At 40.0% G+C, this 72,089-nt stretch overlaps 1 protein-coding gene across 1 annotated transcript; it reads left to right on the forward strand.

Moving 5' to 3' along the window:
* Positions 1-16,929: 16,929 nt before the first annotated feature.
* On the forward strand, positions 16,930-37,812 carry TXNRD3 (thioredoxin reductase 3). The gene is made up of 16 exons (XM_029995983.2): positions 16,930-17,159; positions 23,982-24,042; positions 25,642-25,751; positions 25,951-26,064; positions 27,939-28,011; positions 28,886-29,005; positions 29,426-29,568; positions 31,001-31,116; positions 31,225-31,450; positions 31,679-31,771; positions 32,229-32,305; positions 33,202-33,358; positions 33,559-33,666; positions 34,581-34,676; positions 36,189-36,323; positions 36,619-37,812. Exons 1-16 carry the CDS (start codon positions 17,034-17,036, stop codon positions 36,679-36,681), a joined length of 1,818 nt encoding a protein of 605 aa, XP_029851843.1. The 5' UTR covers positions 16,930-17,033; the 3' UTR covers positions 36,682-37,812.
* The last annotated feature ends 34,277 nt before the right edge of the window (positions 37,813-72,089 follow it).

Consider the following 72,089-nt stretch of genomic DNA (forward strand, 5'->3'; position numbering starts at 1 on the left):
ACAGATAGGCCTAACCAAACAGTATTTGCAGAGAAGTCACAAGAGAGAAGGAAGAGGAACAGAATAACAGGCAAGAAGAAAGCCCAGTTCACAAATAGCCCTTTCCCAACATACCCCCCTGAAGAGCCAGCTAGGCTTGCTCCTCCTGTAATTGCATCACACAGAAGTTTATCGAGCTATATGGGTGTTTTAGGATAGCGTATTGCACTGCAGGTTGAAGTAGAAGATGTCTTCACATCTATAGCTGGGAATCCAGATGCTCTCCCCATCAGCCACTGCTTTTAGCTGCTTCCCCACGACTTCCACTCCTCGAGAGGAGCAGCATATAGGATCCCATGACAATGCTTATCAGAAATCCCAGAAGTTTATTAAAAGCTGTGTTTTTCCTCATTCCTTGGCTCACAACTTCTGTTCTCTGTCTGCAAGCTACAGGATCACATGAAGATTCCCCAGGCTTTTCACAACACAATTTTATATTCTGTATTTCCTTGACTGTACAATATAGTTGATTTTAGCAGAAATTGCCCCAAAATGTTGCAGACCATGAAATGCGATTTCTCCCTGTGAAGTGACTTTCTATTCAATCTCCTCACTTCTGACCAGATATCAAGGCAATATTTTTATCCTTCTTGTTTTGTGCCCCTCAAGTGCTCTCCAGATGCAGCTGATCTTTTGTCCTAGGCTTCAGTCCACCAGACAAATATCTAAATATATTTACACACATCCATACATGTATATACAGCTGTAAGAATTAGCAAATAACTAAATAAACAAACAGAAAAACCTGTTACACGCTACAACTGCTTCATGAATTTATAACATATGGTGGCAAAGCACTATAAAAACTGTAAACTATAAAGAGGGTTACACAGTCCCATTCATTTATCATGTTACAATGAGTAATTTGTGCACTAGGCAGGAAAGAGAAAACCCACACAGTTGGAGAGTGCATATGTATTTCTGAGGCTCACACTAGAGAGCCTTTTATAAAACATACACATGATTTGAATTCCAAAGCGAAAGCACTGAGAGGCAATGCACAGGCTAATATTGTTATAATGGTGTATGCAGAGCTTAGGAAGAAAGGGCACTAGCTGACGTCCTTTAATGATAAGAGGACTTTCAAACAGTCTGGGTTTCTCTATAGTTCAGTCCCTGTCCATTTACAAGTTCATATCCAGTCTACAGCTGTAAAATTTCTCCTTAGTGCTGTTACAGAAATGGCAAGATGGTGCCTAAAGAAGAAACCAGTACTGGGTGCTCCTTCTGATGATTTTGATCAGTTTTCACTCTTTTTTGCCTCCCTTCATGTGTCTGGTGGCCTTTATGTTGAACCACACTCACAGGTGGGTCCATGTACTCATGGTCCAAGCTGTGTTTTACACTCAAATCCACATATTACATAGAGACAAAACAAGAACAATGAATTTAAGCATTATATTTCTGTAGAAGGTCTCTGACCAGTGTAGTGTCTCACAAAGCATATTATTAAATCACCCAGATTCTCGAGATAGCACAGAGCCCTATAATTCACATCTACCTGTTCCTGATTTGACATTTTTTTTTTTTTCTAGTTGGCAAAAAGCTTTTATGAAACATATAACACATACCACATGCTCTGTCCTGGAAATGGATTAGTTTTCCCAGTGGGGAAAGTGAATGATGTAGGCTGCGTCCCTGTTGTCATGTCCCAGTGCAAATGGTTAAGATCTTCTTTTTGTCTCAGCAAATGCCCCGTGGAAGCTTGAGCTGGGTTTAGGCCCTAGGGTCATTACTAAGCAGTTTCTCTTTCATCCTTTTTAGCACCAGCAGACGCAGCTTGAAACATGTATACAAGATGCCGCTTTACAGCATCCCTTATTCACTGATACCTTGGAGACTCCAGTTCATTGAAAGTAATAAAACCAGATCATCAAAAAGAATTCTTTTGAACAGGCTTTGGGCTCTGCTGTGCTACTTGGTTACGGATATTCATCTTCCTGGAAACTGTGCTGTTTGATACAGCATACCGGCATGAAAGCATCAGCTGCCTCCCTGGTGCATTAACCCCTCGAGTGTTGAAATCACGATCCTTGAATAGCAAAATAGCGATCGCTTATAATTGCTTGAGGGGAGAAGCAGATTTTATTCTCCCAGATGCAGGAAGGCTGCACGCTGGGGTCAGAGGGTTTCCCTATCCTCATCCTACTCCAGTGATGCAATGGGCTGCGTACAAAAGGGAAGAGGGAGCAAAGAGATGCAGCCTCTGTTGGTTACAGCTACAGGCGGGCTGTAAGGTGAGTCCTGTTATCAAAGGGTGCCATAGCACTTAATCCAAACTGAAAACACAGATGTGCTGAAAACACAGGCATTCTGATCTTGGGGCTTTAACCTTCTGTTATCCTTACATATCTCGTGATCCTATGTATCTCATAGAGCCCTGATGTCAAGGCTTTGACCCAAACCCCTTTAATTTGGCAGGGGGAGAGTTGTCACTGTTGTCAGAGTTGCCAGAGTTCTGGTGCTTTTTCATTGCATCCAAACCTTCCTCTCTTTCCTCTGCCTCAGCTAGAAAGAAGAGAGGGTCAACACTGGCACCACGAGCATAGGTCTACAGTCCCTGAGTTTCGTTTCTCTAAATGGGGAAAGAGCAAGGATGGTGCAGCTGGGCTAATGTCTCCTGAGCTTCCTGTTTAAGAGATTGACGTACTTTATTGTGTACTATTTGCATCTGTGTTTGCAGCACAAGGAGGATCATAGTCTGAACTCCTGCTCTGGCCTCCATGGGGCTGCTGTGTGCCTCTGCCCCGAGATCCCTTTGTTTTGTTCTAGCTTCACCCCGGGGCAGTAAACCCAGCTTGTTTGCAAAATTCCTCCATTAATGCATATGCTAGCTCCAAGATTGTCCCTTGAACTGCAGCTTGTCAGCTGCTGCTGAGAAGCAGCAGAAGAGGGCCACTCTATCCATCTGACCTCTTCCTTATTCTCTCTTTCCAGACCCCCCCCATTACTGGCCAATACCAGAGACCCAGTTTAGATGGTTATTTGATATGACCTCGTACAGCCACCCTTGTGCTCTTTCTCTCATGTTGCAGTGGTGAAATTCCTGTGTTTACTGAGCATGGGTGAAGAGAGCTTTACCTTCCTAACTCACCCCTTATTTCATACCACTTCCCTTGTGAGCTCTGACGGCAGGAAAACATATAGTGCCTTTTTACTCACGGCTTGCAAATAGATGCAAAAAAGAGAACGTTTAAGTGTCCCTTTTGAGTCTCCCTCTCTGCTCCCTGCCTGAACCTGAGCCGTGTCTGCCCTGCTGCACCCCTGTCACCAGAGGGGCTGTCTCAGGCTTCAGATCCAGATCACACACCAGCAGTTGCCTTCACAGCATCCTTCTCTTTCCAGAATAGGCTCTACCAGGGACAATGCGAGAAGGAAAATGGCTGAAGTTTCATATCAGCTGAGAATAAATCAATGCAGGATCCCCAGGAGGTCGTTTTTACAGAATCGCTCTGCACTAGAACAGCAAGCGGAGGAGCAGGAGAGTAGTAGCTGGCATTGATCACACCTGATTACTTATTAAAGTTTATAAGGAAAGATGTTGGAGGAGAAAAACAGCAGGAGCGCCTTTTATGACTAGACTAGAAGGGTTTGGGGGAAAAGGGAGAGGAAAATAGCTTAAAATGGACTCCTACAATGTTCTCTTACGTTATGGCCCCACAGTTCTTCCTAGATTTCATCTCTAGTTCACGTATTCTGAGGCTAAGGTGAAACTGTCACTTGTGAGGGGTCTGAGTAGAGTCAGGATGCAGGCAATCATACATGCATAACCATTACACGAACAAATATTATAAAAAGATGCCTCTTATTTGAAGTGCATTTATGACTGTTTCTGCACATCTCTGTATGGACACATGCTTCTGTGTATGTGTCGGAGGACAGGCAGTTCTCTCTCTGCATGTATAAGCATGTATTTGCGCATATACATAAATCTGACATTAGAAGATATAGATCTTTCTTAATGTGGCAGTTTCAGTATAGTAACTGCATATATGTGCAGGGGTGCATTTACACCCATAGGCCAGCATGTCTCCACCCATGTGCATGTCTGAACACAGCCCCCCCAAAAGTACTGCTTGTATGCAGAGAGCCTAAAGCAAATGGGTCCTCTGCAGAACAGCTCATAAGCTACTGCGGTGTTAGTTAAGAAAGCAACATCTCTTCATAAAACCTAAAATAAGCCCTACATCAAAACCAGTACAAAACAACTCTAAACCCCCAGGCTACTGCAGGATTATACAGTTGTGAAATACATTATCCAGCCTTTAAAGTCATCTTTGACTATCTGCCTGGGGTCATTCAGACAGCCCAGACTCTCAGCTACATAATACAAAAAAAGTTGAGCTTGCATATGTTCCCAGGAAGGCAGTCCATCGAGGTCCAAGTTCTTCCTGCAGAGAGAGGCCGATGGGATTATATTTGAATTCCTTGTTTGCCATAATAACAGCTCAGCAGAGAATTAGCTCCAACACAAACTGCTGTTAGAGGGAGATCTACTGTGTTTGGTGGCAGGAAGAGAAAAAAAGAAGAGTTACTGGACTCCTGTGACTGAGTCATCACGTCAGAGGCCTAGAAGCAGACAGGCTATTCCTTAGCAATAAAGAAGCAAGACACAGTCATTTCCAAAAGCAGTCTTTAGATGGATTTGCAGGAAGCGTTTTCTATTTTATCCACAGCAGGCACACCAACTTCAGCCTCCAGTTGCCATTTCTGGTTAGCCAGTCAAGCTTCTAATTGGATCTCCTGTTGGACATTATCTCTGAGATGCACCAGGGATGAGAGGAGGGGGCCAGGCTGCTACCTTGCCAATACAGCCAAGCCATCAGGCATCATCCTGCAGTGAGATGAGAGAGGGGGCTATGTGCAAAATCTCATCCAAAGCACCATGTAGTCATCAATCCACAGTGAGCTGCTCAGGCCTCCATCCCAGGGCAGAAGCAGACCCAGCCAGTCCTACATGACACTCCCATATTGGCCTGTCCATTTTGTTCTTACACATGGGTAGTCTTGGCTGTCCATCCCCAGCCTGATCTCTTTTATTCTTCCCAACAAGCCCAGGAAAGCACTGGAATCTCCAGGGAAAATGAAGTGGTGTGAATTAGCTTATCAGCAGCTTAACCAAAGGACCAGCCAAACCAACACTGCCAGCACAGCTAATTCCATCTTTACTTCAGCTGGATACTTCAAGTGCAAGAAAAGAAAAGTTTCCTGGGAAGCTCTGCAACAGGTCTTTGGCTGACATTAGAAATGCTTAGACCAGGAGGACCATGTGTTGTTGGGAAAGGAGGCTTGGCGTGATACCATCCAGTGGGTACATTTTATGAGAAATCTCAAATTCAGAGAATGAAGGTGTTGAGCTCTCCCCAGCATCCAGCCAGGATCCTCCAGGCAGCAAGAGGAAGTATGAGACAAAGAAAGGCTGTTTTTCTGTGGACAGTAATGATAAGTCCAGAAGATTTTTTTGCACACTCCAATGACTTAGATGGCCTTTTTCTTCTGTTGGTTGCAGACATTTGCCCACTCCTTTGGTTGCTTACCAGCTGCTGCAACGGTGCATGTTGTAATTCTTACTGCGGCAAATTGGCATGACTATTATCTGTGTTCTACATAAGAGCAACAAACACTGAAAGGAGCTCAAAATCAAATTTCCATGAAAGCAAAGACCAACTCAGGGTCAGACAGGTGGCTCTACTCCTGTACAACAGGCCAGTGCCAGAATGCCTCATCCAGTCAGTCCTGACAAGAGTTTCCCTGCAATCTCTCCTTAGCCTTGCATCACTACTAACCTGAAGACCAATTTCCTTAGTGTGGGAACTACGGAGAGCAAATACTGCTTCGTAAGAAGTGATGAAGTCCCTGGCCTTGTACAACATGTCTGCTGGTGCTTATATGTCACTGTTGTTCCTTATGGGGTACAGCTGTGAAGTGCTTGCAGTCAATTTATTCTTCTGTTGCTGGAGATTTACAGGGAAAAAAAGCACAGTCTGTGCTTACCCAGGAGCAGTGGGGATTGTCTTGTGAGCTGTGTGTTTCCAGAGCTGGAGAGAGTTCCCATGACTATGTCTGCACGTGTGTGCAGCTGTCCGCTACAGCATCCCTGTTCTTGTGACCTTGGGTTCAGTCTAACCAATGAGCCAGCTAATAAGTTTGTGTTAACATAAGCAGAGGCAGTGGCAGTGGTAGTCAGAAGAAAAGACATCAGAAATCAAACCTGAGAAAAGGAATTAGGGGAAGAGAATTCATTAATTTCCTCTTTGCAATGACACATGCTTTCCACTCACTTTTTTTAAATGACATTTTACCTGCTATTAGTTTACTGTGAGCATCTCTAGCACTGCCTTCCCTCCCCACAGCCAGTTCCCTCAAGAACAAAATTAAATTTAAGCTACTAAAGTTGGACCTTTCCAAAGTAAAAAGAATCTTTAAAAATGGATTTTTTTAAAGGTCATTTTGAACTTTATCTGAGCACACATGGAGACGCAGGCCATTCAGCTAAATAATGCCATCTGACCACCTCCTGTCACCATTACTAGGATAAGAACATCATTTATGTGAGGGAGAGAGGGGAAGGCTTTCCACTCGTTCCTTTTATTCCTCTTCTAATTTTTGGAAATTTTAATGCTATTAATTTTTATAAGTGCTACTTCACTTCCCATTTCCCTTAATAACCCATAGGAAAGGTCATGAACTTACATTGAAATGGGACATCCTGATTTTGACCTAAAACAGGACAGACTGAACTCTTTGCTCCCATGAGATCAAGCTGCATTCTCCAGAACTCTACCTGCTCCTCACCCTTAGCATGTCCTGCCATGTTGGCAGTCCCTTGACAAGACGGTGTCAGAGCAGTCCATCCTCCTCCTTGGATCTCTTTCCCTCTTTCAGTAATCCAGCTTTAGGAAACAAATAAAATATAACCTATTATCATGTATCTAAGCACATGCTTAACTTCAAGCACAAGAACAATCCAGTCGACCTCATGAGCCTCTTTTGTGGGTTTATGCTTCACTGTGCATGTGTATAATCTGTGAGACCAAAACCCTGCTCCAGAGGAAGCTCAGGGAAGTACAGTATTTATCCCAGCAGAGTCCGAATCCACCAGAGAAACCTTCAGCCCTGACCTGAAGCATCTAGAATTAATTAACTTAACATTATCTTCAACATTGTCTTAACAGCAAAGGCTGGCATGAGGAGATGGCTTTGCACTGCCAGGCTGCAGTCTGAACAAAGAGGGCCTCTTAAAACCATGGACTCCGTTTCCAGCTGCATCAGATCACCTTCCTGCCGTCAGCCGAAGGCAAAGGGGGCTGCGCACAGCTTGCTGTGCGATGAGCCGTGCGGCAGAGCTCAGTGCTGGGAAAACACTGCATGTTATTTACTGTATCCCGTTCTCTCCAATCATGCCTTAAACAAGGACATATTTATTGAAGAGGCACTTTAAAACGTCCCATGACATGCTTTGTGTGAATGGGGACTTTCCTCAAATGAAATTTCAGCACTCCACCTCTTCCTGCAATGGCATCCACATCCCACTTCACAGCTGCCCGGTCTCCTTCAACAAGCTTCCCTTTAACAACGTTCAAATATTTAATTTGCCAAGTGCTGTGGGAATCCCAAAGGTTTGGAAGAACTATCTATTATAAATGACAAAACATGACATTATTATAGGTAGCCTGCCTACTCGATGTCATCTGTGTTCTACACTGCTCCTTTAATGAGGCTGTCTTTCAGATCCTGTACATAATAGAAAAAGATCCTGATGCTAGCACTTCCTAGGTACTCTGAAAATTAAAACAGCTAAGTCCTTACAGCATAAAAAAGACTGCTTTCTAAACCCTAAAACCCTCATGTTCAGAGGAAGTGCTTTTAATATTCTGTTATTTAGTTGTACAGGTGTTCAGAAGGAGGCTACTCCCAGCCACCCAGTGCAATTCAGTAAATGTTCCCCTGAAACCTAACAACACAGTGCCCTCTGCTGCATTTTTCTCTGACATATTAAAAGGAGGAAAAAAACCCAACCCTGCCGTGCTTTGCAGCCTATCCTCTGGCTCAAATTGAGATAAGCAGATGGTTTGTTAGTACTTATCAATGACTCAGTAACATCCAAGGTACTACATAAAACACTTCAGCCAGAGAGAAGTCAAAATAACAAAATGGATTCCATACGAGGGAGAGCAAAAGCAATTGAAAAATCAAGTAGGGAGCGCAGAAGTGCTAGCAGTTCCACGCCTTAGCCTGGCTGTCCCTCCTCTCCAAGCACAGCTTCAAACCTAATTATTTAAGTTAAATAACTAGTTGCTATAGTCTCCTTGCTTTGCCCCTCCCACCACCCTCAGCCCCATCCACCACATCCTCCTGTGACAAAGCGCTTACAAGAAACACATGAACAAACCAAGGACATACAAGAATGGCAAGACCAAAGACCACGCTATCTGCACAGTCCTGATGCTGGGTAATCTCCATCAAATGGAACTGGCTGCAAGCAGCACCACCTCAGGAGAGAAGGATGGGCTGGGAAGAAGTCATTTCTGTTATCCTACTCTTGACTTTGATGGCAGTGCTAGCTGTTGACATTCCAGGGGACAAGGATCTTTGTGGATTACTGCAGAAAAGAAGGACAAACACAAGGCAGTCTTGGGAAACTTCAAGGCCAACGACAGCACTTCGGCAATTCTTACTTTGAGCTACTATCACTTTGGGCTCGGTTAATTAAAATCAATAAATGCATTTGCTTTGATTTGGATTTTAGGCCTTCGCTGAACAGTGCTAAGGCTTTCTTTCACAGATTCAGCAATGATAAAGTCAATAATTTAAAATTAGCTAGACATACTGTGAATATTGTCTTCGCAATGTACCTCTGAACACTGGGACTCCAGGGAGTGCACAGGAATTAGAATTTTAAAGCAGCACCCTGCTGGTGCTGTGGCTGAAGAACAAAAACATTTCAGATACTCCAAAAGACTACATTCAGACCCAATCAAACACCAATGTTTGGGAATGTTTCATTTTGGTTTCTGGGTTAATCTGCTAGAAAAGTAGGGACCACCTGGAAACTGAATCAAGAGTCAATCACATGATGATCTCTAAAGAGCAGACTGTTGAGTCTTGCCACCAAAGCACACAAAAATCAGTTGGATCTAAAATTGTGCCATTAAGAAATGTTTAGTTCTTTGCACAGTTGGCCTGATATTTGAGATTGTCAGACCCATGTTTCCAAGCCATTGTCTGCAAAAGAAGCTTAAAAAGAAGGTAGAGTTTCTCTCCCCATCGCTGTTTTAAGCAAAACATAAAAACTGAGAGACTTGTCTTAAAATGCTGTATTTGACAACAGGCTGGGTTTGTGTCTGGGTTATGCTGTTATCTAGCAAGGCCATGAAATCTATACCAGCACAAATATGGGATTATTTGATCCTTCCCTGAAATTTGAGCTTCATCCATCTCTAAACCTTTAGAAAACACAGGTCTGTTACGTCTTCTCCTTTCCACAAGACCTTCTCTTGTGCTTCCTGCATCTTCCTGGGTCCCAGCCAGGCCTGGAAGCACCAAATAACCACAAGAAAGATTGCTCCTTGAGATCACCACCCAGGAGCAGGAAATATTATAAGCCTCTTGGGCGGGCCTGTTTTTACTGAAGGAACCACCCTGCTCAGCAGATGCGAAACCTTGAATGGATCCAGAAATTCAGCCAAAGGCTTATCCTTGTCAGCATCAGCCACTATTAAGAATCAACTCATTCCAGTGAAGCAGTAAAAGTCCTAAAAGGATGGCTTCTTTTGACATATGCAGTTAGCAACACTATTCTGATCAGCAGTGAGCACAGTATATGTGAACCAAAAGGTACAGAGAGCAGCGTTCTCAGCTCCAAGGGTTCAAAGATGTCCAGCCTGCTTGTCCCCAGAATAGAAGAAAAAACTGAGAGGGCGACTACAAACTGGGTAGGAATCTGGATGCACAGAAAGATCTCCCTCTGATGCAGCTACCCCGAGGGTGAAAAACTGGGAGAATCCCTGCTCTGTTCAGCACAGTATTTAATTACCTAAAGGAAAAACCATGTAAATAGACTTTAAGAGACACACTTGATAATAAATCTATGACAAAAGGCAATGTAGAAATCTGTGCTTTTGAATTTATTATCTGACCTCCCTGCTGAGCATTCCTATGCAGCTGCAGGATAAAATAAATTGGTCTAGCTAAAGAAACTGTAGGAAACATTTGAATATTCCCTGTTCTGAAATATTAACCTGTGATACTTCTGACCGTCTCTCTTGCAAGTGGAGAATGGCAGAGTCACAGTGGACAGATCAAGACACTAGGAATTTCACTGGAAGTGAGGAATGCAAAGGGCAGTATACACCAGGCCAAGACCCCTGCATTGCAAGTGCAAAAAAGTCGTCTTGCTAAAGCTGACTAGACTTAAAAAAAAACCCTTCATTAAAATACTCTCCTGGGAAATGTGCAGCATATGACTACTTAAAGGAACTGGTTTTGCTTAGAAATACAGCCAAGTTCCCATATTTCTGAAAGATTAAAGACTTTTTTATCCTTTATTTCTACATTTCTTTTCTTTTCCTTTTTCTTTTAAAAAGCCTTCGTAAGAAACTTAGCATGGAAAGGTGACTTCGGTGCACAGGAGACAGACACCATGCCGTTCGTTAAAGCAGACAAATAAAGGGCTCATCCTGTAAAGCAGCTGAGTACCAACACTTTCTGTCAGCTCTAGGAAAGCTTCTGGCTTGCAGCGCTTAATACAATTGAACTGTGGAGGCCATTATTCTGCAAGTTTAGATCCAGCCTGAGTCTCTCTGACTTCATTAAAGCTTCATCTGGGCAAAGGGAGACCCTAGTCTGCACAAATCCTTGGAGCATGACAGCCTCATTGCTTTCCCTCTCACTGCAGCCACCTGAAGAAGGAGACCTGGCACTCTCTATTTACTAGTGTTTATTGTAAAACACATATAACATCATCAACAAACCTTGTGCCCTACACCTATGGGAGGAGACATTCCCTGAGCCAAAGTGCTGGCAATCTAATTATGATGCGTTTAGAAAACCTCACGCTCACGTTAGCACTATAAAATAATGATATTAATCAAAATTAAACACCGTTCAAGGGACACTAACCACAGATTTTAGACTGAAGGTGTTACGAGTAAGATTAGATGAGACACATTCAGCAGACTCCCGGGGCCACATTTTGAAACAGAGGACCACCAACATCATGTCTGCAGAAAAGCAGATATACAGCCATCTCTCATTTGCAGGCACAAACTAGCAGATGGTTTCCAAAACCAGGAAAGCGAACTTAAAGCACCCACTCTGTCTTTTACAACTTCACAAGCATGAGTTTTGCATGGAAAAAAATGCATGTGTACATCATTAACAGATGCAGGTCCTAACTGTTCCACTTTGATTATTTCTTTTTAACTGCCTTGTTTCTGATGTCTTTTAAAAAGGCGCACAACGGCTTCTCACTATTTATTCAAGATCTTGAAGAAAAATTATTCCTGGTGGGTCTTGAGCTCCCCCCATTGACTTCTCTATAGCAGCTAACATCCAGGCCTCATTTCAATGCTCCGCCACTGTCCAGACAAGCTTTTCTGGGTGTGATGTTGAATCTTTACAACAATGAAGATGTGATTGCCCTCTGCTGTGTGTATGCTCACTGTATTTTAGCACTACCACTGCTAACAGAAGTTATTGCTATGCCCAGCCCTTCCTGCAGAGTGCTGCTGCTCAGCTGAAGAGCTTATTTTCCTCTTTCTTCAGTGAAGGAAGAATAATCATTTCTCCCTAAGCTCTTCCCCTTCCCTCCCTAGCCAAAGTCTCTTATGATCTGAAAGACCCTCCCAGTCTCAGATTGGAGCACAGGGTTATTACACACTCTGTATTATGTGCACCATCAGCACTCCAACGAGCTGATGGTAATATACTTAATGGTGCCAAAATCTGTGAATGTGCCAGAAGGCTTTTGACATCATTTGCCACAAACACTAATCCATAAACTCCGAGCTGCAGGCCATCTGCATGTCACCCAAATGACTATCAAATCAGGTTTTCAACAGCCTCCAGCATGGCTCATTCTCCATTAACTCTCCATTGTTAGTGTTGACAAAGGGTGTAACCATGCTCATGGCTAAGGACTTCGGATGTCTCCTGGCTTATGACCAATTTCTATGGTAATTCAAGGACTGGCAGTTGTCATTTTTTCTGAAGAAATAACCAGCCTCTCTTTCTTCCTTCTACCCATGAAATACGTGTGGCTTTGGGGAGATCTGGAGCTCCTTCTCCAAAACAGGAAATGCAGTTCTAAAATGCAGCACCTTTATTCTTCCCCTGGTGCAGAGTGGGTAAGTTCCCAGAAGGTCAGGGAAGGCACTGGAATAACGTGAGAAAGATTAAGGCCACAGTTTAGGGCTTTTGTCACCTTACCTTTAAGACACATTCTCTACTCTTTCTAAACTGTGTTACAGCATTCTGGATATATAAAAGAGGCAGCAACCTTAGGGAATACCACTTCATAGACAGATCCGCAATAGAATATAAAGCTGGAGATAGGTCATGCTCTTTCCTTTCCTGTGCTGTGACATGAGGACTGAACCAGGGAACAAAGGGATATGTCTGGGAGGGAGCTCTCTGGCTATTCTTCACTGTTAAATCGACTCCCTTCAGCAGCATCAAGGCTCACAGCTATTTGAATGTACCTGAGGAACAGGAGCAAGCCCAGGTGACACATGAATTTGATTTTAGACAAAAGGATAGCTAAAGACTTTCACATTGTTATGCTTAAAACAGTTCCCTAGTTCTTTTCTGCCAGTCATTTGCTCCTTCCTCCAAATAACTTCTTGCAAACAACTTAATTTAGAAATGCTTCCAACAGCCGCTGTCTGCGTCAATTTGTCTTTTGAAGCCTTTTTTATGGCAGAGACTGTCTTACTCCATGTTTTTCAGAATGGCGTGTAGCTTTACACTTTTAAAGATGGGATCAGACCTTTATGATGCTAAGAGCCCTCTAGTCCTCTGCAAGAGCTGCAGAAATGATGCATCTTCTATCCTATCCTATCCTATCCTATTCTATTCATAAACCTCCCCTACCAGTTTCTACCTCAATGCCTTCCCATGCCACATTATGCTACATCATTAAGAACTATTTTATGTGGTTTGGTTTTTACTAATCCTTAGAGTAAGTTGAGTAATGCATAGGAGAGGACTGTCCTAATGAGACCAGTTGCTTTTATTCTATCTGTTTATATTAGAGAAAGCAGACCAAGGCCTTTCATGTGGAAGGTGGGGAAGCTTACTATCATCTTATAAGCTCTTTGTACAGCTGCTGACTGGCCTGCAGGGAGCCACAGTTCAATCATGCTTAAACCTTTATTAAACAAGTCTTTCACACTCCTATGTTTAGAACAGTTTCCTGGTTCTTTCCACAAGCCACTTGCCCCTTCCTCAAAACCTCCTCTTGAAAACCACTTCATTCAGAAATGTTTACAACACTTCTGCTGTTTCAAATATTTCAATGTAGTCTCCTAGTGAGTGGAATTTTTGCCCAAAGAGCTCTAGTCAACCCCTTAGATCTATCCCCAGCATACCTGAAGAGTAAGATTTTGAGGGCTGAATATGATCTGGTATTCTCAGGGAGAAAAAAAAACACAGAAGACAGATTCAGGGCCTATACTGATAACAATAATCAGAGCTACTATAAGCTATTGAGGTGCATGGGCACATGTCCTAGTTTCAGCTGGGATAGAGTTAACTGTCTTCCTAGTAGCTGGTACGGTGCTATGTTTTGAGTTCAGTATGTGAAGAATGTTGATAACACTGATGTTTTCAGTTGTTGCTAGTAGTGTTTAGACTAATGTCAAGGATTTTTCAGCTTCTCATGCCCAGCCAGCAAGAAAGCTGGAGGGGCACAAGAAGTTGGCACAGGACACAGCCAGGGCACCTGACCCAAACTGGTCAACAGGGTATTCCATACCATGGGATGTCCCATCTAGTATAGGAACTGGGAAGGGGGGGCGGGGAATCGCCGCTCGGGGACTAGCTGGGTGCCGGTCGGCGGGTGGTGAGCAATTGCACTGCGCATCATTTGTACATTCCAATCCTTTCATTATTGCTGTTGTCATTTTATTAGTGTTATCATTATCATTATTCGTTTCTTCTGTTCTATTAAACTGTTCTTATCTCAACCCGTGGGTTTTGCTTCTTTTTCCCGATTTTCTCCCCCATCCCACTGGGTGGGGGAGGAGTGAGTGAGCAGCTGCGTGGTGCTTAGTTGCTGGCTGGGGTTAAACCACGACAGCACAATACTAATGTGGTGGTCCCTTCCTCTCTAGAACTGAGCAGTTGTCTTCCCTCTTCTTTCTCCAGAGTTCAATCCTTTCCTTTTCTCTCAACCACCAACAGCAACTGCCAACACAGCAAGACCTTACCTCCCTGCTCTCTCCTCCACTCCAGCTTTGAGGAAAGCAAAGCTAAGCAAGATACTGCCATCATAGTGCTTCCAGATCACCCATTTGTGTTCTGAGTTGACATTGTCCCCTTCATCCATTCTTCACAGAATCATAGAATCACAGACTAGTTTGGGTTGGAAGGGACCTTTAAAGGTCATCTAGTCCAACATCCCTGCAATGAGCACGGACATCTTCAACCAGATCACGTTGCTCAGATCCCAGTCCTAACCTGAATGTTACCTTGAATGTTTCCAGGGATGGGGCATCTACCACCTCTCTGGGCAACCTGTTCCAGTGTTTCACCATCCTCATCATGAAATATGTCTTCCTTATATCTAGTCTGAATCTACCTTCCTGTAGTTTAAAACCATTACCCCCTTCTTGTTCTAGCTACGGTAACAGTGATAATAATAACCAATAGCAGAGAGAGCACAGAAGGGAAAAAAACCCTCAAGTGACATAATTTGCCTCAGACATTTATTCCTCATGGGACTTGGCACACTGCCATCAGTGTTGAGCGTTTCAAAAGAAAAAGATATTTTGAGTATTTATTACATTTTCTGACCTTTCTGGAGCTGATGGATGACAAGTTCAGTATGAAAACCCACCAACCTTCAGACAGTAACACAAACCCTTGAGCTTGTGATATTAATTCCTGCAAGAATACTAAGGATAACGACATTTCTCATCAGGTAGAAGGAGTCCGAGAAGGAGGGAGAACAATTAAGCTAAAGCTAGGAAATAAACAAGCAGTTCTGGCTGGACTATGAGCAAAGTACTGTGGATAGTTCTGGCCCCTGCATGTTATGTCAAACCTTGGTAGCTGCAGGTACCATATCTGCTTTCCTACACGCTGATACTGAAATAAGAGGCTGCAAAACTTAGATTTGCTTTTCTCTGTGGGGAGCGTAGTTAGCCTAGAACTCTTTCATTGCCAACATTAAAATAAATGTAATATATATTTTTTCAAGCTCACTGGGCAGTGAACACCACAGATACACGTGATCAAAAGGGAATTAAGCAAGTTAATTCAGTTGTCTCCCACCAGGCCCATTTTCATCAGCGGTGGCATTACAGCTTTTATATGTGATTATTTTTAGCATTAATAAGTAGAAGTAGGGCTGGTCTGTGGCAGGCGTGGGAGAGAGCACTGGACTTTATTACCTGCTTTGTTACACACTTCCTATTGAACCTTACTAAATTGCTCTGTCTCTGTGCTTACCTCACCTACGGAATATAATTCGTGTCACTCAGAAGCTTGCAGGGTTTGATTCAGCAACATTAGTGAAGTTCTTAGATGTTAAACCAGGGCAACCCCTTATGATTGTTTACAGAAAGCTTTTGCGGCAATTGGTAAACACTGGCTTGCTGTGCAGAGAGATGACCAGGTTCCTGGGACCTCAGCACACAGCCTGCCATTCTCCAGCTAAAAACCCACCAAAGCAGGGGAATAACCAGACAGGATTCCTGCTGCTCTATGCCCTGATACAGGCTCATTCCACTATTAAGGCCACAACAACATCCCCTTCCACCTCTCAGTCCTGATAATTACAATGATTCTTGGGAAAAGTATAATAAATCTAATCAGAGATGTGTGTCATGATAAGCAGTACCAGATGCTCCAGCATCCCCTTCCTTTAACCTTGTAATGTGTAATAAAAAGGAGCTTCTTTCTGCTATCTTGGCTAACGTTTTCTCAAGCCATAATCCATTTTATTACAGGAGAAGCTCCACCTTTACCCCTTTTCTCCTCCTCGTGCGTGAGACCCAAACAGCAGGTGAAGGCAGATGGGGGAAGCTGCTGTCTCCCAGCTGAAGGCAGCTTTCCCCCCGCCACTTTGCCCTAATTTACAGGGCACCGAGGAGGGACAAAACCTGCGCCCCCAACCCCCGCTGCGGGTGTTTGTTCCACGCCGGGACACGGGGCGATGGCCGCCACCTCGGGACCGGACGGTCCGTGAGGTGAGAACGGGAAAGGCCAACGAGCCAGCCCCCAGCTCCCCTCTTTCCCTTCCAGTCGCTCCCGGCTGGAACTATTTGTCCTCCTCAGCCTGTGGAGGCGCCGCGGGACGAGCTCCCCACGCAAGGGACTGCCCCTGCACCCACCGGCACCAGCGCTGCCCTCCCGCCGCCTCGGCATGGCCCCTGCGCATGCGCTCTCTCGTCTCCCTCCTCTTGGGTTATTCCACACTGCCCCTCAGAGGGGAGGGGTGCCTTAAAAAAATGCAAGTTTATCCTCCTCTATATCACCTTTAGGTAAATAGTAACGCTTCTGTCTCTGGTATAAAGCAGCTCTTTCGTTATTTTACAATGAGCCATAGTGCGTGTGGCTGACAGGCAGGGCGGGAATCTCTCCTTGGCATTTTGCCTCCCCCCCCCTCCCTCCCTGTGGATAGGTCGGTCCGGCTCGTCACCTTCCCCGCTCCGGAAGGGGCGGGGTGAGGCTGAGGGTCAGTGCGGGCGTTGGGTGCGCGCCGCGGGCTTTGGGCGAGCGGGGCGCGCGCTGGGCGGTTGTAGCTCGTCGCCTCAGCCGCCGGCCCCGCCATGCCGCCGCCGCCGGGCCAGACCCAGCTCCCGGACTGGGACGGCCTGAAGCTCCGAGTGCGGACCCTCATCGCCTCCCACCGCGTCATGATCTTCAGCAAGAGCTATTGCCCCTACTGCAATAAGGTGAGGGGGCGGCGGGAGTCACCTCGGCGCGCTCTCCTCCGCGGGCCTTCTGCTCGGGCCGGCAGCCGCCGGAACGGGGGTCGAGGGCGGGGGGGGGCTGTCGGAGCCGCTTCCCCTCGTCTCGCCGCGAGGAGGAGGCAGGCCTGGCAAGGCGAGAGACATCTGCCCTGAGGGCGTCCCGTCGCACGCCTGGCGGCCCGCCCCGGGCCGGGGGAAGTGCGCAAGGGGAAGAGGGCTGGAAAGCAGGCGTTGCGGGGATGCTGCTTCTTGCGACGGCACCCTTGGGGTTTAGAGCGTACAGGAGTAGTCCCGTATCCACCCCACTGAAGTTAAGCGCTGTGTGCCACCCCTTGGAAACTCCCGTATCGGGCTTGAAGTGAGGCAAAGATCCTAACTGGCGTCCTTGGTAGTTCTTTCCCTTTGCCACGCGAGCAGAGGAGTAGATGAATGTGTGGGAAGTTGCGCGCAGTGCGCTTGTTCCTCGGCTAAACAGCTTTTGTATCTGTTACTTGAAGATCAGGGTGCTGGATGTGTTGCTTTCTTAGTGAAAGTTTGAGCACCACGTTGGTGTTCAACTTTGTCCAGGTTACATCCCTGGGGAGGGATAAGTTGAGTTTTCCCCTCTTTTTAAATTTGAGGGAGAAGATTGACTCTATAGCAAGAGTGTAAGTTCTAAATGCTGGCCATAATGCGTATTTTAAAAAAAAAAACCCAAACACTATTGATTAATGGTGATGTTTAGAGAAAAATATTTTTCTAGCCCTGGTTATGCACCAATATCACAGGGTAGCTGTAGCTAGTGAGCCAGAGTCATTAAAGAAAAACAGGATCTTCATTAGAATTTTATGATACCATCCCATTATAGTCATAGCCCATACAGAATCTGGGTGTTTGTAGGCATTGTGATTCTTGCATGTTTACAAAGAGCATGTTATGAAATGCTAGGTAAACCTTATAGTACCATATTCGATGTAGCCATGGTGGAAAAACATAATTAGAACTGTGGGATCGAGTCCTAGTGTTCCTCAGTGGAACTGACAACCAGGAAGACACTCAGAAGCTGCGCTCCCACGTGTAGGTTAGGTTTAGTTCCTGTAGCTCTTGTGAGGGAGGAGATACTATGACCCTGTTGTAGAAAACGTAAATGAATATATCCTATCTCACTGGCAACTTAACTGAGGTTTTGGGAAAGGAGGCTTCTATGTATAAGAGAATAGGCAAAACCAATGCCTCTTCTCCAAGAATGTTTTGGCAGAAAGATAGTATAGCATAGTAGGCAGCTCAAATCCTTCTAAAATTTGCTTACTTACCAACTTACTCAGTGGAAGTTTTGGCTAATGAAGGGTTGGAGTCTTGCTCAAGTCTAATCCACTTGTCAAAAATGTTACCTTCTGTTGAAGAGAAATCCTTTTGTTGAGGACTTAAGTGCTGTCCATTGAGAAATGCTTAGTCGTGCCCATCTGTATTGCTGTGTGTGCTTTTAGTGATCATGATTGCTCAAGTGTTGATATGTGTGGCACTCAGTCCAGTGTTTTTGAGATCATACAATAGCATAGTAACTCTTTAAACCTTGCAACCTTTTCCTTCATCTATTTCTGGTATTGCAGTGGGGCTAGACTAACACAAGGAGCTTAAGGGAAAAATAGACTTGATTGTAGTCCAGTAATTAAATTCCAGATTAATGTTCTTTCCTGCATCTGTTCAGATCTTCTCTATTAGGCAGGATTACTTGCTTCAGGGAAACAATCAGCTATGAGGAATATTATCTTTATTGTCTTGGAAGGGGGAAGAATGAATATCGTGAGTAGGAGGGCCCTCTCTCATGGCCCTTTCTAGGAGGGAGAGTTGAAAGACCTGATATGAATCTTTGTGAAGGAACAAGTGATAAACTTGGCGGGAGTGGGGAGGAAGAGCTGATTGCTCTAGTAGGCAGATTTCCTTGGCTTACTTTCCCATTTGGAACAGAAGAGAAAGGGAATATAATGAAGAAAACATGTTGAAGAGGTATTTATTGCGGAGAGAGAATTAGAAGAAAGCTTATGACAGAAGGAAGCCACATGTGAGACATCAAGTGATGAAACAGAGAAAGACCTGCAACAGTATGAGTATGAACAACCCCTCCCACCAAAGACTTAGAAAATAGTGAAAGGAATGGGAGAACAATGGGTAATGCAGCATTCTTGCTAGCTGATCTAGTCTGTAGAATTAATGAAGTGGATATAATTTGACAACGTAGTTACAACTTGGGTACTTAGCCTGTAATCACATAGGTTTTTGAGTTCTTACAGACAGATATGAATAGTGTGCACTGTGTCTGTCTTTTACTGTGGATGGTTGTTAGTAATGTGCTTTTGGTAGGATTAATGGAAAAATGGATGAAGTTTAGCGCTAGTGCAGAGAATACTCATGCTCTAGAAGGACCTAATTTGGAGGGTGGGAAGAATTCTTTATTTCAAATGCAGGTAGCCATGGTGGAAGAAAATGAAGATTGTGCTTTCCTTCAGAAAAGCACTGCAAATAAATTCTCTAAATGAATTAAGTAGTTGATTCTGTTCAGTTTAGCTAGTAGTGTGACTAGGCAATTGTGCAGTTCTTTTTCTGCAAATGCAATTTATTGTTCAATTGCTTTAGCAAGGCAGTAGTGGAGAGGGGGTGGTGTTAGAATGACTTCCTTGTCATAACTTAACTTGACTGTTCTTTAGTTCCTTACCACCCTGAAAAGATTTAATATTAAGTAAGATAGAAATGCATAAAGAAAACATAGGGTTTTAGCATGAAAAATTGCCAATTCTGAACACTGTGATATGTTGAAATTATTTTAAGAGCAACAACTGTGGTTTCCTAGAAGTTGCTGGTTATTCTAGTTATATGTTACGCTATTACCGATTACATTCTGTATCCACAGGGGTTTCTGGTCAATTCAGCTCTAGCTATTATAGAATGTTAGCTGATATGTGCAACAGCAGACCTAGGACGTACCATTATTACTTAACTTTACTGTATGAAGCTTATTTCCAACCTGCTTAGCTACCCTATGACAGAAAGTATCTCCAGGAAGAGTTTTGTAAAGTGTTAGATAATTTCTCTGAAACTGAGAAATTGGTCTACTGTTTAATAATATCTGGAAATATTTCTAGTCTCTCTTTTTATGAAAACTGGAAGGATTTAGTAGGTAAATAAGGCCATTGCACTGGTCAGAAGGGAAGTAAATGGTTGTATCAGTGACCATATAACCTAGTATCCCATCCCAGACACTTGTTGGAGAAATTACATTTCTAGGATTGGGGTATAAGGAAGGAAATTTCCTAGTATGTCACTGAAGTTTCCAGCACTGTGTGGCTCAAGAATTTCTTGACCTGAGTTTGTATTAGTTTTGTTGAGTTAAAAGTTTTCAATGGATCTTTCTTTCATTAGTTGGTCTAATAGCTGTTGATCTCCTTTTAATTTTGGCTTTTAAAATGTCAGGTGGCAGTAAGTTCTCTGGTTTGTTTATTGCATGGAAAGTTTACTTCCTTTTAATTTCAAAATTGTTTTCTGGTAGATGCAGTTGTTGCTGTTTGCTCCAGTGAGTATTTCTCAGAAATCATTTCCTGTTCACCTTATCTAGATATTACTCATGATTAGTGTGTGTTATCTTTCTACTCCTCCTAATAATTTTCTTTTCCAAACTGAAATAATCTATTATCTCTTGCCTGTATTGAAGATTTCGTAACTGATCATATACTTGTTACTTTTCTTTCTTTCTGTTTCATTAGCACAACACAAGTATGATCTATTCATAAGTATAAAGTGCCATAGCTATTTCTAATTAGGATGCTGACACTTGTCTGATTTTTTTTTTTTGTCTACTCCATATCTTCAGTAGAGAATAAAGGTTGCCTAAATTCATTGTCTTAAATCTGTCCTTTCTTGAGTGTAATCCTTTCTTGTTCTACTAATGTTCTCTCTACTGTCCTCACCTCTGCCAGCTGCTGTTACAATATTTTAGCAGTTTTTTAAAAAAACAAAACACGGATGGAAACTTGTCTGTTACCCTGCTGCTTTGCTGCAAACTAAACCAGCAGCCAAATAGCTAATTTTGTGACTTCCCTCCACATTCTTAGCTTATGCTTCATAGTAGCAATCCCTTTAAGCTTAGCTTTTTAGATCTTTCATGGCATTCAGCTTGGGCTTTGTAACAGCAGTTGCAGAGCAGGAGGTCTGGAACAGTTCCACTGCTGTTTGACCTTGATTCAGTCCATAGCCATAGTCATTCCAGTAAGCAAGCCAGAAGGGAATGGTGAGTTTAGGACAAAAGTTTTTAGGGCCACCTAGATGGTTAGAGGACTGGAGCACAGGATGTGTGAAGAAGGAGCTCAGTTTGTTCAATCTTGAGAAGGCTAAGGAGGGATTTTAGTTGCTGTCTTCAGCTACCAAGTGGGAAGACAACCAGAGTTGCAGAGTGAAAAGACAAGGGCCAATAAATACAAGTTGCAACAAGAGATACTCCAGTGAGATAAAATGGAAATTCTTTACTGTGAGGATTGTCAAACATTGGAACAGCCCAGAGAGGTTATGGTACCTCTGTCCTAGTAGATATACAGAACTGGAGTGGGCAGTGCTTGTGCGACTTGATCAACGTTCACATTTGGCCCTGCCTTGAGCAGGGAGTTGGATCAGATGACCTCCAAAGGTCCCTTAGAACTTAAATTATTCTATAATTGTAGAACTAATGTAATCAGTTATACAAGCAGAGCTTATTTTTGTATATTATGGTTGATATATGATGTGGTAAGAAACTTACCGTGTAGGTGGTACAGAATACAAAAGCTTTATGTTTGTCTGCATAAAGCTGAAACTCAGTAGAAAGCACTGGAATACTCAGCCTTTGGCATAGTAACAGCATTGATCACAGCAACATTAAAAACATTTTATTCATCGTGTGTTTGACATCTTTAAGCTTATTAGATGTGACTCAACTTACTCTTAGTGAAGTGCTGTCAATAAATTTGAGGTTCATCAGAAAGCTGGTTGTAAAAGATTTCTTCTGAATTGGCAGCAAGTTAGCGTGCTTCGCTGTTCAGGCTCCATGCTGGCAAGTGGATCCATCACACAGACATTTAGTGCTTCTTGCTAGAGCTGTTTTCACATCCAGATAGTTATGATTAAAGCAGATTTTTTTTTTATGCATTGCCTTACAATGTCTATTAGCACGGGTAAGCCTGCAAATTATATTTCAAGGAGTAAATATTGCCATATGTAATACTGCATCCTGTGTCATGAGGTATGGTGTTGTCCATATGGAAGGACAGTTCACAGTTTCAATACTGCCAGTTTAACAAATGATGTTACTGTAAAAATCTCAGTTCTAAAAGGCTACCTGATTTGAGTCTGATAATGGTACACTCTATCCATCCAGAACTGATGTTAGAAAAACACCCAGAACTCTGTCGGGGGGAAGGGGGCATGGTGGGCAGTAAATCTCAAACAAGTTGTCATTTAGGATGTTTGTTGTTTTTTTTCTTTTTAAGACTAGGCTTGTTTATAGAGTTCTTTTATTTATTGCTGACTTCTGTATGCATGAAATGTGTTTCTAGGACATGTTCTAGTGATACTGTACCTGAGTTTGTTCATGGCAATGCAGGAGAAAAGCAGCCTTTTAATGACCAACCATCTTCAGAATGCTTCTTCCGCTTAACAGAGAAGAATAGCAATTTAAAAGGTTAAAAAATGTAACTGTTACATTCTGATATTAACTCCCTCAGTATTTCACAAGCAAGATGAGACTGATTTAGTAAAACAATGGCAAACAAGTTAGAACCACTCCTGCCTGATCCTGAAGGCTGAGGCAGATGTTGTTAAAAAGCAAACCAAGAATCGGAGCTGGAAAAAAGTTCAAGAGATCATCTAGTCTTGTCCCGTGCCTCAGGGTAGCAGAAGCTGTAGTTCAAACACTTTTGACATGTACTTTGAAGCCACTCACTGATGAAGATTGTCATCTACCTAGGCAATACATTCCAGTGTCTTGCTGTTAGGAAAAACTTTTCCTAAAGTCTAATCTCAATCTCTTGATGCAGTTCAAGACCATTAGTTCTTATTCCATCCACCACTGCTTCTTTTCTTCCTTGAGGTAGTCAATTATTTATTTAAACACAGCTATTTCTTTCCTCATCTTTTTTATGTTAAACCCAACTCATTAACTCCTTACAGTAACTGTTCCATGCTTGTTCTAAAACTTTTCTGAAGTACAGCAACCAGAAGTGAATTCAGGGCTGGTAGGCATGAGCTGTCCTAGTGCTGAGTACACTTGGGGAGTATTACCTTTTCTGGAGCTTTTTATAATGCACTCTTTTTTTCTTCTTTTTTTTTTAATTTACTTGACAGTGTTTTGTTTTTCATGTTATCCTCTACTCCTGTTTTTTTTTCTTTCTTTCCTTAGTACTATCAGGGAATCTGGCTGCTACTTTATTTCTCTTCTTGATGTTTTTCCATATGGCAGTTATTCTCATGGCTTGTGGTCTCTGTCAGAGATGGAGAAGTCTGCAGCTAAGCAAATTCTATATAGAAACTTTTCTTAAGGTAATGAAACTTATTGGAAGGTTGCTGTGATGTGGGATGCTTAATCTGAGTGCCGTTAAATAGCCTGGGTTTAAGTGAGGAACATACAAAACGTAGAAGTAGTGCCAAACTTTACCAAAACCATGTAGAGCTAGGCCCTTGAAGCATAATAACTGAGGCTTAAAAGTTACCTTTGTATGTCCAACAATCAAGTGTTGACACCCTGAGCTGTGTGTCAGATCTTGTGAAACCTTTGCATTGGCATTGTGTCTGTTTCTGTTGTAGGTGAAAGAACTTTTCCGTTCTATGCATGTGGAGTACTATGCTTTGGAACTTGATGTAACTGGTAAGTAGAAGAAAGAAAATCTATCACATGCTGCTTAATGTAACTAAAAATGGGTGACTGCATGACTCCTTAAGCTGTCTTGAACTAACTGGAGGATAAATAAAACAATTCAAATCAGTTTTAATATATGCAGAGATAAAAGCAATTATGCTTCAATGTGGATTTTAATACAGGATGTGTTTTTAATACAGCTGAAGGCTTTGACTCTTTCTGTACAAATCATCAACTGATAGAGGGTGTGAGATTTGATTTTTCTCTGAGGAGCTCTGTCTTTTGGGGGAAGAGCCTGTGGAATTTTTCTCCTACCTCAGGTTCTTATGTGGCCTTAGATGAATTGTTAATGTTTGACTTGATATATGGGTGACCTTTATAGGGAAAGTTGCTGAGTCATTGGAACGAAGGGTAAATTCCAGTACCTTGGCTGTTACTAGTTTGACGTTGTTGGTTTTTTTAAAGCCCAAGCTGCTTTAGTTTTAGTACACGTGTAGTGCTTTATGCATACATGTATGTAATGCATGTAGCTTTTAATGTAGTTTTAAGAAGAAGTAGTTTCTAACATAATTCTTAGTAAATTCTTAATTGCACTGTTGGTAAGCTGTTGAATATGTATTATCAATTTTCTTCTGTACAAAGCTTAGTTTCCAATGCTTTTTTAAAGTGCTAATGCTTTTTTGAAGTGTTTGTGCCTAAACAGTGTTTGGGAAAAATGTACTTATTTATTGATCAATAGCATCTCTTCTTACTTATTTTTAATTTTTATTAAAGTTGTGATATTGTGAACTAATTATACCCCAAGATATGTAAAGTACAATGCACAGTCATTTTTTTTCTGTAATACTCCTAATTGATAATGTATTTCCCTCGCATTTGTTCTGATTACTGATACTAAGTAGATACGATCTTGGAGTAAAAAGATTTTAGTCAAAGTGATTACTAAATTTTCCTTCCCACTTTTACTGCTGGACAACTGTTGAGAGATCCAAACTGAGCCTGTGTGTAGGTGCTGATGATTCAGGTGACAGGTCAGGTCGGGCAATGCTAATCTTAAGCCTGGAAGGTTTAAGACAGTGTGATGGGTAGAAAAGGTCTGAAGGTAGCCTTAGGGTAAGTAGAAGAGCATGTTCATTCTTCCCATCCCCATATTTTCATAATACAAAGCCACTGGGCAAAACTACGTGCGCTTACACAGAACATACTCCAAAACCAGGCAGTTCTCATGAAAGAAAAGCTGACTGTATGATCTTTTGTGATATCTGGAAAATTATTTTTGTGTAGTACCAAGTGTGACACTGTCAGGAAGAGACTGATAAGAGTCCAGGATATACAGGGACTAAACTCTATTGCTACAACTTTACTCCATTCTGTAGAATTATGGCTTGAAGCACCAATTTATTCTTGGTATTTAAGCATGCTCTTCTGAGAAGTGGTTTCTGAAGACTTGCTTATGTTCAGGAAGTCTACAAATGTGATGCTTATAATAGAATTGTTTTCTTGGCAGGCCTACACTATATTGCAGTCCAAACCTTTAATGCTTCAGTTGTCTTAAACACTCCCTTCTTGAAAATTGTTCTATCATGTACCTCTTTCTTTTATTCTTAGCTGATGGACCCAGTATTCAGCAAGTGTTAGCAGAGCTAACTAATCAGAGGACAGTGCCTAATGTATTTGTGAATGGAACTCACATAGGTGGCTGTGATTCAACTTACCAGGTAACTTTTATTTAAAATCAGCTGGAAATTGACAAGACTACAGAGTGAATTTGCTGTTTGATCATAATTAAATTTTGTGGGACATGCTAGACTGGACGATCTAGGGCAGAAAGGGCAATGTCACTCAGTTTTTGTTTGCTCAGAAATGTGCATGGTAATTTCTTTTTTTTTTTTTTTTTTTTTTTTTTAACTCTCCCAGGCTTATCATGATGGATCACTGCAGAAACTTCTTGGGGACAGCAAAGATACAGAACCTTATGATTATGACCTCATTATTATTGGTGGTGGCTCAGGTGGACTTGCGTGTTCTAAGGTATGATGTGAAAATTGCATTAAAGAACAGGTTGTATATGAAAATTCTTCAAAAGTTAGTCTCTATTAATCACAGTAGTATGAAACAGTCTATATTTTGATGATTGTTACCGTTCAACTTGTTAATTAATGAATCAGTAGTAGTCTAGTAATATGCTCACTTACGAGATCGTGGTCTGTGTGGACCAGTTTCTAGCCAATGTTTATTCAGGTCTCGATCCTAATAATAGGTTTTAGGTTCCTGGCTGAGGGTGGAACTAGAAGTTTAAGTATCTGCTCTTCATGTGTAGTACACAGGCACTGTAACACTTGCAAACAGTAATCTGGAAAACTTAAGGGCTACTTGTGAAGTACTTTGACTGTTTAGGATTCAGGATCATCAGTCACCTAAAATGAAGTGCTTTCAGCTGTTGTCTCAAGGAACTGGTTCGCTTTTTAGTTCTATTTCTAGCTGCTTTTTCAGAAATGGTAATAGATATTGTGTACCTCTTAAACAGTTAGCTGTTGTTCAGAGTGCCTCGGGACCTAAGGTGTGGATTCAGTTTTCTCTTCTACCTGGGGAATTTGAACACAGGCTTCCCACCTCTGTCAGGTATCCTAACTGTCAGTTTATGGTTATTCTTGACAGCGTTGGCAATTGCTGTACAACAATGCAGCAACACAACAGTGCAACTTTCACTAGATAAATATAAGGCAGGCAGAAGAAGGTGACAACTGAATTCTTGAATTGGCCAGTTGGACATTTTCAGAATGCTCCAGATCTTCCTTCACAGTGCCTTCTGGGACATCAGTTATACACTTGGTGATAATTACCAAACTGTTCAGAGTGGGACAAGTCAGGTATTCACAGAATACAAGATAGTTGACTAAACCATGCTTGAGCCAGGATTGTGCAGGAGTTCTTAAACAGATTTGAGACACCTAAAGATTTGATCCAAGCCCTTGAAAGATCAAGCAATGGGTAGATTCAGTCAAGTGCCTGGTAATTCCTTGGATAGAGTATTGTAGGGTTATTCAGGTTGGAATGGACATTAGGAGGATGTCTAGTCTAAGCTTCTGCTCCAAGCAGGGTCAACTGTGAGGTCAAACAAGATTATGCAGGACCTCGTTCATTGGGGCCTTGAAAATAGCCAGGGGTGGGGATGGCACAGCCTTCCTGGGAAACCTGTTTCACTGCTTGAGTGTCCTCATGGTGTGAAAGTTCCTTATATCCAGTCTGAAACTATCTTGTTTCAACTTACGGCCATTGTCTTTTGTCCCTCTGCTACTCACCAGTGTGAACAGCCTGGCAGAGTCATCTTAATGACTTTCTCGTAGTTAATGGAAAGTTGCTCTTGGGTTCCCTCCAAATCCACCTTTTCTTCAGACTGAATGTGTCAAATTCCCTCACCCTTCTCATAGGGCGTGTGCTCCAGCCCCCTGAGCATCTTGGTGGTCCTCCATTGAATTGTCTCCAGTTTATTAATGTCATTTTTTTTTTTCATTCATTCATGAGCATGCCAAGTCAGTCCTGCCCTCCTCAGAGAAAAGGAGAGCTAACAGCATAAACATTTCTTTGGGTGAGGTAGAAGAAGATCACAGGCTGATAAGCCTATCTCATACCCTCTTCAGATCATGGCTTTTGACAATGTGGGATGATACTGATGCAGCATTGAACATAAGCATCCATTCAAAGTTTGGAGGAAAGTAATAGTTTTTGAGGTATTTAAATTTTTGTCTAGTGAAGGAGGTGGAAGAGCCATATGTGATAATGACACTAAGTAGCAAATGAGCCTTCTATTAATGCTAAGTATACCGTGACTGTAAATGAGCAGACAGGCTTTCTTGGTCAGGCAAAAGTTCAGTAATGCTGACTTGTCTCTCTGTCTTTTATAGGAAGCTGCTGCCTTGGGAAAGAAAGTAATGGTATTAGATTATGTTGTTCCAACGCCTCTTGGAACCTCATGGGGTAGGCTTCAGTTAACTTGTATTTTATGAAGTTTGAGTGCCAGTGATACATACTGAATTGTTAGATATTATGGATTTGTATTCTTAGAAATTGTGGCTGAATTCCTGTAATTCTGGAACACAGATAATAAAGGAGTTGTTTTCCTGGCATGCCTGCTTTTCTGGACAGTTATTTGTGTTTTGTGCATTTCTAACTCTCAGTTCTTTGTCAAATGTTGTTCTAGTTCTGTTCACTTCCAAATTGTGTCAGGGTAGTGTGTCTGCATGTTCACGTTCTCATGCTTGGGGGGGGGGGGGGGGGGGGGGGAGGTTGCCTTTTAGTTCTAGTTCTATTTCATGGACAACTGACCTAGGCTACCCCTAGAACAGTATGGCTATGCATGCCTCACCTTTCCATAATTAAAGATAGCTGCTGTCTGACCTTATTAATGCTATTGGCAGTTGAGAATGAGTGAGGAACTTCATTCATCAAGCTTTATTGAGTCAAGGTATGAATGTGCTTTCATAGCCAAGATTTCAAACAAATACATATTTCAAATTCCACATAATAGGTGATACTGAAGCCTACGAACTCTGGGCTTTTTGCCTTGCTTACTTGCCAATCTGACTAAAATCTGAAGTACTGTGGAGTAAGTATCCTGGGTCTATGTTTAAGACAACATGCTGTACCCTTAGTGGTTCAGTGAGTCAAGTAACCTCTTAAACTGAATACAAACTTGTAAGCTTAGTGTGTTCGTTGTATTTTAAAATGTCTCTTACAACAGAAATTTCATGTTTCTCGTGTGGCTATAGCAAACATCACCAACTGATATATGGGTGATTATACAAAGCACATGATAGGAAAAGCATAAATAATATGGTTCTTTCCATCTTAGGACTTGGTGGAACGTGTGTAAATGTCGGTTGCATTCCTAAGAAGCTAATGCATCAAGCAGCACTTCTCGGTCAGGCACTGCAAGATTCAAGGAAATACGGGTGGCAGTATGAAGAGCAAGGTTAGTAAGAACACAGAGGACAGACCAAAGCAGTGTACAGATGAGACTCTGAGCTTAAGATTGTTCTTGTACTTTGGGCTTAGTAAAATAGAGGCAGAGTTCAGTAGTTTTCTTGGGTGAATCAGAAGGCATCCTCCTCCTTGAGTCATAGGAACCTTTAGGGTTGAAAGCTCATTGTGTTTTGTTCCCTGAAAAAAATGAATCTGAATTAAATGAAAGAACTTCTAGAATGGGCTTATTTCAGATAGTAACAAGTCAGGTAAATATTAGCATAGTAGAACAAGTCTTTAATATGTATCCTCATTACTGATTATAATGTTGTTTTCTTAGCATGATGTACCATGAATAAGACTTAAGTTTTTCTTTAACAGTTCATTGCACTTTGATATCTTTAAATATGAAATTAATGTCTTGTTTCAGTTAAACACAACTGGGAGATCATGGTAGAAGCAATTCAAAACTACATTGGTTCTTTAAACTGGGGATATCGAGTGTCCTTAAGAGAGAAGTCTGTGACATACCTCAATTCATATGGAGAATTCATTGAACCACACAAAATTAAGGTATGTGCTTTGTTTAAAACACTTAGTTGGGAGGGAAAACTCATGTTCTAAAACTGCCTTTTAAAATCCAAAAAGGAAAAGGCTTAATCTTGACATTGCCAACTTAAGTCAACTGAAGTTAAAAACTCATTTGTGAAATAAGTTATTGATTCAAATTATTATTGCACTTTAGTACATGCCACAGTGTTTGCAAACCTAGTAACTGTTATGTAAGAGTGATGTGGATATCTGTAAACTTATGTCTTGCATGAATAGAGTAAGGTGGTCTTGGTTGCTAACTTCATGACTGATGTCAGCAGCTGGGGGGGTGGGGGGAAGGAAAAAAAACTTCAGCTGTATGATTTTGCCACTTGGAAAATCTTCATACTAAAGCATAAAAACTATTGAAATTAAATTCAGATGAAGCTCTTAAGTAACAGCGCTGCTAGAACCTTATGCTGTATCAGCATAAGAATTATACTGTCAGTTTTGCAAGACAAAACGTGTGCTGGCAATCTTGCTGTATGTGATCATATTGTAGCAAGGTTAACTTAGAAGTGCATATTGAAGACAACTGTTTGTTCAGTGTGTGTAATTGTCTGTTTTCAATATGAGTTTATGAAGGCTGAACTACATGAGTTTCAAACCAAGAGACCAGCACCGAAAAGATAGTAGTATGCTCAACTTATCTACCAACTGTTCTAGTGTCCAGATATGCAGGTCATCTACTTAAGTGTCCTTAGTCTATAAATGAAGTAGTAGAACAGAAAGACTTTCAGCAGGAGGTTGGACTAGATGACCTCCTGAGATCCCTTCCAACCTGAATTACCTGATGACTTGATGGGGAGGAAGTTTAGCTTCATCTGTGTTGGAAAATAACTAAAGAGCGAGAGTGAAGGTCAGATTTTGAGAGATGCATTGGCAAGATGAAATTTCCCAAGACCAAGGGCCTCTAGAGGTCAAATTAGTTTGAATTCATTTAAGGTTGTGTCTTAGGCCCTCTGAAATCATGTAACTAGATACTTTTTTTTTTTTAATTTCTACATTATCCTAAGAGCTAATTGATGATATTCTGCCACTAGCATTCTGTTGGCCTTTTATTGGAAGTGGGGGGCAGGGTGGGGCTTAATTTGTTGTGGCTTTTTATAGCTTGAAAGTGAAGTTGTTATGAACAATCTAAATGAGTAGTTGAAACGGCAGGATTCAAAGAGTAAATCACTTTAAGTGCTCTAACTAATGTGAGAAAAGCCTGATAGTTTGTAGTTTAAACCTGTTGTTCTTCAGTGACCTGCATGGCTTCTCTAAATGCATTAGTTCTTGTTTGAAACTGCTTGTTCTTGATTCGTAGACATACTCACAATATTTAAGGGGAGGATTACATATTTTTTTTTTCATTTTATCTTAAAACCTGTTCCTATGATAAAGACTTTCTTAACTGTGTCTATATAAACAGGCAACTAATAGAAAAGGACAAGTAACCTATCACACAGCAGAGACTTTTGTCCTGGCAACAGGAGAAAGGCCTAGATATCTGGGTGTCCCTGGAGATAAAGAATACTGTATTACAAGGTGAGATGAAAAGGCATAATAGACTGACCTTTGTCTGCTCTAGTGTTTGCAAAGACAAACAAGCTTGTTTTGAAAGAACCTTGTAACTTACACTTCCTTTCTTTTTAGTGATGACCTCTTCTCCCTGCCTTACTGCCCTGGCAAAACTCTAGTTGTGGGTGCTTCCTACGTGGCTCTAGAGTGTGCAGGATTTCTTGCTGGTCTAGGTCTAGATGTCACAGTGATGGTGCGTTCTATACTTCTTCGGGGCTTTGACCAAGAAATGGCAGAAAGAGTAGGTGCTCACATGGAAACACATGGCGTAAAGTTCATCCGGAAGTTTGTACCTGTTCAGGCAAGTGCTTTCTTTAGGTTTCTTCTCTCCATGCAAAATTACTTTAAACACCACGTGTAGAATGTATGTGCTGTCTGGGAAGGCTTTGGCTCTGTACAGGAATAAATGTTTTATGAGATTAAGCTGGTTTTAGTGCTGAATGATAGATTGGTAGGTCAAGATTTGAAGTGACAATGTAAGTGAGCTCTGCTGCTTAAGGTCATTCTAAAGTTACAAATATTTATACAGGTTGAACAGCTGGAGGAAGGCATGCCTGGACGACTGAAAGTGACAGCAAAGTCTACTGAGGGACCAGAAATCTTTGAAGAAGAATATAACACTGTAAGTGTTTCTGGATTTGAAATAACTGAATATAGCAGCACATGAAAATGCATTAAAATGCTTTAAAAGTTGTTCAGGAAAAAAATAAAGGGAAATCTTGTTTGCAAAATTGTTCACATAAATTACTGACAGAAAAAAAAACATGAAAATTCAATATTTGTCTTCAGTTGAGCCCTGTCAGCAGAATGGGTGAAACTTTACATGCCTGGGATTTAGTTCATCTGAACAGTGTTGTTGCTTCTATTTTTGTTCTGATACTAATGTTTTGCTGTTTGTTGCATCTCTGAAACAAGTTGCACGTGGAGGAGCCTTAACTGTTTGTGGCTCTTTCAAACAATTTTGGAAAAGTCACTTCAATCATTTGCTTCACAGTTTTTTCAGAAAAAGACCAAAGGGAGTGTTATGCTGATTATGTTTTTCTTGCATAAAATTATTGCATTTAATTTTGTTGTTTTAGGTTTTGATAGCCATTGGTCGTGATGCATGTACCAGAAACATTGGTTTAGAGACAATTGGTGTCAAAATCAATGAGAAGTGAGTATTGCTCAACTCCTTTAAACCACACTGAATGTAGTGATATTTTTAAAGAGGTTAAAAAAAAAAAAAAAACAACCTAATGATACTGATGCTTTTTTTTTTTTAAATCCTCACTCTTACACCTGGCAATTATGTGAACCTTTAAAACGTTTTCTCTCCTGGATTTGAGCACTGTTGTCTGTTAACTCTATTTCTTTAACAAGTATTTTGTAAAAACTATTCTGATTTAATGCCTATGCGTTAATACCGACTGTGCTTAAGGAATAGATTAATATATTTGCTTTATTTACTTAGAAACTACAGTTTAATATTCTCTTAAATTAAATGTTTTATTCAGCTCATGTGGCAAGTTAGTCTAGGGATTTTAAGAGGCAGCAAACTACTCGCTTCCTACAGATTTAACTTTTTTCTTGTTTCTCCCTGGTGTCAGTGCAAAACTGGTACAAAGGAAGGGCTGGATTATGTTGTGCAGGAGAAAGAAAAATTAAGATCAGGTTGCAGCAGACAGCTTACTAAGCCAACTTAAATATGTGAGTGATGATGCAGCTCTTTTTTCCCCATAGGGAAAATGTATATTGCAAGCTGTATAATAATCAAGTAAAAGATCATAAGTCCAAAGATGTTTTGAGTAACTTCATTGTCATCAAACATGTACTGTTGCTTAGGTCAAAACTGGCCCACTGAATACTGACTTCAGCCATGTGTCAGAGTTTGAGGTAATTGATGCTCTGAAGAGTTTGTGGTTGAAGAAAAAAGGCATAAGCATATTTAATAAAAAGTGCACAGCAGTTAGAGTAACATTGTTGTAGCAGAACTTCTCCCCTCTGTTTTTTGCTGAGCTTTAAGGAAGGCTATAGTACTGAACTCTATTCTGTTCTCTGTTTGTTTTAAAGGAATGGGAAAGTACCTGTAAATGATGAAGAACAAACCAATGTGCCTTATGTTTATGCTATTGGAGATATATTGGATGGAAAGCTTGAACTTACTCCAGTTGCCATTCAAGCAGGGAAACTGTTAGCCCGCAGGCTTTATGGTGGTAGTTCCACAAAGGTAAAGCTATAAGAATACAACTTCAACTTATTTCTATGCTTTTTGCCTCAAAATTGCAATAACACAAGTTGATTTGTCCATTTGACTGTAGGCACTGCAAGGGTTTTGTAAAAACAAAAAAAGTGCTAATACAACTTTTCCTGTTATTACTGTATAGAACTTGCATAGTCTAAATATAAATTTTGTTTTTTTATTTTTAGTGTGATTATATCAATGTACCAACGACAGTGTTTACTCCTTTAGAGTATGGCAGCTGTGGGTTAGCTGAAGAAAGAGCCATAGAAGAATTTGGAAAGCAAAACTTGGAGGTGAGAGCACTCAAGACTTGTTTAACTTGTAGCTTGAGAATGTTTTTCTTGGGCCTTGCTGCTTTACACTCAAGGCATAGTGTTAAAACAAGATTAGAAGGTTAGCTAGATAGGTCTTTGATCATGGAAGTGTTGTCATCTTGTTAGCAAGGTATTGGACTTTTAGAAATCCAGGATCTGACCTGATAATGTTAGAATTGTGCATAGCTATTTGCATGCTGCGGAGAAGCATTTGACTTCAGGAGGCCAAACTCAGGTTGCAAAACTGTAGGTGGTTTTTTTGTTGTCGTGAATTAAATACTTTACCGCTGAAGTATACCAAACTCCTGGGATGAACTGTTTATTTTCTGCTTGTTTGCTGTAGTTGAATTGGGAATTAATTTCTTCGTGACCTTTCCTTATGGCTATAGGAGTATCGGGCATAACTTCCCTGTTTTATGGTAATTTCTGGCTTCTGCACTTCTCTGAAGAGTTTCATTAAAGCTGTTTGCTTGCCTTGTGTTTAACTCCTTACATCTTTCAAATAAACTTGGCATTATTTAGCTTCTGCTGTTAACTGTTTTGCAGAATAGGTTTAAACTTACAGTAACTAGATATTTTGTACTACTAAAGCACTTCTCTATCTGGAAGTATGATCTTAAAATGCTGTGTCTTATAGCTGTTGCTGTTTTAATCAAGTGTTTAAATCAGGGGTGCATGGTTTGAGTCAAGTTGTCCTCTGCTGACTTCTGGAGGATGGACTGCTTGGGCCGGGGTGGGGGGGGGAACAAAAATCATTGTCTTGTCTAGTATATGTTATAAAAATCTAGTGTGTTAAATGTCAAACCACCTATTTGTAAAGGCACTAAAAATTAGAATTATGTCTGACTGAATTAATTCATCCAACTCGAATGCTCTTCCTGTCATTCTCCCAGGTTTATCACAGTTTGTTCTGGCCACTTGAATGGACAGTACCAGGCAGAGATAACAATACCTGTTATGCAAAGATTATCTGCAGTAAACGTGACAATGTAAGTAGCAAGCTGAAATGGATACGCTGAGTGTATTCTTGAAATTTCTTTTTAGACCAGCCAAAAGAGTAGTATCTTTTATTTGGCCTGCCAGCCTGAGGCCAGCTCTACCCATTCTGTTAATGTAAGTATTTAAGAGGTCTAAGCAATTTGGAGAGAGCTGATTGGTTTGGTTTGGGTTTTTTTGGTAGAACAGCTGTTTGAACAAGTGGTAGCTTTATACATTATGAAACTTCATCCTGAGTTCCTATTTAAGGATAGATTTGTGCAGAGATTTGCAAGGGTTTTTCTTCCAAGTGGGTTTTGAGCAACTGTACTATCTGGTGTCTTGCTTTAGGTTTCTGGACCTTGTGGGTTTTGTGCTTTATAAAGTGCAGAGTTTTGTATGTTTAGCAGAAACTTGGAAAACATGTGGTTGGTCCTAGAAAACTGATGAGAAATGGGAATTTCTAGTAATCAATAGGTTCTTATTGTTGCAAAAAATAAGTACCAATGCTGTCTGGTATTTTTCCCCCAAACTATCTGGAAGAACAGACAAACAAAGGGAGATTTTTTTGGTGTTTAAAAATACTTTGGAAAGAAGGGATGATATGAGGAAACAGCATGGCTTTTAAGCTAAGAGGAAGTAAACTTACTCTTTTCCTTCTTAGCCCACCTAACCCTTTCTCAAAGTCTGCAGAAAGGCTCAAAGTTCTGCTTTTATTGGAGCCTCATTGGAAATAATCTAAATTCAAAGAACACAGTGGAAGAAAGGACTTTATTTAGATTTCTATGTGAAAGGCTTTTTTCCTAGGATGCTGGAGGACAATGTAAGGTAAATTAGTGTGTTTAAATTGCTCGTATTATGAGGAATTTGTATCCTGTCTTGTAAATCATGGCCAGACCTGGGCTAGCACATTTCTGAAGGTATAGGAACATCCTGGGGAAATGTTTTAAAACATTGTTTGTGTCCCTCTTGATAAACCAATTAATGAAGCAAATTTAAGCAAACCACACCCATTTTTAACTTGTTTTTATAGCCTACCACCATCACTCTGGATCTTGCTACAGAGACAGGTTGCTCAAAATTCAAGCCTGTAATGTTTTCATTTTCCTTCTTGTTAACTGCTTGGGGAGGAAAGGAGCAGAGAGTGAAGCTCTTCAATATCAGATTTTTAACAAACAATATAAACAGGTCCTCTGACCTAATTTCAGTGTAGAAAAATAATTTTAAATCTGAACATACTAAATGTACTTTATATCTATAAAATCATAAAAACAGCTGACAGAACTGTTTAGTTTTGGGCAGTATCCTTGAATTAGTGCCATGCAATGATTTTAAAACTCATTCATTCTGCTATAACGGACTGAAAAGAATTGCAGAACTATATTCGGAATAGTTAATTTTTGGTGAAGACTCTGATATTCACCTGCTTGCATAACATGTTTTTAGTGTAGTGGGAGTTACATATTAGACCTTTTGTTAAACTTTACCTAGTACTAACTGCTGTTTTGCTCTCACTTGTCTTAAAGAATCGTGTGATAGGATTTCATGTTCTTGGACCTAATGCTGGTGAAGTTACCCAAGGTTTTGCTGCTGCAATAAAATGTGGTCTGACCAAAGAATTACTTGATGAAACAATTGGTATCCATCCAACTTGTGGAGAGGTAAGGGAGGGGGAGGGTACAGCTTGATTTTAAAACCTGCTTTTGAAGATGGTTACCTAGATGCAAGGAAAGAATACTACATTGTATTTTATGATATTTATTTAGTATTTGCTTAACTTCTAACCATAAGATACTGATATGTGATAGAAAATGTGTTAATTGTGCACTGCAGCTTGTTTTCCATTGTAACAGTTCAAAGAAATCTAGTATTGTTACTTTACAAGAGGAGACCAGTAGCCATGTGAATGATAATACAGAGGAACAGTAAATAAGCTGGTTTTTTGGTGTCTTACAGGTGTTCACTACAATGGATATTACAAAATCTTCAGGACAAGACATCACTCAAAGGGGCTGCTGAGGTTAAACCTGCTGTTTTACATGTTTTCATGTTGTGCACACTTGGTTCTGTGGAAGCCCTAATACATCCAACCGCTTTGGCAGCAAAATAAACATTTGCATCAGTACCACTGTATGTGCTGCAGCTGGGAGCGGTGCCTTTGTGAGGCTTCCTCAGTAAATAGTGTGTTGCAAATGGAAACAGTAATACAGCAGGGAAATCTCGAATGGTGAATCCTGACTTTGCTTGGAATCAGCACTACTGTGCTTTTTTGACGTTCTGGCTCGGAACCTTATTGTGAGGTGAGCTATGACTGATGGCTGCCATGCAAGGTTGGGAGATCTCTTTGTTTTGTCAGATGACTGAACTCCTCCTGAAGGAAATTCTTAAGTTGCACAAATTTTAAAGCTAATGCTTCTAGGCTCCAATGTCTTGTACAAATGCCTGAGATAGAGGACAAATATATAATTGAATGATTCTTGCCAACAGTTTACAGTTGACTGATTTATCTTTCGTGATGCATTTTTTTTTTTACTTAATTGTATATTCAGTTAAGGCAAGATGGCACAAATACGATGTAGTGTTGAGCAGTGCAGTTCAAGCACTAGTCTCTCACCTCAACCAGTCTAAAACTTCAAAGTAATCTAAGACATCGCTGTTGTTCACGTTCATAGTTGTTTGACCTCAGGTGACATCATGTCTTTAAGATAAAATTTAAATTGTAGGCATCTTGTGTGTCAGGGTTGAAGAGCATATGTGCAAGATCTTGTCACTTGCCACTCTTATGTGGAGTATTGAAGTCTTGGAAGAGCAGGGTTTGAGAGTAACCTGTCCCACTAATACCGTAGGTGCCTGCCCATGATGGTAATAAGCGTTGTATGGAATTTCTTTGAAGCATGTGTTGCAGCAGAGAACAATGGCTTGGTGTGCTGTCATGCTGTGTGTAGTGTTGTGTACAGTCAGTACTCTGAAGCTTTCTTCCACCCCTAGCATTCTGCTCTGGGGGAACTGTGCTTGAATTTGACTCTTAGTTTTGTCCAAAGAGATGTTTTGAAAGACTGTTCTGAACATTGTATGATAGTAAACAGTTTTTAACTATTTAATCTATGATGTACCATGGAATTTGAAGTTCAATAAACAATGCATACAACACTTTGTGGTGTCTGACCTCATGGTTTGTGTTATTGCATGCTTGAGATTTTATTGTGCTTCAATTACACTGGTTATCACATGCAGTACTAAAACCTCTATAGACTTGTGCACGTTGTAATCTTTCAAATGGAGAAACAAGTTGTCTTGTCACATATAGGGGCTTGCTCAAGAAATCTAGCATGCTTCTATTTCAGTATGCAGAATTCTCTCTGTTCAGAGAGAACAATATTATACCACTTCTGTATACTCCAGAAGATCCTAAATACATATGTTGTAGTGTTTAACCACAACACAGCTGGAAGATGCTCAGCAGAATCTAGCTAGAGTGTTAGCAACAAATCTTGCTGGTGTTCAATTTAATAACACTTAGACTTTGAGGTTTTGCTGTGGGTGCCTAGTAGTACTGCAAAATATTTTCACTTGGCAATGGGGTCACTTGCTGAGCTTCTGTTGTTGCTTTGCTGCAGGGTTCTGGGGAGTTGCTTGTTCTGGTTTCTCACAGAAATATTCAATAGAGCCACCTGCTTGCTATCACTTCTGCAGCAGTGACCTTGAGTGGCACTGCCAAAATGCTGCATGCCTGAAAGTTTGCCTCTTAATAGGTCAGATGTTACAGTATGAAGTAAAGTAGGCATAATAGTGGTGCAGAAGTGACCTTAATCTCTAGGTTGAAGTGTATGAACCAGACTCATCTGAGCTGTTTTAAAAAGTCAGGAGAGATTAGGCTGGACAGCAAGTAGCAGGTAATATGTTACAGACTTTGCGCAATCTAAACAGCTGAAATGAAACTTTATAAACAATAAAGCATTAAGAAGGCTTTATATCATGAGAAACTGACTGGTAATGGCAAAGTTTACCTTGTGTAGCCATGTTATAGAGGAAGTGAAGGAGGAAACAAATAAAGGCGATGAATGATAACTTCCTGAATTTACTATTAGTAAGCACTAATTGAGTCTTACTTCAAATTCAGATCTGATTTGCAGGTTCGGGTTAATTGATCAATAATTACCACTTGCATATCTGTAACAGTATACTAATTGCAGATTATGTCAATCTTGACCAGGCTGTCAGCTCTTTCTAAGTGATACTTTACAAGCACTGAGCGCTCTATATGGTTAGTCTTTTAAGCTTTATACTTTCCAGTTAAAACACAATAAGTAGCTAATAGCAAGAGCACTGTTTTAAGTGAACATGCTGCTTGTGTTTCAGTAGGCTCACGTGTAAAGTAAAAGGTGTCATGTGACAACAAGACATAGTTAAAAGCCAAAGTTTTAATCTTGACAGTAAGCATTAAAGAAAAAGGTAGAACCTGAGAAGTAAGAACTTGCAACAGCCAACTAAATACCCCTGAATGTAGAGTCTGACATTGTTTTTTCCAATCTTTTTTGTTTAGTCTGTGACTGAGTTAAATAAGTAGAATGGCTTCCTGCTTTAATCTTTTCTAAAGTATCTTAAGTATTCAATGCCTGGAGTCTGGCTGTTATGTGACCTTAAACACTCAAGTTGTCAGTTCTCCCAAGTATTGGGGCCATAGTGTCTCTTACTCTCAAAGCCCTCTTTTGCCCAGCACCTTTCAGACTTGTTGTAACTTAGTAATGCATTATGTATAAAACAGAAAAAAAAAATTTAAAAAAATTTGTAGGCCCAGTATAGTGGCCAGGTGTGGGGAGAATTTCCTGATGTGGTTCTGTAAAAGGCTTTGAGACAGCTTTTGCCTGTTTCATTATGTTGCCATTTCTGGTCTGCCCTCTGACAAGGAACTTACGGGAGTGATGTACATTCCAGTGCAATGAGGTGTAACGGCTGGGTTGTTAGCTTGATAAAAGAACTGTGAGAAACGGACATCAGTTTACACAAGCTGATTAAGCGATCCTCTATAGGCCAAGTAACTGCAGGTAGTAAGCACTAGCACTTTTTCCGTATGTATTTGTTTGCCTGAGTGACAAGAGTAGACACTTAAAACTGCAGGGAGTCTTTGATTGTTAAGCTACATAAGTAACATTTAAATTAATACCTGCTTATGTTTCAGTTTTCAAACTTGCTTTGATGGAAACTCAGCTAGTGCATGTCTAGCTGGGTTTAGAATGCTCTAAAACAATCTTCCCTCTAGCTAACAAGGAACAGATGCCTTGTCCTGAAACTCATTTGTTCCAAATAATTAGTGAGTTTGGGTAGTACAGACACTCAAGCAGTGGCATTAAAGGCAAAATGGTGTGTTTATGTTTCTGTTGTCATATTCTGAAGGGGGGTTCTGTGTCCTTAAAATACTCTGATACTTATTCATACTGTAATACCAGGAACCTTTTATAGGCCACAGTTGAAAATGCTTAGTTGCTTACTGAATCTGAAGCTGTAGCAATAGCTGAAGCAATGTTTTGCCTATATCACTGATAATTATGTCACTCTGTATCTGGACTGTAGCTCTTGAAACAGTGAATAAACAGCAAAGCTGTATGTTTTTTTCATTTATTGGTGAAATTTATCCTTTCCAGGTCTAGGAGTGGTTATGATTATAGTTATTGTAAATGTGGAAAACACTTAATCATCAAATTAGTAGATGGCTTTCCACATAGCATGAATTTTAATTATATTTTGAGCACTGTAATTTGTCTTGAGTAACACGAGCAGCTAGTTGGCCTGTGCAAGAACTGTGGGGGCAAGTAAGAGTCAAAAGGGGGAGCTGAATATTCTGTAATAATCCTTGAAATGCCAGAATAAGACATGAAAGATTTTTCCTGTATAACTATACTGTTTAAAGCTTCAGCTTCTCACTATTCCCCTTGGAGTGGCTTTTCACAAAGACTCGAAGTGTTTACCTTTCTTCAACACATCTCAAATACTGGAAGAAAAGAAAACTGAAAAACAAAATTTTTTTTTAAGCTCTAAACTGGAGTTCCTGTATGTTTAAATCTTGTGCTTGTCAAGCCTCCCCTGAATATTGGCAAGGGAAGAGTTCCTGGATGTGCCTTAGAAGAGGTGATAACAGCAGAGGAAGAAAAGGTTGAGTGTTTTAACTATGAAACTAGGCAGTAGATCTGATGAAGCAAACCACTTTTTTGTGTGTGTTTGCAGCACTATGTAATCTATTCTCAAGGTTGTAATTCAAGAAAATTAAGACACAGGTTAAGAACTCCTTAAATGACCTTTTTTAATTGATAGTACACAGAGACTGTGTGTTATGAGTGTGTGATCGAACATCTTCATCTCCATTAAGGTATATGAGCTCACAATTTGGAGCTGAGTTGCATAGTTTCCAGTGCTGCCTCTAAAAATAGCAACCATCCTTTAAGATAATTTCTTTGCATGGCAAAAACAGGAGCAGTCCTGTGCTCAAAAGTGTTATAATGACAAGATGTTTGGAAGGCAGCGCTGATTGCCTGTTAACTGAAAGGGAGGATAGAAAATACCTTTTGTTTATTTTTCAGAGCCTGTGTCATTGATCTGCTGGTTACTTGTACTTCCTTTTGGACCAGCAAATATGGCTGTCATGTTTGTGTGTACACTGTGGTGCTTGCTCTGCAAGGGGAGAAGTTACCAAATTACCAAAACAGCTATATATGTGTCTGCAGCAGATGTATCTGGATAGGGAAGAAAAGAATGACTGTCTTATCTAGAGTCAAGTAGAGATAGCAGAGTTTGGAGGGTTTTTTTCAGCTATACTATTTTCTACTAGCTTTTCTTTAAATAGCTTGTGACTCTTACAATGCTTACAGTCCAAACATTATGGTGGTGAAAATCTAAAAAGTTTACCTTTGATTTCTAAATAGAAAAAGTTGTCTTTAAAAAAAAAGGGGGGATTTTTGGAAGATTTCATTTGTAATAAATAAGGTTTTTAATCATTTAGCAGCTTTGTTGTTTTGTCCACTGAAAGGACAGAAGTGCTATTTCTATAGTTAATGTGGTTTAAAAATGACTTATTGCAGTCTTCTATCTTTTTCTGAAATACAAGAGTAGGGAGGTTTCTGTATGTACAATGTCCTATAAGGAATTCTGTTTTCAAAGAAAATCACTTTGTCTCCCTTTCCCACTTGTCCTGGTTTTGGCTGGGATAGAGTTAATTTTCTTTCTAGTAGCTGATACAGTGTTATTATGTCTTGAATTTAGTATGAAAAGAATGTTGATAACACACTGATGTTTTCAGTTTTTGCTAAGTAGTGTTTAGACCAAGTCAAGGATTTTTCAGCTTCTCCTGCCCAGCCAGCAAGAAGGCTGGAGGGGTGCAAGAAGTTGGGAGGGGACACAGCCAGGACAGCTGACCCAAACTGGTCAAAGGGACATCATGCCCACTATATAAACTGGGAGGAGTTGGCCTGGGGGGGATTGCTGCTTGGGAACTAACTGGGTATTAGTTGGCGAGTGGTGAGCAATTGCATTGTGCATCACTTGTTTTCTATATTCCATTTCTTTTATTATTGTCATTTTATTATTATTTTCTTCCTTTCTGTGCTATTAAAGTGTCTTTATCTCAACTCATTAATTTTACTTTTTTCTGATTCTCTCCCCCATCGCACTGGGCAGAGGGGGGAGTGAGCGAGCAGCTGTGCAGGTGCTTAGTTGCTGGCTGGGGTTAAACTATGACACCACTACACCCTGCTGAGTCCCCTGCTGTGATTGATTTGACTTGTCTGTTTCTGCCACTCTGAGTAGCATGCCTGCTAACTGTAGGTACATGTAAGTTGTGACTAAATGGACTGAGAACCGAAGTTTTGTGAGCCAAATAGTGTCTTGGCAAGAAACTCCCTTTCAGTAGTAATTGCACTATTGTTGCTGTTTGCTTTTAACAGGCTGATCGTTGTGGGTAGATGCTGGCATGGTTCACCACCTTCTTGCCTTGTAAAAAATGTGACTCTTGGAAACCTGGCACCGACTTCCTTACGTAATCTTCCCTTTGACTTGCTCTGACTTGGGGCTTGTGTAGTGTGTGGGTGGAGGGCAATTTAGAGTACTGATGGGGTCTGAACTATTGCAGGTGGTGATTGAGTGGAAGTCATGGGCTAGCATTGTGTGTTGGCATGGGAGGGAGCCCATGCTGGCAAAGGTTGGGCAGAAGAGGAAAGACTTGGTGGGGGTGGGAAGGATTGGTTTCATCTGTTTTTTTTCACCTACCTCCTTTCCTTTTCTCCCTCACCTCAAACAGGAAGAAAAATCGTGGTAGAGCCTCTACCACCCTGTGGTTAAAACCCTGTGCTGGGGCTGTATCAGCCAGGTTTGTTGTCAGATAATGTGTCTGCTCCTTCTATCCCATCTTTTCTGTGTGTAGGTAGTGATACCAGCGAGTGGACTGGGAAGCAAAGATTTTACTATGCACTGTTCCCTCCCTTTGCAGAGAGAATGTCCCTCAGCCTGATTCACGCTGTCCCTCTACCTAGCTGTCTCCCTTGACAAAGACTATGGCCTACCCTGTGGGATATGAGATCTTCCTACTCTCCCCAAAATAAAAGGCCCCATACTTTCACTGGAGCAAAAAACTCTACAAAACTGCCCTAATTCTCTTCTTCTTCCTCTCTCATTTTCCAGGCTTTCAATTACAGCTGTTATCTCCCCATTGCATTTCTATTGCTCTTGAATGTTAATTTTACTGACCTTTGACAATCCACCCCCCTCCTCTCAGCTGAGGGACAAGCTTTAGAAGGATTATTCCTCTTGAAGGTGAGTAAAGGTACTCCTTGATTGCCAGATTGGCATCTCTGTAACATTCAAGGTCTCTGCTGGGCCAGGGAGGTGGAGAAAAAAAGCTTGGGAAACAGGCCAACTGCCTCCCACATTGGATGAAGCATTGTTAAACAGCCCCTTTCCTCCAGGCTCTGATTTGTCCCTCCCCTTTAGTAAAGGAATTGAGTTTCTAAATTAGGAAGCCTAAGATTCTGCTATTGAGATGTTCAGTTTAATTTAGTTCACATTCTGCAGGAGCTTAAGTTCACTTCACTGATCCTGACCTCAATCAGCAGGAAATGCACACTTTTAAAATGTGTTTGTGTATTGTACTTGGGTTTGCTTATCTGGGCAGTGACAGTAAAAGTTAGAACTTCGCTTTGTCTAGCATCTGTGGTGTGACTGTGTTGGTTACTTAACATCTCTGAGGATAAGCATATATTGCATGAGTGAGAGGATTAGTTGCTGTTTGCACAGCATTTTAAAGTTATAAAATGAGATGTGTTAAGAGCAGTGTCACTGACAGGATCTGTTTGATGCAGATCTGTTTCTGGCTGATTGCCAGCAGTTGTGTTAGGTCATGTTAGGGGCCCTGTGAGAAACTGAATCCTTAGACTACCCTATTCAAATTCTCATAAAGAAGGTGAGGTAGGTTAACCTTGGCTGGTCACCAGGTGCACACCAAGCTGCTCTCCTACTCTACCTCCTCAGCAGGACAGGGGAAGAAAATACAATGAAAAAGCTCATGGGTTGAGATAAGGACAGGGAGACCACTCGCCAATTACTGTCACAGGCAAAACAGACTCTACTTGGGGAAAACTAATTTAACTTATGGCCAATTGATACCAGAGTATGATAGTGAGAAGTAAAAACAAAACTAAAACCACCTTCTCTGTGGCTCAACTTTACTCCCAACTCTTCTACCTCCTCCCCAGTGGCACAGGGGGATGGGGAATGGAGGGTCGTGGTCAGGTCATAACACCTCATCTCCACTGCTCCTTCCCCATGCTGTTTCCCTGCTCCAGTGTGGGGTCCTTCCCAGGGGATACAGTCCTTCACAAACTTCTTCAGTGTGGCTCCTTCCCACAGACGCTTAGGTTTACGCTTTTGCCTTTAATCCCTTTTTTAATATTGAGTACAAATAAGTAGTTAATGATTTTGACCTGGGATTTTATGGTTTGGCACTTTTCCTGTGGTCCTGCTACTGTCCACAAAATAGTATTAGTAGGGCAGAGCTGTTATGTTTAGTATCACACCATCTGTGCATTGCTCTAGTATTGGAAGAGTCTGTACTTATAATTGTGGATTAAACTATATTTGCAGTTCATCCTAGTGGTATATGATAGCAAGCATAGATTGCTCCTAAAAATTGCAGAAGATTATTGAGCCTTGAGTTACTTCCTTCCAGTACAGTAGAAAAGACAGCTGTATTTGTCAGATACTGAGCAATCAATGCATCTCAAAATTCAAAAAGTTCTAAAAATGAGTTCCTAAGTAGAGTTTGGGCGTACTTTCCTTACATGTTTGTTTTCATCTATTCTGGGGAAAAAAAAAAAAAAAAAAGATGGGTTTCAGCACACTCCTTGTTACCACTAATACTTTTTTTTAGTGATTTTTATGGGTAGCAAAATATAAGATGAAAAAACCATGTTGTCATCTCTAAACCTAACATAAACGAACTGGATTAGTTGCTCACACTTGTGCATCCCTTATAAATAGCTGTTACATTGTTGTACTGGGGGGGGGGGGTGGGATGTCTTTTGGGTTTTTTTTATAGCTCAAGGAAATAGGAGGAGGGCGGGGAAAGCATAAGGCAAAGAATTGATTTAAATGCAGCTGTCCTCCAAAGCCTTTTGATTTGTGTCAGGAAGCGAGCAATACAGTATGCAGTAGAAAGGGGCCATGTTCACCTCTGACTCTGGTCAGCATTGTGGCCTTTTTCCATAGTCTTCCTGGAGGCAACACTGTGGAATTGCCCATCACTCCTCCTCTGGCGGAGGTGACTTGGTGGGCTAAGCTATGGATTGCTCACCTTGCCACTTTTTCATTGCTTCTGTGCTCTAAGTAGATGATTAATACCCTGAAGATCAAAATTGTTTTTCCAGCTAGCCCTAAAAATAGTAACATACATTTAAAAACTTAATGATTTTCAAAGTGAAATATAAAAATGTCAAGGTAATTCTTACACTAAATTGTTTTTTTATTCTTGTGGTTTCCTAAGTCATCCTTTATTAGAGTGATGATACTTTAAATGTATTCATTAATTATTACAACATGAAAGATTATAACCTTTAATTTGAGGAGTTCTTAGCTACTGTGAAAGAAACTAAGTGATAGTCTAATACTGTTCATCGTTGATTTGCGTTATGCTAAAATCAGGATGCCAGTGGCCTAAGCAAAGATAGAATACTGTATGGAGCCCTTCTTCAGCCTCAGTTGTTGCTTTGTTTTTCTTTTTTTCTTAGGTGAGCTCAAGTAGCTGTTAAAAATCTTTCCTCCCAAGTTGTTTCTCTTCAGAGTTTCAGCAGTTAATGTAGAGAGCAGAATTAGTCTTTTGGCAAAGTCTACAGCTTGTATCTCAACTGCAGAAGACATCCTGAAGGAATGTTCTGCTCTCATTCAGTCCATAGACTCATGTTGAAAGCTTTGTAGAATTAGTGTAGAATAAGTAATCAATGCTTCTGATTTATGAAGACCATAGAGCATCTCAGAAAAAAAGCAGATTGCATAAATTAGTCTAAGTTGATTGCTAGATTGTAACGTATTGTGCCCATTTTTTCGGATCTTAGTCTCACAGAGCAAAACAGAGGTGTTTACTGTCTTTCCAATTTCCAAGCTATGCCTTGTCAAACTGTATGTTTGCATGTATTGTACAGAAGATTCATTTCAAGAGCAAAATGCATAAGCAAACTTTTGTCTTACAAGGGTACTTCTTCTGTGGCTGCTATTAAAACTAACATCTGGATTAACATGTGCCATAGTCTCGAACAGGTACAGGAAAAGGACTGAAAAATCCTGATGGAGTATAGGATTAGACTCCTCCTAGAAAAAGAATTACTTTTTCTATCTATTTCTGTTGTGTTTCTGTAACCTGTCAGGCATATGTTATCTCCCTGAAGATACCACAATGGGAAAACTCCAATCTCCTTAATTAAAACAAAAGTGGGGCAAATTCTTAATTAATTGCCATAAATGAGACAAGTTTTTTAAAGCAAAGGATTCATAGGCTATTTTTTTGTAATTAGGAAAACAGTAGGTAAAATGCTTATATAATCTGTGCTTAGAAAGAACACAAATTTACTTGAAATGTATTATCTTGTAAATTTTGCTCTCTTGGTTTCTTAGGTAAAAAGGAAATGGTTTTCAACAATTGAGATACGTAACCTCAGAAAAATAGGATGTATATCTTGCATCAGGATCACTTGCTTGAAGTAAAAATCTCTTGGTTACCTATGATTGGCAGCAAGGTGGGGGGTGGTTCCTTCTCTGTATTGTCTGCTCTGACAGTAAGGTTAATTTATAGATGGAGGGAAAGCCTGTGAATCCTGAATATAAGAGTGTAGCATCCAGCCTTTAGGCACCAGGAAAGTGATGCAAAATAGCTGCAGCCTTGCTGATGAAAGCCTTCTCTTGGGTTTTTTTTAGAACTAATAATAGCTGTTTGGAGGCAAATACTATTAACCAGTCTTTCTGCTGTCCTATTTCTGCCTTTATCCTAAAGCCTTTGCATATTTGCATTTGTGCCAAAGCAGAGACCAATAAACTGAAGGGAGAAACTTGGATTACTTCTGTGGTAAGGAGTAATGTTAATGTTTTGTCAGCTGATTAATCTAACATTTCTCACAGTATAGTTCTTTAAACTTCAGTTAAACTTACTTAGTTCGTCATGTTGAAAAAATACAGGAACACAAGAGATGAAGAGAGGGGCTGCTTTTCTCATCCACAGTCTGAAGGCAAAGAAAGCAGTAAAAGTGTATGAGAGTCGTGATGAAATTTTCTGTACCACTCTGCATGGTGTGCTTGTCTGGGCTAACTAAAATTGATGTACTGTATATGTTTAGGATTCACATATTGCTGTCTCTGGATGATCCTGGGGTGAAAACAACTCTAAAGTTTCATTGTGGCAATTAAATACAATTGCTGCTGTAACAGTGCAAATAGAAAACAACCTGTTAGAAATGTTAGGCTATTCTGAACTCTTGACAGGAGGTGGTGGATTTAACAGTATTTAAATAATAAATTTGCTCATAAAGACAAGCTTCTACCAGGGTTATAGCAAGTCTCTTTGGAAATGTATCTTTACAGAATCATGTTTCTACTTCAGCAGGTCTCTTATCATGAATTAAATGCTTCACTGGATTCAGGTCCTTATCCACCCACCCTTTTTTTAATTTTTGGCATAGTTTGTGGCCATAGGTTTTGGTTTAATATCTTATCTTATAAGGAGCATGAAGAGATCTGTTTACACAAATTCATGGTCGCTTGTATTGATGCTTATTATATTCAATCTAGTTAAAGATGATCTCATTGCAACAGAAGTTAGAGGCATAAAAGTAAGACAATATCTTGTATTGTAAGACAAATACCTTGGGCTATTTATGCAGAATTTGGGAGAGCTGAGAATCAATAAAAGTGGGGGAGACTGTGTTTTCATAGATCTTCGACGGTTTTGTCTGGCTTTCGTAAAAGTCATAAACTAGTTCTCATCTCAGATCAACCAGATGCAGGATAGTAGTCCTTAACTATCCCACAATGTAGTGATATAGTCTCAAAAAATACATTAAACAGACAATACTTAATCCTGGACCAAAGCTATCTTTTTGGTACAAACAAGTGTCCAGGTTTACAATATATTAAAATAGGACCAAGTTAGTTTTATGTCTTTTAGAAAGTGAATGTTTCCAAGTATTCAAAGAATTTGAGGATTTGCCTTTGGAAATCCCTGAGATGTTACTATCTGAAGCACAGAATGAGTGTTTAAAATAGTTGTAGATTGGACTCTTGATAATTAGGATATTTGATTTCAAGACCAAGTAGTAATTCTCAGACACCTTTTTGCACCACAGCTATTTTTCATGTGGTGATTTCAGCATGTAGCAGTGTACTCCGAGTCCTTTGCTGGAATTTGGGAAGATGGGACAAATTATTGATGGAGACAGAAGCAAGTTCTATTGCCATCAGGAAAGGGTATCAATAAGGCCTTTTAAACTGTGCTTTTACATAATTCCACTGTAGTTTGCACAGATCTGATCTTATCAATGTTATTTTTAAATAAAACACAATTTCCACACGTGAACATCTGGTGTATGAGCATAGCTTGCTGTCAGCATATTGAAACTTACTGTTTTTTACTGAATGTCACATCTGCTATGAAAGCACAGGGAATACACTATTTCAACTTGTTTCTGCCCATCAGAGTACCATCCTTTTCTGTGCCTATTCATCATATTCTGATCTTCTTTCAAGGACCCTGAAATGAAAAGGATATGTGCTAGAGTCCATGGGTTGCACTTTCATCTACCTCACATTTTTATGAGGCAACACTGATGCTATTTTACTGAGCTACCATTCTTTTAGATTGATCTGCTTTAATTCTAAATGTAACTTTAGCAGTGTCTGCTATCGTATGCCAGATGACCACTTCAGCTGTAGTCAGCTTTTCAAGAGGGTCTGGGCAGAGGGGCAGGTGTTGGAATCAATGATCCTCAGTCCATTTGTCTTTCCTCTAATTTTCAGAAATAAAGCTCCTGTGAGTCTATAAATACTTGAAACCAAAATGATGTATGATGTTGGCTTCTTTTGAATATGGATGTTGCTAGAACCTCTCCTTCAGCTCCAGCTGCTAAGCAAGTCAGATTCTTCTCCTTTGTATATTAACATTTGACCTTGCAAAAGTGCTGTTACAAAAGGACATCCAGGATTCATTTTCTGGGATAATAGCAAGTTACTAAGCTTAGGCAGTGAAGACATTTGGCTGCTCAACAATTTGAACTTAGTGTGCCCTAACTCAGATATGTTTGTATTTTTCAATTATCTTCTCAACTACTTTATTATAAAGTGTCAATGTTTTTAATTGCCTGTCATCTCCCAAGAATCTCTCGCATAAACTTATCCCCCTCAGATGTCTAAGGGGAAGTGTTCGTGATAAACCTACTCTTAGGCTGGCCCAGACTTTGCATTTACTCATACGCAGGAACATCTGGTTGTTGCTGTCAAAAACAATGCTAAACATTAGAAAAATGTCAAGACTTATGATTTTATTGTGACCTTTATCAGGAAAAAGGATCTTGGGCATTTTTAAAGCTTCTTTAGAGGTTTAAAAACCCCTCTGGCTAAGAGCCAACTTCAGCTTCTGATTTTTTTTTTTGTCATTACATTACATTTTTCCTTTATCCTGTGATTTGTCTGTTTTCTAATGGTATTCTCAGGAAAATAATTGGATGGGAGTATTCTTTAATTCTCAAGGAAGATAATCTGGTGTGATTTGATACTATTTTTATTAAAAACAACAAAATGCTGGATTAAAAAGGGCTGTTTGCATGTGTCATGGACATACCTAGACTGTCACAAATCTCCTTGTCCACCCAAATACTTCATTTTTGTTTATCTTTGAATCCTTGAATGGGGCAGTGAGATTATATCAATGGACACAATGCAGATGTTTTACAGGTATTGGTGAGGAGATGAAATATTTGGTTGAATTTCAAGTGACAGGAGGTGATTCTTTAAGAAAAAATATTTATATAATGAACTTGTGAATTTCAGCATAAAAGGAGGATTTTTTGAGGTGCCATGTACTTCTTGCTTAGTAAGAGGTTAAAAATGCTAACACAAGGTCTGCTCTTTAACTCCTAAAGTCAGGTTTGGTGCTGAAGTTGGGAGATACCTCTACTGGATCCTTCTCAGCTCACGAGATGAAGATCATCTTGGCACTATTTCTGCTTTAATTTGCATTTGAGTTTTTATCAGACCCTGACCCCACTAAGTGTTTGGTGTCTTAGTGCCAGCAAGGTCTACTGCCTTTCAAGAAGAATCTTACCATATTTAATTGTTTTTCCTAACACTCTGAAGGTTAACTTTTGGGCTTGTGTTGACAGTATCTTCTGGTCTGATAGTATCTTTCATTTCTGAAACAGAAGAAAAAAAAGAAAAAAACCCCACAACCTACCTTGTCCAGACAAAACTGAAGTTTTCAGCGCACTACTTTTCTAAAACTGCTACTGTTTCAAATTTCAGAAAGAAAAATATTTTTATGTGGAAGAAAGACTTATTCTAGGGTTGGTTTTCATTAAGTGTTAGTAGAGCAAAACAGTGATTGGCTAAACAGATAACAAAGAAACCTAAATGTTTCGTATGATATATACAGTTAGAATCTGCAGTCTTGTAAGATTAATACAGTGTCTAGCTACATGGCAAAGACTCAAGGCTTCTGCTACCCATGAATTCTAGCAGTAATGGTCTTTGGTTGGAATAGGCAAGTAATACCAAAACTGCATCCTATCTATCACTTAATCATTACCACTGCTTTACTTACACAAAAGTTCAGTATAAAGAGGAGCCTCTCCCATTAAAAGGCCTTCCTTAATAATTTCTGAATATTTGTGCTGAAGCTAAGCTATGCAATGGACTTTTAATTCACAGCAGCAACAAAAAAAAAAAAAAATGAAGTAGAGAGAGAGGCTTGTATCTTATTTGCAGTGTATCTTCTTGGCAGTAAAAAAAAAAAAGCTCCCTTTCTGAAGCATGTATAACTCAAAATCTGAAAATTGCTTTGAAGCATTGGCCTTGTACAGAGCTATACTGTGTAATCAGCTTTTTCAAGAAACCTCTGCATTGTATGCTTTAAGGTACTAAGTGATTTAATAGGATATGTCATTTTTAATTACTGTGGGAGAGCATTCATAAGTCTAAAAATGCAAGTCATGTCCTCTTGGCTTTACCGCTTCTAAAAGCATTTTTATGTAACCTGCAGGAACTAGCACAGTATTATTTTTTTCCTCTGAGTGCATGATAGTTTTACATTTTTGTGAACTGCAGGATGAGTTCAGTACATGATTCAAGGTAAATTAGTCTTAACTGAGCTCTCAGAAAAACTGCTGCCAGTTTCTGAGTTTAAATGGTCTAAAATTAGCTCATCCAGCTCTACAATACATCACTGTCTTAGGAGCATTCTAGTTCTCTCCACCCTCTTAATACCATCTAATGCACTATAATCTCTACTAACAGGAGGTGAAAAAGCCATGTCATTGTAATCGCCCCATCCATACCACAGCTGCATCTGATTCCAGTGGCTGTCTGTAGCAAATAATTCATTTTTGGTTTTTTTCATGATCTTGAGTTCTCAGCAAATTATTAGAATTTTAAAATGACACAAAACCTTCTTTATAGGAGAAGGTGATTTGCTTTGAAAAAGTGTCATGTGCAATTTAACCTGCAGTCTATCATGATTGATATTAGTTACTTTTGACAGTTATTTCATGATTTTTCTTTGTCGGTGCTCTAGCCCTATGGTGAAAGAATACTGATGCCTGACAAAGGAGAATTTGCTGTGCTGTTCTCACTGCAGCCTCCAAGCATTTGAACAGTTTTATCCAGTTCTGGGTTTGTCAGTAATCCAGTCCACACAATGCAGGTGGAAAATCCTGCAGAGTAGAGGTGCTGGGAGCTGACAACAGGTTTGTTGATTTCATGGGAATTGCAAAACACTGAAACATCCTATTCCAGGAAGGAGCCTAACACAGGTGCAGTTGGGTAAATCTCTGAAGTTTTGGATGAGTAGTAGGTTTGTCAAAGAAAATAAAAGCCTGGGAAAGGTCCCAACCAACAAAGTAAGCTCTTGGCACTTGTAGGAAGAAGAACGCCTTCCAACAAAGTTGGAACTGGCCATCTTCAACTAGATTTGGTCTTTCATCATCCGCAATACTTCTATCAATGTTTGAAAGTTTCCAATACTTTCTAGTACTTAAAAATGTACAAAGTATATGCTGCTACCCATTTAAGTGTGTCAGTTGGGGAAAGCTTTTAGCATAAAGTGGAACTGGACAATTTCACTTGAAAATAACAAGGCTTGTTCTTCAGTAGAGGACTAGTTGAATGGAAGCTTGCTAGCATAGATTTAGGTAATCCTTTTCTTTTAATGAAACTTCAGCTTTACATTATAATTTTCCCTTGCTATTTTTTTTCATAGCTAAGATTAAAGCATTCCCTCTGTACCCAGACAAGATGCAATAGCTCTGTCCGTGTCTTTGCTCCAGTCCACCATCAACCTTCTGTACAGTTACCCCAGTGGAACAATTCACTTCAGATACTGTGGGACATCAGACCCTACATGGCAAGGTACTAGTTTTACTTCTGCCCTTTCACACTGCACCTCATTCAAGACGCTGCTTGTTCCAACTTCTGCCCTTAGTTGCTGATGTGTCCTGTTCAGCTGTATCTTTCTTTCTTGAGAGAGGAAAAACTAGAAATACTGATTTCTAGGTGAAACCAGATTAGATGATGGTGTGGGTGTGTGTACATATGAATGTAGATAATAAGATCTATATTGGTGCCTTACAGGTTTCATTGACTTCTGGTTGCAATGTCAATATTGGTCCTCTTCCTTCTATAGGGAAAAAAACTAGAGAAGCCACAGAAAACAAAACAGGAGATTTCTGAAGTTCATTTAGTGTATCATCTTCATTTAATGTAGATGCAACTATCCTGAAAATGATCTTGTTTGATCAATGGTTAGCCTTGAAAAGCCACTGCTTCTGTTATTGATTTTATTAATGCATGTATTGTGAGAAAGAGGTTAGAAAAAGTTTCTAAGGAGAAAGTGAGAAGTTTGAAGACATATAAGAAGCATGTGGCAGAACAGGAGAAAGGATTGGAATTTCCAGGCTATTTGGTGATAACCTGTAAAGCATAGACTAGACATGCAAGAACCACTTCATCTTCCCTGGGACAGGTAAGTATAAATAAAAGACAAAGAGGATGAATGAGTTCTTGAATAGAAAAGTAAGAGTTGCTGGTCCTATGCTGCTGCTGCTTGCTTTTCTCTGTAAGCCCTTGTTACCTGAACCTGTTTATGACAAATGAAGTGTTGAGAGTCTTAACTGAATGCTTTAGCATTCCTTTTTTATGAATCTCACATTATAGAAGAAGTTATTCTATAAAAGCTGTGACTTGACTATAAAGGAAGCTGTGCTGTTGTAGCCTTATGTTTCCCTTCCTAATACTATTCAAAATACCTAGGCTTTTATGTGTTAATATAAGCTTTCACCTTGCTAATACTGCTTATTCTGCTGGACTAAATAAGAAGCTGCAAATACTAAATTGTAACTTCGCTGAAGATGATGCAAACTGAAAAGAAGAAAGTTTTGGTAAAAGAATAGGAGTCAGAAAATTCATTTCCATTTTAATGGGATTTTAGTTGTATTCTGAATATGCTTCAAGTTTAAATCCAGCACTTAAAAAGCTCATATTACAAACAGGGTTGTATTTTCAGTGGAAGCATACATGTTTTGTCTCCTGAAGTACCCCATCTGTCAGGTAGCACCTTGATAGCTGATTTGTGTATGCAAAGAGGATTGAGTGTGTAATCATTTATTTACATAGATTGCTGTGGGATTCAGAGGTGTCACTAAAAGTTCAGAGTCCCTCTGTGTTGTAAAGACAGTTTGTTTAGGGTTGTGTGAAGATGCATTAAATGAAGAAAAACAAAAAATATCTGTGGGAATACTGCTAATCATAGAGAGCTGTAGTCACAGGCATCCAGTAGTCTTATCTGGTGCAAATACTCAAGCAAACACTTTTTAGTTTTATTTTCATTTTATTTCAAGACTAAATTTATAATTTCTCCCACAATCAAGTCATAAGGAAGAAAATCAGACAGCTTGAATTTCACTAAAAAAAAAAGAAAAAGCAATACTTATTTCTCCTCAAACCCCTTAAAATATTGTGTCTCCTAAGTAACAAAGAAAATACCTTTTCAGATAATGACTGAATTTTAAAACAGGTAGCATTTCCAGATACACTATGTTCTACTGTCTAATAAAATAATTCCAATCTTTCTAAATTGTGGTTCCTGTATAATACAATAGTGACTTTTAGATACTTTCATTTACTTTACAGTGGAGTCAATTACCAAAGGCTATTCTAATGTGTTTCTAGGGAATCACCAAGTGATACAGAGGAACAATTCCATTATCTCATTTGTATCTCAGAGAGGAAAAATACAAAAAAAGACCACATTTAAGATATAAAAGGTAGACCAAATTGTTACAGCATTCATAGTATGGACTACTGTTTCTGTTGTCTCCTTCTGTCATAGTAAGTTCTCATCTCCCTTTTCAACAGAAAAGCTTACTGCATTACTGCTCTAATTCTGGCCAGGAAAGCATTACTTTTACTGGTGTGCTCAACGAGTTGCAAAATTTCAGTTAAAGCATCAGCACAACAGTTAACAGATGTCATTCATCCATAATGCCAAGGATTCATTTGGATTAGCACTCCACTGATGTTTGTCTCTGGTGATTGGGTGCCTCCGACAGCTAGCATGCAAACATTTTGAAGCACGCAGGAAGACTGGGAATGGTAAGATGACCTATTCTGTTGTTTGTGCCTGCATCTATGCATGGTGCCTCCCCTTTTTTTACAGTATCAAACCTATAGATCAAGAGCTGGTGCACTGAGCATTAGGCTGTCTTTCAAAGTCCAGTTTTCATTTCAAAAAGCTGTGTCATGGTTTAACTGTAGCTGGCAACTAAGCACCACACAGCTGCTTGCTCATTCCCCCTGGTGGGATGGGGGAGAGAATTGGAAGAGTAAAAGTGAGAAAACTCATGCATTGAGATGAAGACAATTTAATAGGTAAAGCAAAAGCCATGTGCACAAGCAAAGCAAAACAAGGAATTAATTCACCACTTCCCGTTGGCAGGCAGATGTTCAGCCATCTCCAGGAAAGCAGGGCTCCATCATGTGTAATGGTTACTTGGGAAGACAAAACGCCGTAACTCCCAGCATCTCCCCTTTCTTCTCCTTCCCCCAGGTGTACATGCTGAGCATGACCCCATATGGTCTGGAATACTCCTCGGGTCAGTCGGGGTCAGCTGTCCCAGCTGTGTCCCCTCCCAACTCCTTGTGCCCCCCCAGCCTCCTCACTGCTTGGGGTGGGGTGAGAAGCAGAAAAGGCATTGACTCTAGGTAAGGACTGCTCAGCAATAATAAAAACATCCCTGAATTATCAGCACTGTTGTAAGCGCAGATCCGAAACATAGCCCCATACTAGCTACTATGAAGAAAGTTAAGTCTATCCCAGCCAAAAGCAGCACAAGCTGTTATTCTGATCCTTCAGCAAAGCACATTCAGGAGTGCCCTGGAGCAGGTGGAGAAGAAGCTAATGTGTTATGGAGTATCTGACATGTCCAACTGCATCTTTCATTCCCAAGGAACCAAAGGTGTTCCACAAGTGCACAAACTTCTTTTAATTAGCCATCAGAGGTAAAGAAACCTCCATCTCCTTCCCAGAGGCTAAGTTGCCAAAGCAAACCAGGACTAGTTGGTCTGCTCACTCTGGTTCTGATAGTTCTGTTTTCGTGGTTCTGATATGGACCTGTGGGTGGCAGAATCAGAGTCAAATCCCTTTTCTAGTGATTCAGAGCAGATATTGGAACTGGGAACTTGCAGACAAACCCCCTCATCACTGCATTTTTACGGTAATGTAGGCTCTGGATTTTTGTAAGTCTCTAGGTAGAATTAACTCTACTTTTCTATTACTTCTATTTTCTACTTTGTTGTAGAGTACTTAGTTATCAGACCAGAATGGGAGAATAAGATGGTTTTTAAGCTAGGCATTAGGAATCAGGAAGCCTGACCGTTCTTCTTCTCTTGGCTAACTTTGTAATGTTAGTCTGTTTTAGAGTAGCATTTTAGAGGTGGTTTTCTTGTTCTAACTGCTTCAGTAAATTAAGAACAAAGTATTATTAAAGTGTGCCTTTGTTATGATGCACAATTAGTAAGATCTGTGTTTAGTTCTCAGTAACTACTATATCTGCTAGATTTTTTTATTAATAAAAAGTCAGCCACGCAGTCACGGATTGTCAAATATGACCAGTGTGGCTTGTGGTGCATTGGGCATTAAGTGAAAATTCTGCTAGACAAATTCCATACTGTACTCTTATCACAGCAGCTCTCACTGCAATTCATACTCTGCCCTCAGTAATAACTCTGCAACACCAGAAGTCTCAGAGGGTATGTAGAGGTGTGTTAGAGGGCAATGGAGTTCAGCTCTGCATCTGAAAACTGCTTAAGAATTGTATTGATGGGATGTGAGAAATTACAAAATATAAACTGGATTCCGTAAGAGCCATAATGCTGTTCATAAGAAAAGTAAATCATCTGTTTTCCCTAAAATGAGTGTGTAGAAGTGGATTGCAAGTACAGGGCAGATCTATTTCATTGTTTGTCATTTCTTTCTAGTAGTGGTTTATTTTAAAATGTACTGCGCAAGCCTCTGCCTGTGAATTTCATCTTCAGACACACCATTGACTTAAATATTTTCTTTCAGAAAATGGTGCGAGAACTACCTATGTAGGAATAGAGGGGGAAAAATAGAATCATTCTTCCTTCTTATATGCATGTACTCATATACACATCTATTCATGCACCCAGAGGTATAATAATCCCTATTTAGTTGCCAGAGCTAGTGGGAGACTAGTGGTGGCCCCAGGCAGAGATTAAGGGGCAAGTGCATTGAATGACTCATTGCGTTACCTAATGTAGCTTTGTGGGGTCTCTGGAGAGCCCTAAGTAATTGTTATCTGACCCTTCCCTCTGCTGGAGCCAGTATTAAATCCAGAATCGATAAAGGAAGTTGCACCATAGCTTTGAATGAATAATGCAGTAATTTTGCAGTAGTATGTAGCTATTGAAAACCAACAGTTTGTTATGATTCAGCCAGTGAACAGACAGTCATGCAGTGCGTGTTGTTCTCACATGCTTGGCTATGTGCACAGCTGAAGTTCGCATAAGTTTACTACATCTTCATGATGAGATGAATGTTGGGAAGATTATTACTCTGATGACTTATACGTGGCTCTGGATGAATGGGTGTGACACTATTGAGATCCTAAAGGTACTAGGAGTTGCGTTGTGCAATCTGTGGGATCATTGCATATGAAAAACTTTTTATAATATTCAAATCAAGAACTCAGACTGAACAGCACTGATCTCTGCAGGCATCAGGAAATGCTTGTTTTCTTATACTGAGTACTCCTGAGCTTTATTGCAGTAGCAATCTGAGATGTGAAGATGGAGATATGAGTTATAGTTACAATTACAGACACTCCATTTCCCTGAAAATTTTATGGAGAGGGAAAAATCACAGCATCACAGCAAGAGCATGGGTATGCAGGAAATAAAGTGACTGCCCAAAAGTTATACTGAAGTTTGTGGCAGAGCATACATTGAAACACTGAGATAGAACTAAGGAGATTTTTAACTAGAGCAAGATGAACATTTTTCAACTAAATTAGCAGGTAGTAAGAGATGTGGACTTGTCAAAACTTAAGTGTTTCCTAGGAGCATACCAACTATGTTGAAATTTGTGTCAGAAAAGATCATAAAGACCAGGATGAATTTTTTTCTTATTTTGTCCTGAGAAAGAAACTCCCCAGTGGTCAAGATTTCATCTAGGATGTGTAAAGTGCAAGTTCACATTTTTGCTTTTTCTCATTAAGACTGGGTGCTTGAGTATGAGTTTCCCTCATCCCAAATAGTTGGGAATTTTGTCCTTTCACTGTTTCCAGGCACTGGTGTCATCAGCTTTGCTTTTTAAAGGGACATGCAAGTATCATTGGAGTCACTAGAGTTTAAAAGGGTGAAAATCCTGCCTTTTTCCTTTCAACACATAAATGAAAGAGTTGCATTGCCCATGCTGCTTATACTAGGAGAAGAGTATTTATGCTTTGATGGCTAAAAACAATCTGTAATTAAGGATAACCTTAGTCATGGCCATTTATTAGACTTATTTGTTCTTGTGAGAATACTGTCTTGTAGATTTTCTTTCCTGTCTCTGGTGTGCTGATCATGGCAATGTTGTTATATGTTGTTATTAATGGTAATAACATATAACAACACTTCATTCAAGGCATGAGAAGACAGCAGCGTGAAACCAGAAAAACCCATCAAGCCAAAAAGTGTTTCAGGCATTTACCCAGCCCTCTATTTTTCTTCTGTGCTTTCTTGTGTGTTGTGTTGTTTTTGTTTACCTCTCTGGTTTGTTTTTTAAGCACTGAGTGTGCCAGGGCTTGCAGTTTGTCTGCTGAGTCCATTCCTACCCCAATACAGCACACAGTAGACTGGGTGGTTAATTTTGTGGGGAAAAATACCTAACATAATGATAGATCCCTGAACACTCTCCATTTGTGATTTACCTTTGTCCTGGTTTTGGCTGGGATAGAGTTAATTTTCTTTCTAGTAGCTGGTATAGTGTTATGTTTTGGATTCAATATGAGAAGAATGTTGATAACACACTGATGTTTTCAGTTGTTGTTGAGCAGTGTTTAGACTAAGTCATGGATTTTTCAGCTTCTCCTGCCCAGCCAGCAAGAAGGCTGGAGGGGCACAAGAAGTTGGGAGGGGACACAGCCAGGACAGCTGACCCAAACTGGCTAAAGGGATATTCCATACCATGTGAGGTCTTGCCCAATATATAAACTGTGAGGAGTTGGCCTGGGGGGGATTGCTGCTTGGGAACTAACTGGGTATCGGTTGGCAAGTGGTGAGCAATTGCATTGTGCATCACTTGTATATTCCAATCCTTTTATTAGTATTGCCACTTTATTATTGTTATTATTATCACTATTGGTTTCTTCCTTTCTGTTCTATTAAACTGTTCTTATCTCAACCCACGAGTTTTACCTTCTTCCTTCCAATTCTCTCCCCCATCCCACTAGGTGGGGGGGATGTGAGTGAATTGGCTGTGTGGTGCTTAGTTGCTGGCTGGGATTAAACCACAACAATCTTGTATCTCTGGAAATGTACAGAGACTGTGGTCTTGTCTAATGACTAAAACATGAGAATAACTTTTCCCTGAGAAGGCATTCAACCATCTCACTCCAAAACAACAACAAAAAATATACTTAGATTACATGGTTTCTGCAAAATGGAAAGTCTTCAGTTGTTAGGCAACCTCATCCTATAAAACTGACTGATTACCTAAATGATTCTTCTCAAGGTTTTGCTGTAAATTTCCAGTTTACCAGATGATCAGCAGCCATGCTGCAAGGGTTTTTAGGTTCATGACTGCGTGCTTGGATGAAGTGAGTAATGGATGTTCCTGCTTAATCATTTCTGGGCAGATTTGAGCTTACTCTCATTGGAACCGTGTAGTCATGTGAAGGCAGCCTGGAGCCTAAGCTGGTACCTCTACCCTCTAAGCCCACCTTCTTCACTTGGATTCAATACCACGCTGACCATAGCTCTCTGGCTCCTTCAACTTGTTCACAAAAAGGCTGGAGACATGCAACACTGCAAGATACCCTGTATAAAGGGGAAGGAGTTACACCACCATCTTTCTGGGGCTCTTAGCTGTCTGAAAATATGTAGAAATACTTTAACTGCAGCAGGAGTAAATGTAAATCCAGGATTCCGAGAATACTACTTCAATAATGTTCCCATCCTCACAAGAGCTTGAAAAGCTAAAGTTTTCTGGGCAGCTGCCAAATGCAGGTAATGAATGGTTGTTTAGCTCTTTGGAAATGTACAAAGCAAATGCTAAACACCAGTTACATTCTGCTATCCAAGTCACAAGACTGCCTAGAGAACTGCCAGATAGATAAATGTCCACAATTATAGTATAAAAATACCAACAGGAATTATTTAGGGTGGAACAAGGCAGGGCCACCTAGGAGTAATTAGATGGAGTTCAGGAGAGGAGAAAGCTTCCTTGAGAGAGAACTTTTGAAACTGACACATTTGACCAGAGAAAAACTGACTATATAGGAAGAAATACTTTTGTATAAGCCTGTGACAGGTTAAATTTACTAATTCTAGTATGGAAAGTATACCAAATCATTCATAGAGCCACTGCATCCAAGGGCCAAATTTAGTGCTTCTAACTGGAACTGCAGGCTACTTTTCACTGATGTTTTTGCTCTTTGTGGTACTGTGCGTAAGTCACTTAAGCATCTGCAAGAAGTTTAGTGATGCATGACATGGGGAAAGAAAGGTTCAATATGTATGAATAGGCCTAACTGCGTTTCCCAGACAGACTTTCTCCATGCACAATAGCATCAGAAGTTTGTTAACAAGCAAGTACATTATACTAATTTCTTTCATTTGTCCTCCTTATTGCTTTATTAGCAATTCTAGGACAATCTGTTGTTTCAAACTAATTTTACTATTGTTTTGCTGGATTAGTGGTAGAACCATTATAATAAATCAGCTGAGGACATTGAAGCACTTGAGGTTTGATCTCCATTTGCACCTGGTGAGTGGATGTACAGTGTATGTACAGAAGCAGTACAGACTGTAGAAAAAAAATATAGCAACATCTGAACAGAAGGCATCCCTTATCTTCATGAGTTCCCTTAATTAGCTTGGCATAGAATTAAATTGCCTTCCCTGAGGGGAAAAAAGTTTCTGCTCATTTATTCTTTGTTTTCTGAATACTACTGAAGTCATACCATTTATATAAATGGGGGGGGAGTCCCCAAAGAGCCTTGAAGTGTTCAAGCTTAGTGCAGGATGAGAGGCAGGTCAATGAGTTAGGAGATATTCCTGGGGAGAGGGAAGAACTTTTCTGGTCTGTGACAACACAAATTCTATAGAGTATTTTGTAAGAAAGCAGAAAAGCTAGAGAAGGAGGCGAGTGATGATTAAAAAGAGAAGTGAATGAAGAGTTTACAATGAGAACAGAAGGGGAGAAGTAAGCTGATACATAAGGCCATAGAAACAAGGTGCAGGAGCTAAATTCAAAATGATAGGAAGAAAGTCAGAAACGCAAAGATATCTCTTAGTTGACAGGACAGTAAATTGGACACTGACAAGTTGGTGCAACAGAGAGGCTCTAAATCCTCTTATGCAGGATTACACTGGGGAAGAAGCGACCAAAGCACGGGCTGCTACGGAGGGTGTATAACCCTGCAGGGGAAGAAGACAGAACTTGTGTTCAAATGGTCGTATTCATGTTAGCGATTCAGTTAGTTGTCTTTTATGAAGTCACTTTAAAGCCACCTGTAAGTCCTTTGAATATGATTGACAATTACTGTGACTATTTGCTTTTCCTTCTTGTGGATCATGAAACTTTAATCAAAATTACTCTCAATATAATAAGTTTGCAAAAGCTGAATTCTTAATCGTTTTTCCCAACACTTTTACAATCTGATCAATCCTTAATAATGAGAGCCAGCTGAAAAAAAATACAATTTTCTATTCAGACAATGCCATTTCATCAAAAATGAATCATCTTAAGTGAATACATTGATTTAGATTAAATTTGATGGGAAAATATCAAAATGAATAATTTTACCTTATTTCTTTCTGGCAATGTTGAAATATTTTATATTGACATTTTATTCCTTTCATTTCGACTTCTATGATATTTACATTATTTTGATATTCCTATACTATGGCATATAAGAGTTTCAGTGACTCCAACTGAGTGTTTTTTATTTGCACTGAAAATAAATGTCAAAATGTTGGAATTTCCCATGGGATGAGAATTCCACTTTCTATTTATAATACAATGTGAAAAGAAATACAGTGCTCCAGATTAAGTCTGACCTTAGTACTTCTCAGCTCTGGAATGCCAGTCAATCTAATATATGGATCAGGATTGTGTAATAAGATTTCTGAGTTATTTATGCCAATCATATTTTCATTATTTCCTCACCAATATTGGCAGTGGTAATTCTTTGTACACTAACGCATTTTTTCCATCCATCTAGATACAAGTTACATGACATAAACTACAAAGGAGTCTCCTTGGAGCATGGCTTCCAGTTTTAAGAATTGTTCAGATATTTCATCTTTTTTTTCTGAATTAGGTCCAAGGCCTGTCAATGTATGATTTGAATAATCTCTAGTATTATCATCGATATTTATTTTACAAAATGTTCTGCAGTGTTGATGAGTTTCAATCTATGTGGAGATAATGGCAACTGTCCTTATGTGCTTGCTCATAAAACTGATCTGAAAGCAGTCAATGAGATGGTGAGACTTTCTTTAAAACACCAGAATGACACTTAAAAATATTACTAGGGGATTTTTCTTTTTTATTAAGTGCATAACCAATCTTAATGTAAAGAAAGATGGCTTCAGCTTGTATTGAGGAAGTAATTAACACATTAGCTTAAAGTTAACCTCTTCAAATGGTGTTCCTGAAGGTAAAGGAAATGGAATACATTATAAGTTTTTCATCAGAAATATGCTCATATAAAAATCTATTGATTTGATACTTTCCTGAAATAATAACAAGGTGTACAAACTCTTTCATTGGCTTGTCTGTTGGAGAGAAACTTTTGCAAACCCTATGCTGAACCCTCTCTGAAACTTTATATCGGAGGTAAACTTCTTGATTAAAGTGTTTGAATTGGGCTGTCTTAATTCAGGTCAGATTACCCTATCATAAAGATGTAGGGTTTGATCTCTTAATAAGCTACCTTCTCTCTAAACACTGACAAGGAGGTCAGATAATAGCCTCAAATTTTCTTATGCATCATTAGTCCTGCTGGGTTCTCCATCTACCTGTTCTCCTGCTTATAGGATATACATGGAAACTAAAAGTGTAATAAAAGTAAGCAGACTTATACAAAGGAGAGATGGTAACCAGAGTTTCCACAATATGCTGTTATGCTATCTAAACCTAAAGCGACACACAGAGTAAATTATTTTATCAACATAATCTGGTGGTGATCTGAAAAACAGGGGTTTTGTATTTAGTTTCTCAAATACAGATTTACGATGCATTTGCTGATGCCTGCTGAGGGCCATGTGCCTGGTGGAAGTTTCCAGAGCACCTTGTGCATCCTACTCCCCCAGAAATACTGCATGAAACCTGTCTGAAGAAACCCTGAGGGGCAAATGCTGATTAAAGCCTCTGAAGTCCTGTCAGAAACAATGCAAAAAATCAGCCTAAGTTTTTTGCTGTTTCTGTCATCTAATACAGAGTCAAACCTAAAAATGTTAAATTTATTTGGTTTTCTCTAATCAGAGTAGTCTTACCCTATTTCTGCCTGTAGGGTAGCTGGCTTGCCTTCCAAGAAAAGAACAATTATTGCTCTGAAAAAAATGTTTCTGGCCTCTTCTGAGCACAGATTTTGTGTTCTGCTTTTTATTTATTTATTTATTTATTTCAAATATTACAACCGGTAAAGTTATTCCACTGACCAGGAACACCACAGGAATTCCTTTGCTTTGAACAACTCCATCATCCTCTCTCCTCCTTCCTCCTTGTCTGGTGAGTGTCTGCTGGGATGAGCTGGTTCATGGTCATGGCTGGGTAAGAGTGGGTCCATTCTGCCTTAGAGGGAGGCCATTAGAGGATGGCCATTTTGTGAAAACCTGCTTCTGAAAAATGTATTTACTAGATTAAAAACATGTTACCTTAGATTTTGTGCTGACAGATTGATCTCATAGTAAAAACGCTGCAGGAAAGTGGGTTAGTAAAGATTTTGTGTTGTCAGCTTTTAATATCATCCTTAGTATTCTTTTTATTTATTTTCCTAAGCAGAATATGGTAATATATGTTGCTGTTTTTCAGATGTAATATTTGTTCATATTTTCAAGAAATCAAAAAAGTGCCATCTCTCAAAAAAAACAACCTGCCTCTAAAATCAGGTCATGAACTTTGTTTCACATGGAGCAAAATTTTGCAGCTAATACTACCACATGTACTCGTCTCTGGTCGTTTGCCAAACTGAACCATCCATTACGTGGTATGTTGCTTGTATACACAATCTGTGTTTGAACTGGGGTTTCTAGCTACCCCTTTGGGTTCTGTAAACAGAGACTTAACTGATTGTTTCAATGTTGTTTTCTTTGTCAAGAAGAGTTTAAACCCCATCCTCTGCTGGCAAGCTTCCCTCCTAATTGCAGCAAAGTAGTGTTGCCGATGTCATTGTAATGTGGTTGATAGTGGCAGCATTTTAAATGACAAGCTCTGCACAAGGCGCAGAAGAAAAGCCCCTGCCCTTTGGAACCTGCTGTATAAACAGATAAATGTATGTTGAGTATATAACTAGTGAGCCAGATCTCGAGGAGTAGTCATTTGTGGCTTTTACAGAAAGGATCTGTCTTGTAGGGCTGACTGAATAAAAGGCCAGGGGGCGGGGGATACACCTAATGAAGGCAAAACCAGAGAGAGGCATACGAGATGGACTGACAAGCATAAAGATGTGAACAGACAAATTCTGAGGCAGAGCCTGCGGATAAACATAGTAAAAAATACCTAGTATACGGGCAGGGCAGAGACATGAAGGTCTGGATTTGCTGCCAAAGATGGGAGGAGGGGAGAAAAATTTGGGTATGATTGCTGTTGAGCTGGTGGTTGGGCAGGGAGCAAGGAGGGGTTTAATTATGCTCTTTGCAGGGAATTGCAACCGTGGGATGGGGTTTGCTGGGGAAGTTGACAGAAATCAAAACAGCCAAAGGACAGACAAACATTTTAGCCACAAAATCTTGAAGGAAAATTAGACACTTTTTAAAAAATTGTGGTGGAGAAAAAACAAAAGGAAGTGTGTATTAACAGCGGTGTGGATATGCCAAAAGGGCAAAGCAGAAGTCCTGAGACTGCACTGAGACTGTGAGCCTCAATGACAGGATAAATGCTTTATTTTTCTCATGCAAGCTGCCAGAAATAATAATTACACTTAATTTATAGTTTTCATTTGAAAATATTCTCAAAAGACACTCCTATGTCCAAAAGCACATTCCAAAAGCTCCTATTCCCTCCGGTACAAGTAATTGTCCTCCTTTAACTTATAAAAACATGTTTGGTCTCCTCTCGTACCTGCCTTTGGTACACAAGTTTAGTGAATGCAGACATTACCGTGCTGTTTGTTTTCTGGTAAGGTGAGTTATGGTTATAACACAGGGGATGAGCATCTTACGATGGTAAAATTTTTCTGCAAGTCACCATGAGGTAACGGGAAGTGTCTGTTTTAATGATCTTCACTGTTTAAATTTTTATTGTATTCAGCTGGGTTTTTTATAGCCTTTGATTAAAGTTCACAGGAAAGATGAATTTAAAAGACTTCAGGTTTGTTAGATCTGCTACGGCTTGCCAGTCACCCTGCCAAAATTTTCCACTGTGTACTTCTTACAGTTCTGCGTGGTCTAAATTTAATTGACTATAAAGATGAGAAGCATTATTACGGATCTGTCATTGCAGCCGCTCTTCATATGTTTCACTAGCTGGAATGAGCAGTCGCTGGATTTGTTTCTGACCTAATTCACAATGATGTAAAACAGCAGTGATTTCACAGAAGAGGAAACAGATTTAGCTGGTGAGAAAGCAGAACTGGGCTCAGTGCTGTTCCAGTAGTGCTCATTTACAGGTGAGTAGAAGAGTAAAGTCTGCTGTTAAAACACTAAATTTCAAGTCTGTAGGAACAGAGGTAGACTACATAAGCTGTTCAGCTGATAAAACAACATAATTCACCATTTCATTTCACTGACTCTATTAAGACAATACTGGAAAAAAGAAAATGGTCTGAGCTTTACAGCCTAGCCTCCTTATAATACTTAATTATCTCCCCAGAAGCAAAGGTCTAAAGATCAAAAAATGGACAGAGATGTATTTAACATACCAAGTTACAAGAACTGGTACTGTTAATTTGGTGTATTGAAATATTATAATTCCAGTAGTCTCATTTTAGTAAATTCATGTAAATTAATTTATGTGTTGATGTCTGGATCTGTCTGTGCATTGATTTATCAAGTATATCTTGTTTGTTAAATTCCCCTTACGGATAACAAACAATTACTACTTCAGGTAATTGATTTAAAACATGGTGGAGACCATTGTCAGCTGACACTGTGCCAAGAGTTATAGTACAAATTAATACAGATCAGAAGTTTACATGCCTTGTGCTTGCTCCACCAGATCAATATGTGAAATAAGACCGTGGCAGCCACCAGGACTGTAACAGAATCTCATCTGGAATACAAATGTACAGTACGTTGCTAGCAGGACCTGGTTTTTTATGCATATGATTTGTCTTAATAGCTGACTTTGGGAGAACAGAAGACACTATGATCTTCATGGGAACGTACAGGGAGAAGCTGAGACTGTGATCCTGCCTCTGTTAAAATTGATTGTAATGTGATGGACTGGGAGTCTCTCTAATCTGGGGCAATCTCAAAAATTCCTGAGAGTCTTCCTGCGAAATGCAAATATGAGATTGAAACGGGGAGTCTTGTGTGCATAGCCACTAGCAGTCTTTTTAGGCCTGTAAGATAGGAAGTAAGAGGGAATGAGACACCTTAAAACAAAGCCCTCATCAGAGTAGAAATGTCCAGCTTCCTGTCAACACCAACAGTTAAATAACGCGGGAGCATTTAAAACAGTTGCTTGGACCAGAAAGAGGAGCTGTAAGCATGTTTGCTCTCCTAGTTAAAAACTCCGTGAAGTCACTGGAGAAGGATGAGAACAAACATGGTACTTGTTAACTGACAAGTGAATAATTGTCCTCTGCCCTCACAAACTGAAAGTGGTGGTTAGTGATTTACTGCCAAGGAAGAGAGATAGTCATGGTATGACACGGCATATTGCTTTTCCAGATCAGATTTTTGACATTATTATATAAATACTCTTAAATGAATCACTAAAAGTAAGGGGTCACATTAAGGTTTGGAGTTTTCTTCCTTAATTACTTAGTTTCTTCCCTAGTTACTTCAATAGCTTTTACCTGACTGAGGTCAGCAAAAAGTTTTGTTGTATTTATAGGGTTGTTTCATCCAAAATCATGAAATGTCTCTAATTTTCTCTCAGAATTTGGGCTTATTTGCACAGTATGTACATCATTTCTTCCTACTGGGTTGTTTTTCCTACTTAGAGTATTTCCATTTGACAGAGACGATCCACATTAGAACTTGCAAATTAGGATTTTCAAAATTTAGTCCAAATTCTGACGACAAGACTCGGACTTGTCTTCTGACAGAATTTGTGTCTTGGGCCTCTGGCCTTGGTGCTTTCAGAAGGACAAACCAATTCTCAAACATTTCCAGCAATAGAGATTCCCAGTTCACTTTAGCTTTTCTTGCCTTTAAAAATGTGTTTTCTACTGTATTTTGTACTAATGATTTTTTTGGTTTTTTTCACAAGAGTGCTTGCAGAAGGCAAAGTTCAGTTAATAAACATGCAAATGTGTTCACAGGAAGGTTTATGCCAGAAATTTTTATGGGTCGCTGTTCTGCTCCTGATTGAGTAAATCATGGTGGTTGTTCTAACTTTCTCCCTCTTTTCAAATTTGGTTAACCAGTGATGGAGCAGAAAAGAACTGGGTGAGAGGAAGTTTGCCAGCCCAACATCTACAACTGGAAATGTTAAAACAAAAGTCCCTCTGACTTTTCCCCAACAGAAATCTACCTAAGATGACTTTTGTTGTCTAATTTTAAATAGCCAATTGGAAGAAATTTGATTCACGAGTAATTAATAGGCTTTAAAAAAAAAAATGTTGCTGTGGTAAAATAATATTTGGGAGGGTTTTCATGTGTGAAAATTTTTTTCAGTTCTTTTGGTTGCAAGAGGTTAGTGAGCAAACTGTGTTATAGTAAAGCTTTACTGAAATGTGCTTCTCCATTTCAGGCTTAGTTCTCTCATATACTTCTCTCAATAGTATCCTTCAGTCTCTTTCTCTCCTCCCCCTTGGTCTTTGAAAGAACTAATACCTGCGACAGAACATTTTAAGCATAAAATAGTCCCACTTCTAGACTTTGAGTAATAAGAAAAAAAATTCAAAGACCTAGTTGTGTTACCTTCCTCCACTTACCTTCCACTGGCAACGTTCAGTATTGATTTAAAAGACTAAAGATGTGGACTGTGTAAACTAGTGCTGACCCCAGCATCACCTCACCTTCAGTCTTCAGTCACTAGCTCACCCTTCCCTTTGCATTATGCAGCATACTTAATCTGTGTGGTTGTTGCTTTAGGAGCCTACGTCTGGCTCATGTACTGGGGCAAAACCATCCCTCATTTGTCCTGCTCCTCAAGACAAATACTGGGAGCTCAAATTTAGTTCTTATGCTTCTGTTATGTCAGAGACAGAAATAAAGCATATTTCAGAGCTAGTTTAGCTAGTCAGCTGGGAGAATACCACAAGTTACATCAGCTCATGTAATATCCTCTACTACAAACACAGACTTTCCATTCCTCCCTCCCTCAGAATAAAATAAGTCTTAGAATCTGTATTGCCAAACATGAAATTATCCGGCAAAGAACTTGAATATTAGGTCTGTTTTCCCTAAAGTATTAAAGAAATTTGGGTCAAATGCAACAGGACAAATCTAAGTGCCATTGGGAAGATTAATTAGATTTTTATACTTTTGTAAAGCATCTTTTATTTCTCAAAAGGCACATGGCTACTATTACATCTCTTGGCAATAGTGTTTACAGCAAAAAAAAAAAAAGTTCAATGTGTGTGTGATATGGAAACTTAATGCAGAAATCAAATTTTTTAAAGAGCTGTTTAGACTGCACAGCAGGCCAAACAGAAAGACATCATTGCTGTGACTGACCTACAGAGTACTTTTTGGTAAAGAAAAATTGATGTGCTGATGCTTATTCTCTCAAAAGAAAAAGAACAAATGGAAAACAAGGCTGAAAACCCTTTTAGTAAATATGCAGATAAATGCTTCTCAGATCTGCCTCAAGTGTCCACTTTTGCTACCTTGTGATGTGGTGGGGCTGTCCGTAGATCCAACTTGCTAAGCAATTTTCATTTAAGTATCAGTTGCTGTGGTAACAGCATGAAGAACAGATCAAATGGATGCCAGGACCAGATGGGTTTCTCCAAGAACTCCACATATGTGAACGATTGGTGGTGACCCAATTCCAAAAGGTTATCAACACAGATTTGCACTGCACCTGACTTAACGTTGCCTTCTCCGGGGGTCTGGACCTTGTTTCTGGTCCCCAGGGGTTCTCATTAATTAGCAGCCCTGGGGTTTCATCAGAAGCTCATGGACTTCGCACAAGGAAATGCTGGCGGATTAACAGAAATGATACAGTTTCATACTCACATGTTTGTGCTGCCTTCTCATTGTCAAGGGCTGGGCTGAGCCAAGCCTTGGGCTCTGTCAAAATGTTGAGTAATTATCACATGATAATCACGCACTCCAGTTTCTCCCAGGCCTAATCTGATTTCTGCACCGTAGTTGCTTACAACCCACTTAAATTCCACCCACGTGTAGTTTAACTAATATAACCAATTAGATTCAATTTTCCATGGTCAGAGCTATGTTACGTACAAGGTTCATCAGCAAATATTTGATCTTTACTGAGGTCTTTTTGGTTGGTTCTTTTGCATTTAAAACTGGCTTACTCGGTTCTTAAGAATAGTTGAGTTAAAATCATATTAGTGATCTGGTGCTTACTGTTTAGGAAAATCTGGAGTTTCCCTTACTGTTTTGGAAGGTTTCGGTTTCTGTTTGTTTTCCTGAGAAATGTGTGAAGGGAGTGTGCGTGTCGTGGTTTAGACACAACTATGTGGGCTGGACCAGTCAGCGTTCCTACTTTATCTGGAAAGGGGATGGAAGGCAACTCCTTAAACATTGCTTATTTCCCTTCCTCTCCTACCTCCAAAATACGTTGCAGCACGTTGATTTGTTTAATCTTGCTCCAATCTTGAGTATGTTGAGGGTTTTTAGAGAAATAATGCTATGTCAAAGATTTTGGGGTATTTGGGAATACTCTCAAAACAAGGTCCTGCCTGTTCTGTACAGTCGATGCGTGTCCCTTGCCCGCTGAAGCGTGTTCTCTTTTCCACTATAAATTGCTGCATACTTAATAATTTGGGGTACTGTGTTAGGCAATTTATGCCTAGCTGTGCCTACATGGGTATGCCATGTAGGTGTCAAGTTCCCCTCTGGTCTTCAAACCTATTGCTTCATGGCCTCACCAGAAGGTGTTCAGCCCATGCAAATGGCAGGTGATGTTGGACTCCTGACATTTTTCTGTCCCTAGTCAGCAAGTACAGTTCTAAAAACGTCTCTGTCAGGAGGCTGGGAATAAGTCTCCACATCAATTAGATTCTGTCAGCTTTGCCAACCACTTAAAGCAATTAGATCTGAGAACATGCTGGCTAAATTTGCATGGAGCACATTCTTTCTTCCTGCCCCTTGCTTGCGTGTATGAGATTGGGTGGCAGCTGGAGGTATACTGCTAGCACCAGAGAACACATTGTGCCTCCAGCAAGTGCTTCAGGCAGTTTGTGGAGGGCAGCTTCCCAGTTTCTCTGGTCACGCTCAGCAGATTTGTTTGTCCATGTCGCTGAAATGAACCACGGTCTGCTGGTCCTCACAAGAGGCAGGCTGCGCACATCCACAAAGAGAAGTTTCAAAAGTGATTAATTTCTGCATTTTTAGCTCTGTGCTTTGAACATACAGATGAAGAGGAAAATACTCGGCAATAGATAGAAGGCCAGAGAGGAGCAGACCAAAAGAAACAGCAGAGCTCTGAAAAATCACTGGAAGCAAACAAGGAGACTGAGGCATTTATGGGACAAGGTCAGTGGGTGAGCTGGTAGAATAGTCCATTTACATACTTCTGGATTTGGACCTGCTTTCATGTGAACGCAGCAGGTCTGGGAGATGTTCTTATGCAGGACTCAAAGCGTTATAATGTCCACACCTTGTGATGGAAATGGTAAGAGTTCAGCTTAAGTTTAGTATTTCCAAAAAGTCAGAGCTCAACCTGTGATATTTGAGTTTTAGGCAGGCTGTCAGCTTTGTGCTGTCTCAAGATGCCTCATATTAGTGTTTTTCAGTAGGCTCAGCTGTCTCTGTATGTAAAGCCACAGTGTTTAAGTCCCCATGGTAAAATGCTGCCTCATCTTCAACTGAGACTGGCTTTGCTTTTCTAAGGTTAATTTAGTTGTTGCTTGCTGAAGTTGCTCATTGCCTCGCAAATGGAATAAAATTACCAGGTGATGGATTCTTCCTGTGGCAATGTGGCAAAAAATTATTCCCCAGAGAGGAATCCACACACAGTGTCTGCATCACTTAAAGCTCCATTCATGACCTATTTTGGGGAGCTGATGGGTCGTAGGTCTCCCGAGCCTCATCTAGTCTGGGATGAGTTGTATTCACAGGCAATTACTAAATCAGCATTAAGATTGTTTCATAGATCGTCTTGACTCCTTGATCTTCTAGTGCAAGCTGTTCAATAAAGCTCTGGGCTATTTAGGAGAATTTGCTGGCTGAGAGCCTTCTTAATAACACTCCTGCACTTGTTTCCTGACTGTTTTTGAAGGTATCTTAGAAGCTTTTAAAAATGATCTTTATATCTTGCTGTGCAGTTAAAGCTCTAAGTTTCTCACTAGCATGTGCAGATGTTTCTTGGATATTGGTAACAGCTAGAAAATGGGAATGTGTAAAACCTTCCCGTTATAAGCTAGTGGATCTTCTCTTTTCTTTAGCTG

This window comes from Aquila chrysaetos, chromosome 20 (assembly GCF_900496995.4).
Source record: "Aquila chrysaetos chrysaetos chromosome 20, bAquChr1.4, whole genome shotgun sequence".
Taxonomy (NCBI): domain Eukaryota; kingdom Metazoa; phylum Chordata; class Aves; order Accipitriformes; family Accipitridae; genus Aquila; species Aquila chrysaetos.

Excerpts from the sequence above, each read along its gene's own strand:
- TXNRD3 (XM_029995983.2), top strand. The coding sequence starts at position 17,034 with ATGCCGCCGCCGCCGGGCCAGACCCAGCTCCCGGACTGGGACGGCCTG. Across the intron at positions 29,569-31,000 it reads TTGAACCACACAAAATTAAG|GCAACTAATAGAAAAGGACA; the intron begins GTATGTGCTTTG and ends CTATATAAACAG. Across the intron at positions 31,451-31,678 it reads GGAAGTTTGTACCTGTTCAG|GTTGAACAGCTGGAGGAAGG; the intron begins GCAAGTGCTTTC and ends ATATTTATACAG.